General features: G+C 47.9%; 3 protein-coding genes and 2 pseudogenes across 4 annotated transcripts; 3 read left to right on the top strand and 2 right to left on the bottom strand.

Moving 5' to 3' along the window:
• The first annotated feature begins 824 nt into the window (after positions 1-824).
• Positions 825-1698, top strand: LOC129147621 (putative monooxygenase p33MONOX; annotated as a pseudogene).
• A 4104-nt stretch (positions 1699-5802) lies between these two features.
• LOC103284701 (galectin-10-like) lies at positions 5803-10993 on the bottom strand. Its single transcript, XM_028142702.2, has 4 exons — positions 10923-10993; positions 9184-9260; positions 8480-8690; positions 5803-6373 (listed from the first exon to the last, which is right to left on the bottom strand). The coding sequence occupies exons 1-4, from the start codon at positions 10935-10937 to the stop codon at positions 6263-6265; spliced, it is 414 nt and encodes a 137-aa protein (XP_027998503.2). The 5' UTR covers positions 10938-10993; the 3' UTR covers positions 5803-6262.
• A 6815-nt stretch (positions 10994-17808) lies between these two features.
• On the top strand, positions 17809-24421 carry LOC129147622 (abl interactor 2-like; annotated as a pseudogene).
• Positions 24422-41172: 16751 nt separating this feature from the next.
• LOC103284702 (40S ribosomal protein S26-like) lies at positions 41173-41520 on the top strand. The gene has a single exon (XM_054711122.1). The coding sequence runs from the start codon at positions 41173-41175 to the stop codon at positions 41518-41520; it is 348 nt and encodes a 115-aa protein (XP_054567097.1).
• A 1392-nt stretch (positions 41521-42912) lies between these two features.
• On the bottom strand, positions 42913-53779 carry SELENOV (selenoprotein V). 2 transcript variants are annotated; one of them, XM_028142599.2, is made up of 6 exons: positions 52117-53779; positions 50431-50455; positions 50252-50305; positions 50070-50144; positions 49882-49969; positions 42913-43015 (listed from the first exon to the last, which is right to left on the bottom strand). In XM_028142599.2, the coding sequence occupies exons 1-5, from the start codon at positions 53706-53708 to the stop codon at positions 49892-49894; spliced, it is 1824 nt and encodes a 607-aa protein (XP_027998400.2). In that variant the 5' UTR covers positions 53709-53779; the 3' UTR covers positions 42913-43015; positions 49882-49891. The 2 variants fall into 2 exon arrangements, with proteins under 2 accessions (XP_027998400.2, XP_054566776.1); XM_054710801.1 differs by having other exon boundaries at positions 42918-43015; positions 49871-49969.
• Between the last annotated feature and the right edge of the window lie 2689 nt (positions 53780-56468).

The following is a 56468-nucleotide window of genomic DNA, read 5'->3' as shown; positions in this document are numbered from 1 at the left end:
ATTTGAAATATGAAGAAGCAAAAAACACCCAACCAGAAAAGCAAAAAGAATCCAAAAATATGAAGATAGTGCAAGGAGCCTCTGGGACAACTTCAAGCATACTAACATCCGAATTATAGGGGTGCCAGAAGAAGAGAGAGAGCAAGATATTGAAAACCTATTTGAAGAAATAATGACACAAAACTTCCCCTACCTGGTGAAAGAAATAGGCTTATAAGTCCAAGAAGTGCAAAGAACCCCAAACAAAAGTAATCCAGAGAAGACCACACCAAGACACATCATAATTAAAATGCCAAAGGCAAAAGACAAAGAGAATATTAAAAGCAGCAAGAGAAAAACAGTTACCTACAAGGGAGCACCCATACGACTGTCAGCTTATTTCTCAACAGAAACTGCAGGCCAGAAGGGAGTGGCAAGAAATATTCAACGTGATGAATAGCAAGAACCTACAACCAAGATTACTCTACCCAGAAAAGCTATCATTTAGAATTGAAGGTAAGATAAAGAGCTTCACAGATAAGAAAAAGCTAAAGGAGTTCATCACCGCTTGTGTCTCTCTCCCGCTTGAAAAAGACAGCAGCGTCCTCAGTTGCCAGCCCTCTCCGAGGGCACGCCTCCGTACCCCTGCACTATACCTTCGCAGCTCCTCTGAGTCTCAGTGTGCTTTTCTCTTCCCTTCTCGTTGTAGAATTTCCACTCATCCAGCCTTCCTGTGGTTCTGGATGATGTCCGTTTTGTCTTTTAGTTGCAGTTTTGAAGTGGTTTTGTGAGGCAGCAAGTTCAGGTGTTTACCTATGCCGCCATCTTGGTTTCGAGAAGTGCCCGCTCTTGAGCCTAGTGGGCCCCTAGGCAAAATGTTCCTGCCCATCAGGATGTGCCTCTAGGCATTCAGCTATGATGATGCCCTAGAGTACCCTACACCCATGACTCCTCCTCCACCAGACATGGGCAGCATCCCCTGGAAGCCAGTGATTTTGGAGCGCAAGTATTAGCACCTCGCCAAGGTGGAGGAAGGAGAAGCCAGTGTCTCCTCCCCTGCCATGACCCTGTCATCAGCCATTGACAATATAGACAAGGTCCCACTGGTGAAGGCTAAAGCCACCTGTGTCATGATGAGTTCTCTGAGTACAACACAGACCCAAGAGAGCATTCAGCGTTTTGAGCAACAGGCAGGGCTGAGAGATGCTGGCTACACACCTCACAAGGGCCTTACCACCGAGGAGACCAAGTACCTTCCAGTGGCAGAAGCACTCCACAAACTAAAACCACAGAGTGGAGAGATAATTAGGGAAGAGCACCCCCCCCCCCAGCAGCACCCCCCACTCTTCCCTTAAGCAGAAGCCGAGAGGCTGGTTCTCTTCTGGCTCTTCCACAGCCTTACCTGGCCCACATTTTAGCACCATGGATTCCGGAAGTGGGAATAAAGACAGGAACTCAGCAGATAAATGGAGCCTCTTTGGACCAAGATCCCTTCACAAGTCTGATTCGGGAGGCTTTGCCACCCAAGCCCTACAGAGGAGCCCAGAAGCCTTTGCCAATGGAACTGATGCGCATGCCGGCCGCCCGATGGCCGAAGATCCAGCCACCTTCAAGCTGCCCAAGATGGACCTCCCAGTGACGGAAGGGAAGAAATAACCACCTTGGACCCATAATCTCAAACCCCGTGACTTGAATGTGCTCACACCCACTGTCTTCTAGAGCTTTCTCTTCCAGTGACTGGATAGAGGTATCTTGCACCCACTTTCTTATTACCCTGGCTCTGACATAGGAATGGTTTGGCTTAAAAACAAAACAAACTCTTAACCTGAGGCTAGAACTGGAGACATAATTGGTTTTTTCAGAAACATTAGTGCAAAGCTTGTCCTTGTGTGGAAGAAGCCATTGTGCATTGCTTTAATTTAAAGTTAGACTAAGTGATCTCAGCAGTGATGGATGGGGGCCTCATCACCTATTTTTGCATTATTCAGCCTGGACAAGAACTTGGTCATTGCTTACAAAGTAAATAATGCTGGGGTTGTTCCCAAGCCAAGAATTCTCGATTCCTTTCAAGACCAGGGTCAGCGAGGGCATGGGCAAGTCGGGGAGTAGAGGTGCTCACTGACTAGTCTCTGGCCCTCTTGATGGCTGGTGCTGTGTGCTCCATCCTTGTGGGTGCAGGGGCCTATAATCCGTTTGAGATCTGGGCACGAAGAAAAGCCAGAGTTGGCAGGGACCCTTCCCTGCGTGGAGACTGGAGCCCTCACAATGGCTTTCACGCAGAGCCAGTTCTTACTGTGATGCCTCCAGGGCAGTTCTGCTGGGCAGTGCTTCTCTTTCACATGTCAACAAACACAAGTCTTGCATATCCTCTGCTGCACTTTAAAGTGAGATTACGTTCACTCCAATTTGGTAGAAAAGTTTCTAAGGGAGAAAATTCAGCCTACTGCTTTGGTACAGATTGATGGATGTTAAGGTTTGTAAAAATAAATATGGTGGTAACTATACGTACATTCTAGTCCAGATGTTCATGTGAAACAAGAGTCGCCAGGACCTGAAACTTTTTCTAAGAGCCACGTGGAAGGATGAAAAAAGGTTCTATATGCAACCATTGCCCCTCAAATGAGCCTCAGACCTGCATAAACACAGAACTTACTGGGGACAGAAACCAGGGAAAGCACCTCACCATGGACATGTTTGGTCCTTGTCCTGAACACTGTTTCAGATCTCTGCTGTTCTTGCTTTGGAGGGGTCATGTCTACATAGGGAGCTGGGCTGAGCCTTCCACAGAGAGCCCTGGAGTCTCAAAGGATGAGAACAATTAATTTATTTGTGTCTTCTGTCAAGCTCATATCTCTTACTTGTTTTGATAATAAATTTCCTTACTACTTTCAAAAACAAATAAATATATTTAAAATAATAATAATATTTTTCAGTTTTTGAGCAACATTTACAGCATCTTGGTTCCTTTGGAGAAACACTGGTAAACTATTTTAATAATTATTGCATGGTCTGTAAGTGAAATACTGATGAAAATTGAGTACTCCTCTAGACTCACACCCGGTTGCATATGAATTCCTGTTAGAAAAACCTGAAATAATTCAGAATTTTTGGTGAGAAAATCTAAAGTAAATTTATGCTTCATCCATTAAAGAGATATTGAGTTATGAGATATCTATTTAAAGAATAAAATAAAATAAAAGTCCTCTTATTCTGTCTGTCCTGCCCTTCACTTGGAAAGAGAGTGCTAACCTCCATTAGCCCCACATTACTCAGCACCACGGACAGCACCGCAGAGAGGAAAGCTTTTGCAGACTTGGTTGTCAAGGACAGTATTAGAACAGAACTGACTGCTTTGAAGGTGTGTCAGATCAGTTATGGATGAACAAAGACAGAGATGTGAATAGTAGAGAACAGAAAAAAAAGAGGCGAGGAGATGAGAGGAGATGAGAGGCGAGGAGAAGAGATGAGAGGCGAGGAGAGGCGAGGAGAGGAGAGGGGAGGAGAGGAGAGGAGAGGAGAGGGGAGGGGAGGGGAGGGGAGGGGAGGGGAGAGGAGAGGAGAGGAGAGGAGAGGAGAGGAGAGGAGAGGAGGGGAGAGGAGAGGAGAGGAGAGGAGAGGTGAAGAGATAAGGGAAGGGACGGCTTTAAGTTCTTGGAATGTCTTTCTATTTTTAGATATGTCTTATCTGATGGGAGATTTGGATTGAGAAAAATGGGATCAGTGAAGTCCCCAGAAGCACTTCAAAGATTTCTTGTGGAACACTGATCCCTGGACTCTCTATGTCATATCTTAGTATCTGAGACATCACTACTGGCACCATCAGCACAAAAGATAAAGTTGAATGTAATAATCCATGGGAAGTGGACTGAGTTGGCCAATATCATTCAAAGAGAGGGCAATTATTTTGAGTTTGTTTAGCAGGGCCACCAGGTAGGGTTGGCTAGGCTATTCCAATAAGATGACCACCAGCCAAGGGGAAAGTAGATATGAACTCTAACTCATGTTCTGCTGACCAAGCCAAGGGCCCCAGGATAGTTTTCATCCACTTAGTGCAGGAATTAGATAATTCCCTAAAATATAAATTACTGGCTAATGATGAGGTCCTAGGATCCATAATCAAAATGCAGAAGTGACCAAAATGAAGACAGAAAAAAAAAGTGAAAGGAGAAGATTGTGCCTAATCAAAACTCAAGAGTTTATAGGTAGTAAGGGGGAAATGTCATTCCAGTATGAAATGAAACCCAAAAGAAAGGCTGAACAGTGCCATTAGCAATGTGTTGCCACTTCAAGGCTTCTAGATGTTAGGTTGGAGGAAGACTAAGGAAAGAAGCATTCCAGTTAAGAAGGTTGGAGTTGAAGAAGAAGCTGTGGCAATGGACATGGTGAGAGATCATGTGATTGATGCCCAAGGTAGACCTTGTGGAGAAAGAGGCTATTTCCAGAAGACTTTCTTAAATCTGCCGTGGTCTATTTTTATGAATAATCTCTTCTAAGTAGTGTGTCTCCTAAGTTGTTCTCCAGACTTGCTAAGGGGCTGGTTATCAGAGCTCCTAAAATAGTCATTCTGGCATCTAGGCAGGAACTCAAAGAAGCTGAGAAAGGAGGGTGGACGCTATTGATGCAGAGTACCAATTCCAAACAAAAAGGTAGATATGAACCTGTCTGGTTTTCAGATATGAAACAAAGCAGTGGCTGCTATACATCTCCTATGACTGCCTGTTAAAATAGAGACGTGGATTGCATTTTTATGTCTGTTTCAGCATGTATGTCTGCCATGTATGAGGCAGGTATTTTGTCCCTTTAGTGCACGTATTAAGAGGAGTTATACTCAGTTCACTTCATGAGCACCAGGCCCTGGTTTTGATGGTGAGATGTTGGACTTCTGTCGCTAGCTTGTTCCTGTAATTGTATTAGATTTGGAAATTCCTTAGAAAGTGGTCAGTGTTTTGGGTTTGTGGGAAGTGTGAATGTCTCTGAGGCCTGAGGGTGGAGCAGTAGCTAGTCTCTTAGGATGATTTCTATGAACCACAAGTCAACATACCCCTGCCCTAGTGTAGTCTCCTCCACGTGATTATGGCTGTCTCTCTGACTCACCTTTGAACACTACGATGTGAAGGGAGAGGCACAGCATGACTTCTAGAGCTAGGTCCTATTATACCTTGCACCTTCTGCTTGGGCCTTTTCAAGAGATCACTATGGCAGCCATGAAACCTAAGTGAGCTGATGAGGTCTAAGACAGCTGTGAAGGTTGTGTAAAGAGAAACAACCAGCCAGTCCCCAGCTCTTTCATCCAGCTCAAGTGAAGTGTGAGACATGAGGAAAGCACCCATCAGAAAACTCTACCTCCCACCACAATCTGATTAAGGCCACAAAATACACTACCCACATGAGTGCAGGACACCTGCAAACCTGGGAGACATAATAATGAATCATTGTTTTTACAACAACATATTTTGGAGAGGTTCGTTATTCTGCAACGATTCTGTGGGCCATCACAACCAGAGTCAGGTCACTGCATCATGTGCGTAAATTGTCAATTTTACCCTCCCTGGTCTACAATCATAACAGTTCATTACCAAACATGTCGCGGGTTCCTGCCCACATAACTTCAAAAGATCTTGCAATTGTTTGAGTAATAGAAAAAAGAGATTCTTTGAGGTAAATCTTCTTGGTTTTCCAACTACTTCTTGGATGAAAACTTTTACGTGCTGGCCTTGTCATTTTCTTTATTTTCCCCAGTGCAGTTCACACAGAGCCAGGCACAGTGATAATATATATTAAACATCCTTGGGATAAAAGAAGATTTAAGAAATCTCACCTGATTGTCTTCCAAATACAAAGTTCCTTCCCCAGCTACCAATTTTAGCTTTGTGGCTTGAGCCAGATACCTAATATCTTGGTTTAGTTGTCTGAAATTGGGGAAGGATTTTGCTTCAGAGTCTGACATATCGTAAGTACTACATACGGACATTGTCACCAAGGTCTTCTCAGACATCCCATGACCCTGTCCCTCACTCCTTGTGTCCGAGAAACATTTATCCTCTCTGATTCCTTGACCTCTCCCACAGTACTCTCATGCCCCTCTAAGTGTTGAGCACTTAATCTTTTTTCTCTTTTTTCCCCTCAGAAACATGAAGCAAATCTATTTAAGTTCTCAGGAGTTTTAATGACCAAGTGTAAGGGAAGGTGAGAACCCATGTTGTTAGCGAGCTCTGGGAATCACAGCGTCACTTAGGTGGAGGGATCTCCTTGACAGTGGGGATTCTGGTCACATCCTTCTCTGCTAGACACTCACTGAAGTCAGGGAGACATCTCTCCACACCTGGATCATCTTCACAGTATTTGGCGGGAGTCGATGGGAAAATTTGTAACATTCACGGCCATTTACCTTTATCTGGAAGGGAAAATGTATCATAAATACAGTATGCCACCAAACAAACTTACCGTCTTTCTTTCTACTTCTGCCCTATAGACACACCATCCACCCAGAAACTCTCCGTCACACTTCAAAAGCCAGTAGACGTGCTTCATTTTATAACCTATATTTTGCGGCTATTTCGGACAGTTCTTCACTCTATTTTCTGTGATTCTCTTATTCCTCCACTGAAGTGCTACCACTTTCTGTTGCATTGTCTATGTCGGTCAGGCCTTCCCTCTAGCTTAGAAGATTCTCATGGCCAGAAGTTGTGTCTCATTAATCCTGAGTGTCTCTATCCTTACTTTCTTTTTGTTTTTTTAATTCTCACCAGAGGATATTTATTTCCATTGCTTTTTAGACAGAGTGGAAGGGGGAGGGGAGAGAGAGAAACATCGATGTGAGAGAGACACATCAGGGCCAAATATCATACTTGCAACCCAGGTATGTGCCCTTGACTGGAATTGAACCCAGGACCCTGTAGTCTGAGGGCTGACACTCTATCCACTGAGCCAAACCAGCTAGGGCTTCAGTGTTCTTAAAGAGGTAGAATTGTATATATGATTTTAAATGAGGATAATTTAAATCAGCTTACAAGCATATGAAAAGATACCTGGCTTTAATCATAATAAGATGTTAATTTTTTGCTTCTCCATTTAGAAAGGTCAGAATTTTTAAATATATACTTTATTACCATGGCTATGGAAAAAAGTCAACTTTTTAAGGTCTTAGTTTTTCAAATTTAAATTGCACACACTTTTTCAACCAGCTATTCCATTTCTCTGAATTTGTCCTTTCACATAAGCATTGAGAGGTTGATAATGACAAAAATGTTATATAGAATGCAGCTTCATTCATGAGAGCAAAATATGGAAACCACCTAAATGTGCATGAATAAGGGTCAAGTTAAATCGTTCTGAGAATGCTTCTATTGGAATATTAGGTGAACATTAAATAATATGGGTACATCACAAGCAGAATGATTTCTCTAACATACATTTTTTTTATTTTTTTATATTTTTTTTTAAATCCTCACCCGAGGATATTTTTTTCCATTAATTTTTAAGAGAGTGAAAGAGAGAGGGAAAGACAGACAGAAATATCAATGTGAGAGAAACCCATCAATTGGTTGTCTCCTGCACAAGCCCTGACCAGGGCCTGTACAGGGAGCAGCCTGCAACCTAGATATGTGCCCATGACCTGAATAAAATCCAGGACCCTTTGGTCTGCAGGCCGATGCTCTATCCACTAAGCCAAACCAGCTAGAGCAGTGGTCGGCAAACTCATAAGTCAACAGAGCCAAATATCAACAGTACAACGATTGAAATTTCCTTTGAGAGCCAAATTTTTAAACTTAAACTTCTTCTAATGTCACTTCTTCAAAACAGACTCGCCCAGGCTGTGGTATTTTGTGGAAGAGCCACACTCAAGGGGCCAAAGAGCCGCATGTAGCTCGCAAGCCGCAGTTTGCCGACCACGGAGCTAGAGCATCTAACATACATATTTTTTTACAACAAATGAACTCTAGTCCTCAATGTGTGATTACTAGAAATACTTGTAACATCATTTATTTAGAAAGAAACAAAAGCAGATACAGATACATGATAATAGATGATAGATAGATAGATAGATAGATAGATGATAGATAGATAGATGATAGATAGATAGATAGATAGATAGATAGACTTGTACAAGCATATAATGTCTCTGTAAAGAGCACAAAAGGACTAGTAACTGTTGCTCTGGAGAGAGGGACTGGATTTAGGAATGTAAAAACACTCAATTTTAAACTAATTATAATTATTTATATGTATATTTTAACAATTTCCTACATGAAAACTGACAGAATGATAGCACAGTTAGAAAAGATGGCTACAAGTGAAGACGGAGGACATTTTCCACCGTGGAGAATAAGGCATGTGTGCTGATCTTGACCTGAGCATGGCAGTACAAGCAGAGGGTGCTGTGTGATGAGAGGGGCAGGAGATGAACCACAAGTGACTCTGGGGGCCAGGCCAGGGAGAGCTGTGTCCTCCTCTGAGAGCCCTTAGAGCCCATGTAGTGGATGCTTCTGGGTACACTCACCTGGTACTCATTCTGAAGCACCGAGATGCACAGCTCAAATGGTTGGCCATCCACAAAAGGCATACCTTCGTACTTCTCCTCTGATTTCCAGTCCCCAAACTGACGGCTGTTCATCACCACGCAGTTACCAAAGTACACTCGGAAACAGAAGGCGATGTCGGAGTCCTCTTTAGTTCCAGTGTGGAAATCCACCTGCAGTTCTGGGCTCATGCTGAAGGCAAAGCACACAGCATGTGGAGCAGGACCCTTCCTCATGGGGGCCCACATTCGACACACACATACACCCTTCCCAACTCCCCCTGGGGGAAGGAAGGCCTTCCTGGGTGACACTGCAGTACGTGTCCCTGTGGGGTGCTTCAGCTTGTCCTGCCCAGGCTGGGGAGATGCCTCATCTCTTAGCCCAGGACTCACACCGAGCAGTAGTCACTGGCCTGGTGCTACTTTTCATGCCCAGGAAATACTGCTTGATGATAAACCTCAGCTCCAATGCCTGAGTGACCCCAGCCCCCAGACTTCAACACTTACCCACAGACATGCACCTGTAGGTTTAATCCTGGCACCGGATGGGTCTCCAGGGACTGCAACTGCATTGTGCTACCATTATGCTAATTACACATTTCAGTATCACTCGTGCATGAAGTGACCTCCAAAGCTACAATAACCTCACTTCTTCATTTTCCCCCCATAGGCTACAGAGTACTCACATGAAAGACATGGCAGGTGCCCCATTGATTGTCACTGAAGAACCAATGTTCAAGGATGCAAGTTTTGTGTATGGGACCTGCCATGGGAGAAGAGAGTGGATGAGAGGGACAAAGCCAAGTGTGGTCTCCCCTCCTACAACACCCAGTGGCAAAGCAGGATAAACATCAAAGGAAAAACTCTGAGGGCCCCCTCCTCCCCACCTCATCACAGTCAGGACTCTGTGTCCGTGAAGAAATGAGAGAACTGTCATTTCAAGAACAAGGCTTCCTGGATTCTAATTTTGCCTCTTACTAGCAGTGAGACCGTAGATCTATTACTTGAATGCTCCTTGCCTTCGTCTCCTCAGTAGAAGGAGGATTATCAGAAATTCCTATTTCAGAGGGAACGCTCAGTAACACATGAGCTAATAGATGTAAGACCTTTATCCTGATCACTGGTATGTATGGGGTCTAAAGAGGGGTGACCTAGCAGAGGGAAGGGCCCTTTCTGAAGTTCCACCCTCTGATCATTTCCTATCTGAAACTCTAAAGACAAGACAAAACTATAAAACTATAAATATTCACTCCAATGAAAAACATTTGTTAAAAGAGAGGGCAATGATAATGGAAAAGGAGACGCCTGTGTGTGGGCTATATATGCATAGGAATTTTCAAGGACATGCATGTTCTTTCAGGAACATGCACAAGTCACTGAGGACACAGCCAGTACCTGCACACAGGGTCGGGGGGCAGTAATTGAAGAAAATAATTAAAGAAATCTACACATTGTCCATTGGTATCTACTGTTAGCTTTGTCTGGACTGAGGTTGATTTTGTTCCTTCCATCTTCAGGTGATCCATTCTCTGAAACCAATTCCCACAACCACCTTCCCCAGAGAGCCAGGATCTGGTTCACCTTTTGTTGTTGTTGTTGTTGTTGTTGTTGTTGTTGTTGTTAGGACAAAGGAAGGACTGGCTGGGGGAGGAGACCTGAGGCAGGAGCATGGGTCACCGTGTGCTGACATAGACAGGAGATCCTGTGCCCCACAGTCCACCTCCCCCAGGCTTCTTGAGAAGAGGCATCTGAGGACTGACTCATTCTGCTCTCATTAATGCTCAGGGAGGAGTCCTGGGAAACCCACTCTCCCCAAGACCTCCAGTTCTGCCCACCAGGAGCCACAATGATACACATGGAAAGACATACAGTTACTTAAACAGTCACTACCATGTAGGGGAGAACACTCACATGCAGACACAGCCACAAATATTCACAGTTCAACATGCAGTCACAAATTATCACACACACAGAGAATCACACAGAGTCACACAGAGACATGGGACTCACCATATCACATACCTGCCAACACTCCCAACTGACATGCACAGTTGCTCAACCTCTGCCCCAGCTGCACTCACACACACACACACACACACACACACACACACACACGGTCATGAAGACAAATGTGCAATCTCACCCCTTGCACCACACACACAGTCCTTCATCCCAGTCAGCTGTCTACTTCCCACACAAAGTCACAGTTCACAGTCAGTCAGACACCACCAAATGCTGGCATTGGATTACACTGGCCCAGGTCAGCACACGATTCCCCATAAGGATTCCATCATCATAGGCCTAGGGTCTCTCTTCCACGCCTTCACAACTGCTAAATGCCCCAAATATTTTCATCTGCCTTGCACTCTTTCCTCCTTCCTTCATGGAACCTGGGATCACTGAAGTCTGTGTCGTTTCTACTCACCTGTACCACCGCCATTGTTGCGTCTTCTGCTGGACAGCTCTTCCTGACTGTGTCGCGTTGTGTGTGTGAGCTCTGCGAGCGGCAGATTATAAAGAATTCCTGGAAGCCCCACCCTCTGGATTCATTCCAGTCTCTAAGCCTCTTCTAGAAAGATTTCCAGCATGAGAAGGGGTGGAGTATCACAAATAGAATCAATCACTACATGCGTCTGGACCTGTCCTTGAGCAGGATGTGTTTGTGTTGAGTAGAAATTTCAGTGGGTGAGGAAGGAGTAGCAGGAAAAATGCACAGATAAGGGTGATGTGGTGAGTGTGGGAGTGGGTCTAAAGGCCAGCTTACATGCCTCTCACTCAGTATGTGTACAATAGCGTGGAACCCACCCAAAAGATACACATTCTTCCCACTGGAACAATGGCAAAGAACTGTTCTTCCAGGAGGTAAGGACTGTCTTCCGGAGGCCTGGGGAGAGCATGGACATTGATCCTCAGCAGACGTGGAGTCAGAGGTAGAGAGAGTCTTTGTGTCACCTCCACTCCCCAGTAGCACCCTTGCCGCTGCCCATGCCACTAGTGCATTGTTCTCTCACACCTGGAACCCAGCCACACCTTCTCACGTCTCCCTGGGCATCCATGTGAATCCAAATGAGTCCCTGATTCTCCTTTAGATTCGGAGAAAACTGTGCGCACCTTCAATTCTACTCCGGTTTCCATGTTCTTTGGTTCTAGGCCTGTCTGAGAACAGGCACAAGAACAGGTGATGGGACTTCAGCCACATTTCATTCTTTACCGGGGGTGGAGGACTGAGGACCCTTTTCAAGTTCAAAGCCTGAAATGGGAATGTAAAGCAGGGACATATTCGATGTAATCATCATTGACACAGAATCGTGTTTTCATTGCCTGCACACTCAACAGTTCATTTCACCCAGTGAGGCTTCCTTCTCCCTGCGGCTCTGAAGAGGTAGCGAATAGAGGTCTTTCCACCATGTGGGGCAGCAAATGGGGTCATTCCCAGCCACTCGGGGTCCCTGTAGAGCAGCTGAACACCCTCTTAAGGTTCTTCCCAAAGATGCTTGTGCCCCTGAAAATCCTCAAGAGGGTTGGAGTATATGTGATAACTATAAGGCACTTGCTTGTATGTGTTCTATTTGTGTATTTATTTAGATGGGGAATCAAGTTATGGAAGCAATATAAGGCTACAACCTGAGAAAGACACTGTAAAAAAGGCTGTTCTTCAGTCTTACTCTGCCAAATGTGGCCTCATCTGGTATTTGTGGGAGTTTTGGAACTGAAAGAGAGAATCGCTCTAAGTAAATACAAGTTGCAAGTCATCATAAGGAAGTTTCAACTGATTGTCCTTTGTCATTGTTAAATCTGAGATTTGTGGGGGCTTTTTGGGGGGTGAGGTTTTGCAGTCTCCCATGAAGAAATCATGACAGGTAGGAGGGGTGGGGATGCTTCGTCCATCTTTTAGACACCATAGTCAAAGCTGGGACATGTTCACAGTTGAAATCACTTTTCCCATAGCAAAGTGAAACCTGACTAGAAAAGCCATAAAATTCTTTCTTTTGACCCCTCCCATTGTCACAGCAAAGAAACATGGGTGTGGGGGGTTCTTGTCTTCAGATTGACTAAGGAAATGAAACCAAACAAAGGTTCTTGTCTTCAGAATGACTAAGGAAATGAAACCAAATATAAGATACAAATACCTTTTGGAAAAACAGTTTTAGCCTTCAAGCTTCACCCGCATGGTCAACTTCCAACATACATCAATCAACATGGGACATTAAAATGAAAAATTATTTATAATAATAAAACTTCAATAAGTTATAATTTAATCATGATAAACTGTTCAATAAATTATAGCTCATTAAATTAATAACACATTTAAGAGTCATTTTAGCCCTAACCGGTTTGGCTCAGTGGATAGAGCATCGGCCTGCGGACTAAATGGTTCCCGGTTCAATTTCGGTCAAGGGCATATACCTTGGTTGCAGGCACATCCCCAGTGGGGGGTGTGCAGGAGGCAGCTGATCGATGTTTCTCTCTCATGGATGTTTCTAACTCTCTATCCCTCTCCCTTCCTCTCTGTAAAAAATCAATAAAATATATTTTTTTAAAAGAGTCATTTTAAAAATTTAAAGTTTATAAAACAATAAATAAAAAACAAATTAAATCAGAATGTTTTCCAACATTAAGATTCCCAAGTGGTAAAATGAGTTTTGTTATTTTTTAAGGTAGGTTGTGAAAATATGTAGAGTATAACATTTATCACACTTTATTGGGATTAAATAACCGTAGTTTAAATCTGGAAATATATATATTTGAAAAACCATCAGCATGGTTCCTTTAGGAAAAGAAGCTTTAAATTTAAATTTTTCTGAATTTAAAAAATGTAAATGTAATTGTTTATCAATTTTTTTCTGAAAATTTTGTTTCTAGCATAGAGACAATCATTTGAGATGGGCTGGTCTGTCCTTCCTTCCTTCCTTCTTTCCTTCCTTCCTACCTTCCTTCCTTCCTTCCTTCCTTCCTTCTTTCCTTCCTTTTTTCTGTAACCAGACAATCAATGGGTCCAGGCTGCCTGTCACTACTTGAGCCAATTAAGCAGAGACAGGGTTGAATCATATAAGTGAGAATAAAAAAGTAATCTTTTCAGTCAAAGAAGGGAGTTTAGGCAACCACCATTTTGAACCGGCAAAGGGCAACCCCTCCCTTTTTCCTTTAAATTAGCCAATCACACAAGAATGTGAGCCTAAACTCTGACCAATCAAGAGTGAGGGACAGACGGTGAGCGTCAGGGATAAAGCCCCAAATGGATGACCCACTCAGTGTGTGTGCTTGCCAGACCCTGTGCATGCGCACCCATCTGCAGAAGGAAAGATATTTGCCTTGCTGTCTGGCTCCCCAGTATCCTTTGTGTTCTACCAGGACCCCTGGCTTTGGGGCTTGCCTTCTTCTAAACATTTTGGGGGCTGATCCAGGATTCCATTGATTGCTAGGGAGGGCCATTGGACCCCTCTCCTGAGGAGGCACATCCCACTGCAAAGTTGTGGCGGCCTCAGTGAGGAGGGACGGCCATTACCCCCGGGCCAACTATAAGCTCGGGATTGCGAGTCAGCCAGCAACATGGGAAGGGCCCAAGCAAGCACCATGGCAACCAGGCAAACCTCATGCATGAGCCAAGGTAGGAAACCAGACTATAAACATGCCTTGGTGGTTGGGTCTCCTCGGAGGTCGAGTATATGTGACTGGGATGTGTCTTGGACACAAAGCGAGTGCAGAGTTCTGATCGGCGGTTCCATTCTCCTGCGCGGGAAATGACTAGAGAGGGACGAAGCAGATCTCAGGGAGTGCAAGAAATCTCCAGTATGGGGGGTTGAGAGCATAGAATAGCCACGAGGGACCTACCAAGGATGGGAAACAAAAATTCTAGGCCCCGAAAGAGCCATTCCCCCATACAGTCCATTGGAGAGAATTCTGAGGCTCTGAGGGGGGCACAGTCCCCAAACCAGGGCCAGGGGACATTGCTTTGCTCCGGTTGTCTTTCTTATGCAGGGCACTCTGTGGCATCTGCGGCTGAACAGACAGGGAGCATGGTGTGAAGCTCTATCTGTGGGTTGTGTGTGCCTGTAAATATTGTATGTAAGTGCTTCTATTGATGTTTTCTGTCTCCTTGTTGCTTGGTTTAATTTGTTTAAAGATGGGGCACGTCCCGCTTTGGGGGTGGGGGTGGGGGGGCAGCTATTTGTGGCAAGGCTGGCCACGTGGCAGAGATTGCAGGAACGTTCCAGCAGCTGCCAAGAATCCTTAATCCTGGGGACTCTTCCCTCTCAGGACATCAACCACCAGAAACCTAACTAGTGAGAGTTCTTGTCTCTGTGCCTGTAGTGTGATTTCGGTTACTGATTTACTTTGCTTGCTTTCTATCCTTTGGGGACTTAGTTTGCTCTTCGCTGGTTTATGAACATAGGGAATCCTCTGTCTCTGCTGTTTGGGTTTTGCACCACTCAGAACCTAAGGCGTTTGCTGTGCTGGGTTAGTATGAGATAAGATCCTAGTGTAACCAGATAATCAATGGGTCCGTGCTGCTTGAGCCAACTGAGCAGAGACCGAGCTGAATCATATATGAGTGTTTCTCCCATACTGCTGGCCGTATGGGAGAGTAGCGGGCCATCCACAGAAATCTGCTCTGCAGCCCCACATACGTCAGCTGCTTGTGTGGTGTGTGAATCCACTGTTTAGGCAACAAGAATAATGTTTCCATGATAATGGGCAGTTCTTGAATGAGAATGGACCTCGTTCTAAGGTTGACTCCTAGGTCCCGGGGGCATACAACTCCCAGTCAACTTGGTATGTCCTGTTTTTGACCAACACAGGGCAGTCGTGGTTGACAGAGCATCATTAATATTTCCCATAACCATAGCTAGTTCCCAGTGTTCTGTTTTTGCCCCGAACAATGAAATATTAATCTGACTTTGCCTCGTATGGGGAATCTAGAGGATGGATTTGAATCTGATATTTGAAATCTCTCTTAAAAATGTGAATGTATTGCTAACCTGAGGAATGTTAATTGCTTACATGTCACCTAAAGATTAAGGTTTCTAAGGGTTAAGAATTCTAACTAATTGGAAAGAAATTATGGTTTTGGTATCATTTTGAAGGAAAAAGAAAGTGGGTTCTGAAAGTGGTAAGGTTTGCAAGGAAGGGTTTGTGAAAGTTGTGGAATATCTGTAAAGAGAAATATTAAAAGGTAGTTATATAAATGACACAGGCCAGTAATCCAGGACAAGTAGAATAGGAAACCTACGTTGGTTAAACTCTAATTTGGAGCTATATAGGAAATCCCATCTTCCCTAAACCAAGAAAACTTAAGAGTAAATGGTTTACATTTGCCTCCCTAATCAGAGGGTAAATAGCTTTTATCAATGTACTCAGGGAGACAGGTAGCAGAAATCCAATTAGTGTCATTTGTTGACCACACTGAAGAATAAATGAAGTTTTTCTTGACCTAGAATTGGCTTTAGGTGAGTCCAATAGGCCCTGAAATGCCTCAAGATCTTCCTACAATGGAGTCTAGGGACCAATGTTTTAAGAACTACATACTGGATACCTCTTCTACTTTAATCTCTCTCAGGTTAGAAGGCCTCCTGGCCCAAGGCCCTCCTCTTGAGTTCCCAACTCATTGCCATCAACTGGAAGACTACATTCTGGTTAAGACATGGAGGGAAAACAAGTTGGAACCCTCTTGGGAAGAACCCTACCTTGTCTTGCTTACCTCCGAGATGGCTGTTCAGATTGCAGAATGAGGTTGAACCCATCACACTCAGGTTGCGGGCGTACAACCAGCCTCTCTGGGTGGCGACACCTCAAGTTGGACAGCCATATCAGGACATAGCCCCTTGAAATTAACACTAAAGAAACTATAGACTGTCTATTTGCTTTCCGGTTCTGGGAAATTGCAGGGGCTTGCAATGTGGGCTGGGGAAATGTGTACAATCCAGATCATGCTGAGCCAGTTAAGTAGTTGACTAACATAACCAAGGGCGATAAGCCCATAACCCTTCAATTTGATGCTTGCCAAGTTATACCATGTGGAGATCTAAACCATCAAAAGCAGGTACAGGCCTACTCCATTTGCATGTGTCCTGATACCTCACTGTGAGTGAATGGCCTATCCCTTGTCCTGCCTGGAATGATGTATTGTGCACCACCCAACACCAGGCCTAGGCAACTGTATCCTGACCAGGAGATAAAAAGTTTAGTCACCTAAAGACTAGAATACATCTAGATAGAGGTACCCTTCCCTATGTGTGCCAGAACTTACAGGGTAATCCCTCCTTCTTAAATATAGAAAACTTCAATGACTTGGATATTTCAGCATTTAGGCCAAGAGATTGACTAGGACTAGATTTAGGAGTAGATGTCACAGGACAAGATCCCCTAAAGAGGTTTGCTCTGAGACTGTTAGCCCCACCAAGGACATTGCCACTGCCACCATGATGCAAAAGGAGGCAGGATATAAGGAAACATATGCCTGGGTAGAATGGATTAAATATTCTGTAATATTCTAAATAAAAGAGACTGTTATGCTTGCGTGCCAGGAAGGCTAGAGGGCCAAGTGGTCCCATTTCCATTCAGATGAACCTCAGACAGTAACGGGATGGAATGTGTGCTTGCCCTGTATCAGGAGGAAACCATGTGGGGAAATGCTTCCTGTAAAACTCTCTCCCTGTTGTTCCCATCCAACAGAGGTAAAGAGCAAGGTTCCCCTAAAACAATCCAGCCGGCAACTTCTGACATAAACTATACCTCCTGCCTCTCAAGGTGGGCGTAGGGGGAACAGTACTCAGAGTTTATGGGAAATTTATCTGGATGCATAAATGGCCGAGTATCCTCAGAAGCCCATCATTCTGCACTGTCGATAGCTTGTGCTGATGTCTGGTGGTAATGCGGGGGGCCATTACCTGTGTCCTTGCCCAGCAATTAGACTGGAACTTGTGCTATCCCTTTCACTTTGGCATATTGTAAACCTTTTTCAATGGACAGACAGACTAAGAAGAAGAGAGAGAGAGTCCAGGGGCTCTTTTGATCAACCAGAGGACTTGTATGCATGCATGTAAGCATAACCAATGGACACAGACACTAGGGGGGCAAGGGCATGTGCTGGGGGCGGGGATGGCCGGGGAGAGGTCAATGGGGGGGGGGCGGGTAAGGGTAAAGGAGACATATATAATATTTTCAACAATAAATCATTTAAATTTTAGGAGCAGGAGGGCGGGAGGGCAGATAGGCGGTTTGTGTCTGGGCTACAAAGTGTTTGGAGTCTCCTCGGACCTTGCAGCCTCTGTCTCTTTAATGTGAGAGGAAGCGATGCGGAGGGGTGGGAAATGGCAGAGCTGCAGATGTTACTAGAGGAGAAAATCCCTTCTGGCAAGAGGGCGCTGATAGAGAGTGACCAGAACCTGGCGTGGGTGGCGGACTACTGTGAGGACAACTACAGAGAGGCTACAGACAAGAGAAAAGCTTTAGAAGAGACCAAAGCCGATGACTCAAAGAGAAACCAAGATGGCGGCATAGGTGAAACACCTAACCTGCAGCCGGGCACAACAATTTCAAAGGCACAACTAGAGGTCAGAACGGACATCGTCCAGAACCACAGGAGAGCTGGCGGACTAAAATGCCCACAGCTGGGGGGAAGGAGAAGGCCACGGGGACAATCGGGGGAGCCGTAAAAGCCTGAGGTATGGAGAAACTGGCGGAGACACGAGCACGCGCGCCTGCGGGGAGGATGGAGCCGGAGAGGAAGGGGCGGCTGACGGCCTGGCCGGCGTTCACTGGCAGGAAGGAGATAAAGGCTCCGGAGTGTGCTAAGCGCCGGCTCCAACTGCACTGAGCGCCAGTACCGGGCGAAACCCTGGGAAGCCAGGCGCAGGCTGGGGGAATGAATCTGGGCTGTGGGGCGCAGGCACAGAGGAGCGGGGGAAGGCAGAGCTCCAGAGGCGCGCACGGGGAGGGGCGCAAAGGACGGACTGTTGCCTGCGCCACTGAACTGCCCTAGCGGGAAGGAGACATAAGCTCAGGACCGTGCTGAACCCCAGTTCCGACTGCACTGAACCCCAGTTCCGGGCGAAACCCTGGGAAGCCAGGCGCACGCTGGGGGAATGAATTTGGGCTGTGGTGGCGGAGGCACAGAGAAGCGGCGGCTCCAGACGCGCGCACTGGAAGGTGCGCAGAGGACGGACTTTTGCCTGCGCCACTGGGTGGCCCTGCTGGGAAGGAGACAGGGACGCCAGACTGCGCTGAGACCCAGTTCCAACTACACTGAAACCCAGTTCCAGGCGAGAATCTGGGAGTCCAGATTCATTAGGGGAGGGACTGGACTGTTTGGCAGTGGGCGAAACTCCAGGGCGCGTTTCTCTCAGAGGTGTTTGCAAGGAATACAGAGGGACACAGACACAGGAGCCTCATAGGGCGGGGCTGACAGGAAGCCAAGGTTGTAGGCTCCACCCTGTAGCTCCGCCCCAGCCAAGCTGAGCAGAAGCTTTTTCCTGCTGAGTGCCTCAGGTAGTGGCTGACCCACACTACATTGGAGACCCAGAAACGAGGGCATCTAGTGGTTGGTGGGAGATGACACCAGATTTCAATCACTTGCATAAGGGAGGCATTCTAGAGGCAGACTCAGTGAGCGCCAAGGCATTGCTGCATCAAGACCCGGCCCACAAACATGTCTCCTGCACAGCAACTCTTCCTATATAGACAAAGAGGGTCCTCACGGCCAATTGGCCTGGAGGACAATTCCTCCCAGTGACACCAACAACAATCAAGACTTAACTGTACAAAGGAGGACCAAGATGGAGACATAGGGCGGCAGCCTGATCGTTGCCTACCACAACAATATTGAGACTACGACGGGAGAGCGGAGCAGACACCAGCCAGAAAGACCGGGGGGCTGGCTGAGCAGATGCTCTACAACTAGAATAAAAAGGGGTACGCAGGATGATGCTGATGCCGGTGACCCAAAGTCCACACTTTAAGAACTATGGCTCAGGCGACACAATGGTGGCCTGGAACGTGCTCGGCGCAGTTCCCCCAGCGGTCTCCGGCTGAGGGGACGGCTCCACTCACTGCCGAGCACGGACAGAAGAGCCCCTGGGAGACATGGGGAGGGAGACTCCGTGCTTGCTGACCTCCGAGTCCTTCAAGAATCTCAATGCCCCGAAGTGGCCAGGTGCGCACGCTCAGCGACTGGCCACCGTTGCAGACCCAAGGGCCGACGCAGCGACACCGGACCAGCCCACCGCCGGGCACCGGGCACACCAGAGCCTTGCCGAACCCGCCGCCCAACGAGTTCTGCGGCAGCCGCCCTGAAGCTCTGAGAAAATGACCGAAGGAATTGCTGAGAGGGAATTGACCAACAGGAATTGGGATCAAGAAGACGAAACCCCGCTGAGACCCGAGTCCAGCCGAGCCTGCGAGCCTCTGGGCTCAGATGTGGTCACACGCCTCTGGGTCTAGGTGAGGCCTCTCGCCCCTGGGTTTGGGTGAGGCCACGCGCCCCTGGGTCCAGGTGAAGCTGGATTCCGGGTTCGGGTGAGGCCATGTGCCCCTGGGTCCGGGCGAATCTGAACCCTGGGTCTGGGTGAGGCCGTGGGCCCCTGGATCCGGGTAAGGCTGGGTCCCGAGTACGGGTGAGGCCGTGAGCCTCTGGATCCGGGTGAGACCACGCGACCAGGGGTCTGAGAGAGGTAACGCGCCCCTGGGTCTGGGTGGCTTCGTGCACCTAGGTCCAGGTGAGGCCACGTGCCCCTGGGTCTGAGAGAGGCCACGCACCCCTAGGTCCGGGCGAGACCATGTGTCCCTGGATCCGGGTGAGGCCTCGTGCGCCTAGGCCCGGGCGAGGCCACGTGCCCCTGGGTCAGGGGGAGGCCAGGCGTCCCTGGGTCCGGGTGAGACCGTGTGTCCCTGGATCCGGGTGAGACCTCGTGCACCTAGGCATGGGTGAGGTCACGTGCCCCGGGGTCTGAGAGGCCAAGCGTCCCTGGGTCCGGGTGAGACCATGTGTCCCTGGATCCGGGTGAGGCCTCGTGCACCTAGGCCCGGGTGAGCCCAAGTGGCCCTGGGTCTGGGAGAGGCCAAGCGTCCCTGGATCCGGGTGAGACCATGTGTCCCTGGATCCGGGCGAGGCCTCGTGCACCTAGGCCCGGGTGAGCCCAAGTGGCCCTGGGTCTGGGAGAGGCCAAGCGTCCCTGGGTCCGGGTGAGACCATGTGTCCCTGGATCCGGGCGAGGCCTCGTGCACCTAGGCCCGGGTGAGCCCAAGTGGCCCTGGGTCTGGGAGAGGCCAAGCGTCCCTGGATCCGGGTGAGACCATGTGTCCCTGGATCCGGGTGAGGCCTTGTGCACCTAGGCCCGGGTGAGCCCAAGTGGCCCTGGGTCTGGGAGAGGCCAAGCGTCCCTGGATCCGGGTGAGACCATGTGTCCCTGGATCCGGGTGAGGCCTCGTGCACCTAGGCCCGGGTGAGCCCAAGTGGCCCTGGGTCTGGGAGAGGCCAAGCGTCCCTGGATCCGGGTGAGACCATGTGTCCCTGGATCCAGGTGAGGCCTCGTGCACCTAGGCCCGGGTGAGCCCAAGTGGCCCTGGGTCTGGGAGAGGCCAAGCGTCCCTGGATCCGGGTGAGACCATGTGTCCCTGGATCCGGGTGAGGCCTCGTGCACCTAGGCCCGGGTGAGCCCAAGTGGCCCTGGGTCTGGGAGAGGCCAAGCGTCCCTGGGTCCGGGTGAGACCATGTGTCCCTGGATCAGGGTGAGGCCTCGTGCACCTAGGCCCGGGTGAGCCCAAGTGGCCCTGGGTCTGGGAGAGGCCAAGCGTCCCTGGGTCCGGGTGAGACCATGTGTCCCTGGATCCGGGTGAGGCCTCGTGCACCTAGGCCCGGGTGAGCCCAAGTGGCCCTGGGTCTGGGAGAGGCCAAGCGTCCCTGGGTCCGGGTGAAACCATGTGTCCCTGGATCCGGGTGAGGCCTCGTGCACCTAGGCCCGGGTGAGCCCAAGTGGCCCTGGGTCTGGGAGAGGCCAAGCGTCCCTGGATCCGGGTGAGACCATGTGTCCCTGGATCCGGGTGAGGCCTCGTGCACCTAGGCCCGGGTGAGCCCAAGTGGCCCTGGGTCTGGGAGAGGCCAAGCGTCCCTGGGTCCGGGTGAGACCATGTGTCCCTGGATCCGGGTGAGGCCTCGTGCACCTAGGCCCGGGTGAGCCCAAGTGGCCCTGGGTCTGGGAGAGGCCAAGCGTCCCTGGATCCGGGTGAGACCATGTGTCCCTGGATCCGGGTGAGGCCTCGTGCACCTAGGCCCGGGTGAGCCCAAGTGGCCCTGGGTCTGGGAGAGGCCAAGCGTCCCTGGATCCAGGTGAGACCATGTGTCCCTGGATCCGGGTGAGGCCTCGTGGACCTAGGCCCGGGTGAGCCCAAGTGGCCCTGGGTCTGGGAGAGGCCAAGCGTCCCTGGATCCGGGTGAGACCATGTGTCCCTGGATCCGGGTGAGGCCTCGTGCACCTAGGCCCGGGTGAGCCCAAGTGGCCCTGGGTCTGGGAGAGGCCAAGCGTCCCTGGGTCCGGGTGAGACCATGTGTCCCTGGATCCGGGTGAGGCCTCGTGCACCTAGGCCCGGGTGAGCCCAAGTGGCCCTGGGTCTGGGAGAGGCCAAGCGTCCCTGGGTCCGGGTGAGACCATGTGTCCCTGGATCCGGGTGAGGCCTCGTGCACCTAGGCCCGGGTGAGCCCAAGTGGCCCTGGGTCTGGGAGAGGCCAAGCGTCCCTGGGTCCGGGTGCGACCATGTGTCCCTGGAACCGGATGAGGCCTTGTGCACCTAGGCCCGGGTGAGCCCAAGTGGCCCTGGGTCTGGGAGAGGCCAAGCGTCCCTGGGTCCGGGAGAGACCATGTGTCCCTGGATCCAGGTGAGGCCTTGTGCAACTAAGCCCGGGTGAGGCCACGTGCCCCTGGGTCTGGGAGAGGCCAAGCGTCCCTGGGTACGGGTGAAGCCAGATTCTGGGTCCGGGTGAGGCCGTGCGCCCCTGGATCCATCCGGGTGAGGCTGGGTCCCAGGCCCGGGTGAGACCACGCGCCCCTTGGGTATGGGTGAGGCCACGTGCCCCTTAGTCCGGGTGACGCCGTGCCCCTGGGTTCGGCCGAGACCAAACCAGAGGGAGTCGGACCTCCATTACCACCATTTGTCCACATCCAGAGCTGAGGGGTCAGTGCTGACATGTACACATAAGGAACTACTGGACATTGAAATTGGGTCTCAAAAGAACTGTTGGTCCAGGGGGAAGCTCGCTACAGATTGATTCATTGCCTGTCAGCATAACTATTATTGCTCGTCTCACATTCAGTTCTTATTAGTATATATCTAGTGACATATGATCTCGCTCATCTAGGGGAAATGATGAACAACATAGACTGAGGAACAAGAACAGAACCAGAAGCAAGGAGGCATCGATCGGACCATCGGGCCTCAGAGGGAGGATAGGGGAGGGGAGTGGGAGGGTGGGGGGAGAGGGAGAGTTCAACCAAAGGACCTGTATGCATGCATATAAGCCTATCCAACGGTTAAGTTCAACAGGGGATTGGGGCATGCGTGGGGAGAGGGGTGGGATGGGAATGGGGGGATGAGGACAAATATGTGACACCTTGATCAATAAAGAAATTAAAAAAAAAAAAAAAAAAAAAAAAAAAAGAAGAGACCAAAGCCCACACAACCCAACCCCTAGCAAGTGCAGTTTACCAAATCAATGCATTGGCCAACAAGGAACTCCACTTGCTGGACATCCAAGCCTCTCAGCTTCGGAGAATGGAGTCTTCCATCCATCATCTCTCACAGACAGTGGATATTCATAAAGAGAAAGTGGCTCGAAGAGAGACTGGTATTTTGACAACAAATAAGAATACATCAAGAACTCACAAAATAATAGCGACCTGCAAATATGGAGCACCCTGTAAGGTCTATTCCAAAACCTATTGAATATACAGTTCTGGATGATGTGGGCCATCGCGTCAAGCATGGAAATAACCAGCCTGCAAGAACTGGCACACTGTCCAGAACAAATCCTCCTACTCAGAAGCCACCAAGTCCTCCCATGTCAGGCCGGGGAACGTTGGGACAGGATACGCCTTACAAAGCCCTGGCACCTGTTAAACCTCCAACAGTTCCTAAGGACTGCATGACCCGTCCTGCTAGGCTTGGAAGTCAGCAGAGCCCAGGCGGAAAGCTTCTTTAAATCAGAGACCGAGGACACACAGTGGAAGTAGTGGGGGAAGTGGAAGTCGAGAAAACAGGGGAAGCAGCGGTATTGGCATTCCCATGGCCGTGCCTACACCTTCACCACTCACTCTTAGATCAGCTGCTGATAGTCCAACTCCACCACCACCACCTCCACCAGATGACATTCCATGTTTGGTGACTCTCCACCTCCGCCACCACCACCTCCAGCGGACTATGAAGATGAGGAGGCTGCAGTAGTTCAGTATAATGACCTGTATGCAGATGGGGATCCTGCTTTGGCCCCTAAGAATTACTAGTATATTGAGAAAGTTGTGGCAATATATGATTATACAAAAGACAAGGATGATGAGCTGTCATTTATGGAGGGTGCAATCATCTGCATATATAAAAGGCTAACATGCAAAGTGTCCCCTCAGGAGTTGGACCAGGAGACCAGGAGTTCGATCCACTTCCTATATTGTGCTCTGACCACAAGGGGGCAGCAAGGAATGAAGGAAGGCCCTGGTCGGCAGCCAGAAGGAAGGCCCTGGCTGGCAGCCGGAAGGCCCCCATTGGCCCTGATTGCCAGCCAGGCCTAGGGACCCTCCCTGTGCATGAATTTTGTGCACCGGGCCTCTAGTTTATGTAATAAAGAAGAATGATGATGGCTGGTATGACGGAGTCTGCAATTGAGTGACTGGTCTGTTCCCTGGGAACTATGTTGAATCAATCATGCACTATACTGACTAAAATTTTTTGCTTTTAAAGTAGGCTCTTATTGTTACTCAGTCATACTATTAATGGTTAACAAAATTGTCTTCAAATGTGCCCATATTTTCAGGACATGCTGTTTTATTGGGATAATGGAACGTCTACCTTGTAAGCATAAATCTTTGAGGCAGTTTGTGTATTGCTAAACAGCAATTTACACAAGAGGCTGTCCATAGTATTTATTCTTATACTTACCTACACAATGTTAACTTCATGACCAGCTTAAATATTCTGGGGGTCTGGAGTACAATATTTAACAAATCATGATTCAGATTATACCACTCATGTTTCAATGCAGCATGGTTACTAATGCTATGTCAGACTAATATTAAAATCAGAAGCTTAAATGCTGGTGCTGGTCATACCATTTGTTTAGACCCTCTCATTCTTGAACTATAACTATTTGTTTAAAGCATGCATACAAATTAATTTTAGAAATACACTTCTTAAAAATCCAAAGAAAAATTAAATTTTAAAAAAGAACAATATAAGAGAGCTAAAATGTTAAACTTGAGCAACATAATAAAAATCATTATATATTACATTGTAATGAGCATATATTGTAATATAAAAAAAGGGGGAATTGTGAGAATGAACAAGTCATCTTTTATGTCAAAGAAGGGAGTTTAGGCAACAACCATGTTGAAACCACAAAGATCAACCCCTTCCTTTTACCTTTAAATTAGCCAGTCACACAAGAATGTGAGCCTAAGCTCTGACCAATCAACAGTGAGGGACATGTGGCATGCCTCAGGGATAAAATCTTGAGTGTACCCCCCGTAATGTGTGCATGCTCCCAGACCCTGTGCGTGCTCACCCTCCTGCAGGAGTAAAGACATTTGCCTGGCTGTGGGCCCCTGAGTATCCTTTGTGTTCTACCACCACCCCGGGTTTTGGGGCTCACCTTCTTTCTAACAATTTCAAGGAGAAGATTTTCAAATGAGATGAAAATCAAAGATTTGGATGTAGAGCTGTTTGTTTGGGGGATGTTTCTACTTCCAGGAACGCTACTGGGTTTTCACTATGGAGATCAGAGAAAACCCCCTTTTGGTTCCAACACAGGGAGGGAAACGTGATCGTGGTAAAATGTGCTCCAAGCTCTCTGTGCTCCTTAACAAGGCCTCCCCACAAGGGAAACTATTTACCTTTCTAATGGTTTCCTGCCTTTTCCTTAGTCTTTCTTTCTTTCTCTTCTTCTTTCTTTCCTTTTCTAAGGATGATTGAGGCCTAACATTATATTAGTTTCAGGACAGGATTTTATCTAGTGTATGTACTGTTGCATTTCCATGCCTTGCTTATTGTCTAGGCTTTAAAATGATTTCATGACCATTTGTTTAATGTCTTCTCTTCCTTCTTTTAAAATAAAAATGATGTAGCAATTCTCAGAAGTCAGCATTGATTTTTAGTACATGAGAAATCTCAGTTAAGTATTAATTCAGAATCTCTTTATGATTTTATGACCTAAAGAAGGAAGTAAATAGAAAAATACCTCAACTTGTGTTTACCAGTAAATGTTTATTCAGCCTAAGGAAGTAAAAGTTCTGGTGAACACATGCTATCAATATCTTAGTAGTTCTTTTTTTTTAAATATATATTTCTTTATTGATTTCAGAGAGGAAGGGAGGAGGAGAGAGAAATAGAAACATCAGGGATGAGAGAGAATCATTGATCGGCTGTCCCCTGCACACCCCCTACTGGGGTTCGAGCTGCAACCCAGGCATGTGCCCTTGGCCAGAATGGAACCTGGGACCCTTCAGTCTGCAGGCTGATGCTCTATCCACTAAGCCAAGCCAGCTAGGGCTATCTTAGTACTTCTTAATGTAAACTGTATTTAGCAGCTGTGCCAACCTTTGTTGTAATGCCAAGTCAAGAGGGAATGTTTTCAAACCACATTAAAAAATAATGTGTAATACACAAAGTTTTTGAACTAAATTATAAAATTATTGTGCAAGAGAAAAATTAACAAAATACATAGGTAGAGCAGTTTGCTGAATTAAGAATTCTGTCAACTGTGAAACTATGCTTACTCTCATTAGTGAAGACTAAATTACAAATAATAACAGTGATGATGATTGCCTCATTTTCTAGAGAAATGACTAATATATTATGTGAAGATTAGGGTAAATCAATAAAATGGGCCTGGCTGGCCTGGCTCAGTGGTTGAGCGTCACGGTTCGATTCCCTGTCAGGGCATATGTCCAGGTTGTGGATTCGATCCCCAGTGTGGGGCAATCCCCAGTGTGGGGTGTGCAGGGGGCAGCCAATCCATGATTCTCTCTCATCATTGATGTTTCCATCCCTGTCTCCCTCTCCCTTTCACTCTGAAATCAATAAAAATATACTTTTTAAAGAAATACAATGGAATCACTATAGTCAAGCTGCTGCATTACAAACATAAAGAAAATGGTGTCATGAGAAAATGATTCTATTCTTGTTGTAATTAGCCTGGGGACGTCATCTCTTGAACTTTCCAGTCCTGCATTAATATGTAGATGTACAGCAAACCTCCAGACAACCATGTGATTGGTCCCTGAAGGACTAAGGAGAGAATGTTCAAGTATCCAGACCAACTCACAACCAGCCTTCAAAGCACTGCTCTTTTAAGAATTACCATCTTGGACCAATTAGTTTTATCCTCAACCTAGGATATGTTTTCATTGATTTTAGAGAGAGAGGAGGGAGGAAAGGAGGGAGGGAATAAGGGAGAGAGGAAGGGAGGGAGGGAGGGAGGGAGAAGAGACAGAGATGAACATGGATGTGAGAGAAAAAGCATCGATCGGTTTCCTCCCATACACATCCCGACTGAGGATTGAACCTGCAGCCTAGGATGTGCCCTGACCTGGAATCAAACCCGCAACATGTTGGTGTACAGGAGGATGCTCCAAGTAACCGAGCCTCCTGGCCAGGGCAGGTCTGATTCTTTTCAAGAATGTTCCTTTTACTATAAAAACTCATCTCTTTTTCTTCTTCAGAACACTCTGGGTTTTGCCTAGTTATGTTTCTCATCTGAACATCCTCTGATTCTTGAATAAATGTTTATCACATCTGTCTATGCAAAGCCTCCTGACTCTCTTTGAGTAGTTATTGGGTCTTTCATATAAGGTGGGTGTGATAATTAGCACAGGCTTCTCAATTGGAATTTTTGAAGAATCAATCAAAATTTAAGTGATCATATAGCTCACCTCATTTGAGGCAAAGAAAGTATGTGGAAAGCTAGGAGAAAATTACTTTTTAAAAATCCAAAAAATATTAAATTTTTAAAAAGAATAGTAGAAGAGAGCTAGAATGTTAAACTTGTGCAACATAATAAAAATCATTATATATTACTTTGTAATAAGCATACGTTGTATGAAAAAGAAAGAAAAGGGGGAATTGTGAGAATGAACAAGTCATCTTTTATGTCAAAGAAGGGAGTTTAGGTAACAACCATGTTGAAACCACAAAGGTCAACCCCTTCCTTTTACCTTTAAATTAGCCAGTCACACAAGAATGTGAGCCTAAGCTCTGACCAATCAACAGTGAGGGACAGATGGCATGCCTCAGGGATAAAACCCTGAGCGGACCCCCCATAATGTGTGCATGCTCCCAGACCCTGTGCGTGCTCACCCTCCTGCAGAGTAAAGACATTTGCCTGGCTGTGGGCCCCTGAGTATCCTTTGTGTTCTACCACCACCCTGGGTTTTGGGGCTCGCCTTCTTTCTAACAATTTCAAGGAGGAGATTTTCAAATGAGATGAAAATCAAAGATTTGGATGTAGAGCTGTTTGTTTGGGGGATGTTTCTACTTCCAGGAACGCTACTGGGTTTTCACTATGGAGATCAGAGGAAAAACCCCCTTTTGGTTCCAACACAGGGAGGGGAACGTGATCGTGGTAACAAGTGCTCCAAGCTCTCTGTGCTCCTTAACAAGGCCTCCCCACAAGGGAAACTATTCACCTTTCTAATGCTTTCCTGCCTTTTCCTTAGTCTTTCTTTCTCTTCTTCTTTCTTTCCTTTTCTAAGGATAATTGAGGCATAACGTTATATTAGTTTCAGGACAGGATTTTACCTAGTGTATATACTGTTGCATTCCCATGCCTTGCTTATTGTCTAGGCTTTAAAATGATTTTATGACCATTTGTATAATGTCTTCTCTTCCTTCTTTTAAAATAAAAATGATGTAGCAATTCTCAGAAGTCAGCATTGATTTTTAGTACATGATAAATCTCAGGTAAATATTACTTCAGTATCTCTTTATGATTTTATGACCTAAAGGAAGTAAATAGAAAAATACCTCAACTTGTGTTTCCCAGTAAATGTTTATTCAGCCCAAGGAAGTAAAAGTTCTGGTGAACACATGCAATGAATATCTTAGTAGTTCTTTTTTTAATATATATATATATATATATATTTCTTTATTGATTTCAGAGAGGAAGGGAGGAGGAGAGAGAAATAGAAACATCAGGGATGAGAGAGAATCATTGATCGGCTGTCCCCTGCACACCCCCTACTGGGGTTCGAGCTGCAACCCAGGCATGTGCCCTTGGCCAGAATGGAACCTGGGACCCTTCAGTCTGCAGGCTGATGCTCTATCCACTAAGCCAAGCCGGCTAGGGCTATCTTAGTACTTCTTAATGTAAACTGTATTTAGCAGCTGTGCCCACCTTTGTTGTAATGCCAAGTCAAGAGGGAATGTTTTCAAACCACATTAAAGAATAATTTGTAATACACAAAGCTTTTGAACTAAATTATAAAATTATTGTGCAAGAGAAAAATTAACAAAATGCATAGGTAGAGCAGTTTGCAGAATTCAGAATTCTGTCAACTGTGAAACAATGCTTACTCTCACTAGTGAAGACTAAATTACAAATAATATCAGTGATGATGATTGCCTCATTTTCCAGAGAAATGACTAATATATTATGTGAGGATTAGGGTAAATCAATAAAATGGGCCTGGCTGGCCTGGCTCAGTGGTTGAGCGTCACGGTTCGATTCCCTGTCAGGGCATATGTCCAGGTTGTGGATTCGATCCCCAGTGTGGGGCAATCCCCAGTGTGGGGTGTGCAGGGGGCAGCCAATCCATGATTCTCTCTCATCATTGATGTTTCCATCCCTGTCTCCCTCTCCCTTTCACTCTGAAATCAATAAAAATATACTTTTTAAAGAAATACAATGGAATCACTATAGTCAAGCTGCTGCATTACAAACATAAAGAAAATGGTGTCATGAGAAAATGATTCTATTCTTGTTGTAATTAGCCTGGGGACGTCATCTCTTGAACTTTCCAGTCCTGCATTAATATGTAGATGTACAGCAAACCTCCAGACAACCATGTGATTGGTCCCTGAAGGACTAAGGAGAGAATGTTCAAGTATCCAGACCAACTCACAACCAGCCTTCAAAGCACTGCTCTTTTAAGAATTACCATCTTGGACCAATTAGTTTTATCCTCAACCTAGGATATGTTTTCATTGATTTTAGAGAGAGAGGAGGGAGGAAAGGAGGGAGGGAATAAGGGAGAGAGGAAGGGAGGGAGGGAGGGAGGGAGAAGAGACAGAGATGAACATGGATGTGAGAGAAAAAGCATCGATCGGTTTCCTCCCATACACATCCCGACTGAGGATTGAACCTGCAGCCTAGGATGTGCCCTGACCTGGAATCAAACCCGCAACATGTTGGTGTACAGGAGGATGCTCCAAGTAACCGAGCCTCCTGGCCAGGGCAGGTCTGATTCTTTTCAAGAATGTTCCTTTTACTATAAAAACTCATCTCTTTTTCTTCTTCAGAACACTCTGGGTTTTGCCTAGTTATGTTTCTCATCTGAACATCCTCTGATTCTTGAATAAATGTTTATCACATCTGTCTATGCAAAGCCTCCTGACTCTCTTTGAGTAGTTATTGGGTCTTTCATATAAGGTGGGTGTGATAATTAGCACAGGCTTCTCAATTGGAATTTTTGAAGAATCAATCAAAATTTAAGTGATCATATAGCTCACCTCATTTGAGGCAAAGAAAGTATGTGGAAAGCTAGGAGAAAATTACTTTTTAAAAATCCAAAAAATATTAAATTTTTAAAAAGAATAGTAGAAGAGAGCTAGAATGTTAAACTTGTGCAACATAATAAAAATCATTATATATTACTTTGTAATAAGCATACATTGTATGAAAAACAAAGAAAAGGGGGAATTGTGAGAATGAACAAGTCATCTTTTATGTCAAAGAAGGGAGTTTAGGCAACAACCATGTTGAAACCACAAAGGTCAACCCCTTCCTTTTACCTTTAAATTAGCCAGTCACACAAGAATGTGAGCCTAAGCTCTGACCAATCAACAGTGAGGGACAGATGGCATGCCTCAGGGATAAAACCCTGAGCGGACCCCCGTAATGTGTGCATGCTCCCAGACCCTGTGCGTGCTCACCCTCCTGCAGAGTAAAGACATTTGCCTGGCTGTGGGCGCCTGAGTATCCTTTGTGTTCTACCACCACCCTGGGTTTTGGGGCTCGCCTTCTTTCTAACAATTTCAAGGAGGAGATTTTCAAATGAGATGAAAATCAAAAGATTTGGATGTAGAGCTATTTCTTTGGGAGATGTTTCTACTTCCAGGAACGCTACTGGGTTTTCACTATGGAGATCAGAGAAAACCCCCTTTTGGTTCCAACACAGGGAGGGAAACGTGATCGTGGTAACAAGTGCTCCAAGCTCTCTGTGCTCCTTAACAAGGCCTCCCCACAGGGAAACTATTTACCTTTCTAATGCTTTCCTGCCTTTTCCTTAGTCTTTCTTTCTCTTCTTCTTTCTTTCCTTTTCTAAGGATAATTGAGGCATAACGTTATATTAGTTTCAGGACAGGATTTTACCTAGTGTATATACTGTTGCATTCCCATGCCTTGCTTATTGTTTAGGCTTTAAAATGATTTTATGACCATTTGTTTAATGTCTTCTCTTCCTTCTTTTAAAATAAAAATGATGTAGCAATTCTCAGAAGTCAGCATTGATTTTTAGTACATGATAAATCTCAGGTAAATATTACTTCAGTATCTGTTTATGATTTTATCACCTAAAGAAGCAAGTAAATAGAAAAATACCTCAACCTGTGTTTCCCAGTAAATGTTTATTCAGCCCAAGGAAGTAAAAGTTCTGGTGAACACATGCTATGAATATCTTAGTAGTTCTTTTTTTTTAATATATATTTCTTTATTGATTTCAGAGAGGAAGGGAGGAGGAGAGAGAAATAGAAACATCGAGGATGAGAGAGAATCATTGATCGGTTGCCCCCTGCACACCTCCTACTGGAGTTTGAGCCCTCAAGCCAGGCATGTGCCCTTGACCAGAATTGAACTTGGGACACTTCAGTCTGCAGGCTGATGCTCTATTCACTAAGCCAAGCCGGCTAGGGCTATCTTAGTACTTCTTAATGTAAACTGTATTTAGCAGCTGTGCCAACCTTTGTTGTAATGCCAAGTCAAGAGGGAATGTTTTCAAACCACATTAAAAAATAATGTGTGTCCGGGTGAGGCCGTGTGCCCCTGGATCCGGGTGAGGCCACACGCCCCTGGGTCTGGGTGAGGCCACGCGCCTCTGGGTCCGGATGAAGCCGGATCCCGGGTCCGGGTGAGGCCATGTGCCCCTGGATCCGGGTGAGGCTGGGTCCCAGGTCCGGGTGAGGCCATGTGTCCCTGGATCCGGGTGAGGCCTCGCGCACCTAGGTCCGGGTGAGGCCACGTGCCCCTGGGTCTGGGAGAGGCCACGCGCCCCTGGGTCCGGGTGAGGCCATGTGTCCCTGGATCCGGGTGAGGCTGGGTCCCGGGTCCGGGTGAGGCTATGTGCCCCTGGGTCTGTGAGAGGCCATTCGCCCCCAGGTCCGGGTGAGGCCATGTGTCCCTGGATCCAGGTGAGGCCTCGCGCACCTAGGTCCGGGTGAGGCCACGTGCCCCTGGGTCTGGGAGAGGCCACGCGCCCCTGGGTCCGGGTGAGACCATGTGTCCCTGGATCCAGGTGAGGCTGGGTCCCGGGTCCGGGTGAGGCCTCGCGCACCCAGGTCTGGGTGAGGCCATGTGCCCCTGGGTCTGGGAGAGGCCACGCGCCCCTGGGTCTGGGTGAGGCCATGTGTCCCTGGATCCGGGTGAGGCTGGGTCCCTGGGCCCGGGTGAGGCCATGTCCCCCTGGATCCGGGTGAGGCCTTGTGCCCCTGGGTACGGGTGAAGCCGGATCCTGGGTCCGGGTGAGGCCGTATGCCCCTGGATCCATCCGGGTGAGGCTGGGTCCCGGGCCCGGGTGAGGCCACGCGCCCCTTGGGTCTGGGTGAGGCCACATGCCCCTTAGTCCGGGTGAAGCTGTGCCCCTGGGTCCGGCCGAGACCAAACCAGAGGGAGTCGGACCTCCTTTACCACCATTTGTCCACCATCCAGAGCTGAGGGGTCAGTGCTGACATGTACACATAAGGAACTGGTGGACAATGAAATTGGGTCTCAAAGGAACTGTTGGTCCAGAAAGAAACTCACTACAGACTGATTCATTTGCCTGTCAGCATAACTATTATTGCTCGTCTCACATTCAGTTCTTTTAAGTATATATCTAGTGACATATGATCTCGCTCATCTAGGGGAAATGATGAACAACATAGACTGAGGAACAAGAACAGAACCAGAAACAAGGAGGCATCGATCGGACTATCGGGCCTCAGAGGGAGGATAGGGGAGGTTGGGAGGAGGGGGGAGAGACCAACCAAAGGACTTGTGTGCATGCATATGAGCCTATCCAACGGTTAAGTTCAACAGGGGGTTGGGGCATCCGTGGGGAGGAGTGTGGGATGGGAATGGGGGGATGAGGACAAATATGTGACACCTTAATCAATAAAGAAATTAAAAAAAAAGAGAACCCCCCAAAAAATATAATAATGTGTAATACACAAAGCTTTTGAACTAAATTATAAAATTATTGTGCAAGAGAAAAATTAGCAAAATACATAGGTAGAGCAGTTTGCTGAATTAAGAATTCTGTCAACTGTGCAAAAATGCTTACTCTCACTAGTGAAGACTACATTACAAATAATAACAGTGATGATGATTGCCTCATTTTCTAGAGAAATGACTAATATATTATGTGAGGATTAGGGTAAATCAATAAAATGGGTCTGGTTGGCATGGCTCAGTGGTTGAGCGTCACGGTTTTACTCCCTGTCAGGGCATATGCCCAGGTTGTGGATTCGATCCTATGTGTGGCAATTTCCAGTGTGGGGTGTGCAGGGGGCAGCCAACCCATGATTCTCTCTCATCATTGATGTTTCCATCCCTGTCTCCCTCTCTCTTTCCCTCTGAAATCAATAAAAATATACTTTTTAAAGAAATATAATGGAATCACTATAGTCAAGCTGCTACATTACAAACATAAAGAAAATGGTGTCATGAGAAAATGATTCTATTCTTGTTGTAATTAGCCTGGGAACATCATCTCTTGAACTTTCCAGTGCTGCATTAATATGTAGATGTACAGCAAACCTCCAGACAACCATGTGATTGGTCCCCGAAGGACTAAGGAGAGAATGTTCAAGTATCCAGACAAACTCACAACCAGCCTTCAAAGCACTGCTCTTTTAAGAATTACCATCTCGGACAATCAGTTTTGCCGAAACCGGTTTGGCTCAGTGGATAGAGCATCGGCCTGCGGACTGAAAGGTCCCAGGTTCGATTCCGGTCAAAGGCATGTACCTTGGTTGCGGGCACATCCCCAGTAGGGGGTGTGCAAGAGGCAGCTGATCGATGTTTCTCTATTATCGATGTTTCTAACTCTCTATCCCTCTCTCTTCCTCTCTGTAAAAAATCAATAAAAATATATTTTAAAAAAAACTCATTATATATTACTTTGTAATGAGCATACATTGTATGAAAAACAAAGAAAAGAGGGAATTGTGAGAATGAACAAGTCATCTTTTATGTCAAAGAAGGGAGTTTAGGCAACAACCATGTTGAAACCACAAAGGTCAACCCCTTCCTTTTACCTTTAAATTAGCCAGTCACACAAGAATGTGAGCCCAAGCTCTGACCTATCAACAGTGAGGGACAGATGGCATGCCTCAGGGATAAAATCCTGAGCGGACCCCCGTAATGTGTGCATGCTCCCAGACCCTGTGCGTGCTCACCCTCCTGCAGAGTAAAGACATTTGCCTGGCTGTGGGCGCCTGAGTATCCTTTGTGTTCTACCACCACCCCGGGTTTTGGGGCTCGCCTTCTTTCTAACAATTTCAAGAAGATTTTCAAATGAGATGAAAATCAAAAGATTTGAATGTAGAGCTGTTTGTTTGGGGGACGTTTCTACTTCCAGGAACGCTACTGGGTTTTCACTATGGAGATCAGAGGAAAAACCCCCTTTTGGTTCCAACACAGGGAGGGGAACGTGATGGTGGTAACATGTGCTCCAAGCTCTCTGTGCTCCTTAACAAGGCCTCCCCACAAGGGAAACTATTTACCTTTCTAATGCTTTCCTGCCTTTTCCTTAGTCTTTCTTTCTTTCTCTTCTTCTTTCTTTCCTTTTCTAAGGATAATTGAGGCATAACGTTATATTAGTGTCAGGACAGGATTTTATCTAGTGTATGTACTGTTGCATTCCCATGCCTTGCTTATTGTCTAGGCTTTAAAATGATTTCATGACCATTTGTTTAATGTCTTCTCTTCCTTGTTTTAAAATAAAAATGATGTAGCAATTCTCAGAAGTCAGCATTGATTTTTGGTACATGATAAATCTCAGTTAAGTATTACTTCAGAATCTCTTTATGATTTTATGACCTAAGGAAGGAAGTAAATAGAAAAATACCTCAACTTGTGTTTCCCAGTAAATGTTTATTCAGCCCAAGGAAGTAAAAGTTCTGGTGAACACATGCTATGAATATCTTAGTAGTTCTTTTTAAAATATATATATATTTCTTTATTGATTTCAGAGAGGAAGGGAGGAGGAGAGAGAAATAGAAACATCGAGGATGAGAGAGAATCATTGATCGGCTGTTCCCTGCACACCCCCTACTGGTGTTCGAGCTGCAACCCAGGCATGTGCCCTTGGCCAGAATGGAACCTGGGATCCTTCAGTCTGCAGGCTGATGCTCTATCCACTAAGCCAAGCCGGCTAGGGCTATCTTAGTACTTCTTAATGTAAACTGTATTTAGCAGCTGTGCCAACCTTTGTTGTAATGCCAAGTCAAGAGGGAATATTTTCAAACCACATTAAAAAATAATGTGTAATACACAAAGCTTTTGAACTAAATTATAGAATTATTGTGCAAGAGAAAAATTAGCAAAATATATAGGTAGAGCAGTTTGCAGAATTAAGAATTCTGTCAACTGTGAAACTATGCTTACTCTCACTAGTAAAGACTACATTACAAATAATAACAGTGATGATGATTGCCTCATTTTCTAGAGAAATGACTAATATATTATGTGAGGATTAGGGTAAATCAATAAAATGGGCCTGGCTGGCATGGCTCAGTGGTTGAGCGTCACGGTTCAATTCCCTGTCAGGGCATATGCCCAGGTTGTGGATTCGATCCCCAGTGTGGGGTGTGCAGGGGGCAGCCAATCCATGATTCTCTCATCATTGATGTTTCCATCCCTCTTTCCCTCTCCCTTTCCCTCCGAAATCAATAAAAATATATTTTTAAAGAAATACAATGGAATCACTATAGTCAAGCTGCTGCATTACAAAAATAAAGAAAATGGTGTCATGAGAAAATGATCCTATTCTTGTTGTAATTAGCCTGGGAACATCATCTCTTGAACTTTCCAGTGCTGCATTAATATGTAGATGTACAGCAAACCTCCAGACAACCATGTGATTGGTCCCGAAGGACTAAGGAGAGAATGTTCAAGTATCCAGACCAACTCACAGCCTTCAAAGCACTGCTCTTTTAAGAATTACCATCTTGGACCAATTAGTTTTATCCTCAACCTAGGATATGTTTTCATTGATTTTAGAGAGAGAGGAGGGAAGAAGGGAGGGAGGGAGGGAGGGAGGGAAAGAGGAAGGGAGGAAGGTAAAAGATACAGAGATGAACATGGATGTGAGAGCAAAAGCATCGATCGGTTTCCTCCCATACACACCCCGACTGGGGATTGAACCTGCAGCCTAGGATGTGCCCTGACCTGGAATCAAACCCGCAACATGTTGGTGTACAGGAGGATGCTCCAGGTAACCGAGCCTCCTGGCCAGGGCAGGTCTGATTCTTTTCAAGAATGTTCCTTTTACTATAAAAACTCATCTCTTTTTCTTCTTCAGAACACTCTGGGTATTGCCTAGTTATGTTTGTCATCTGTAAACCCTCTGATTCTTGAATAAATGTTTATCACTTCTTTCTAGGCAAAGCCTCCTGACGCTCTTTGAGTAGTTATTGGGTATTTCATATTATGTGGGTGTGATAATTAGCACAAGCTTCTCAAGTGGAATTTTTGAAGAATCAATCAAAATTTAAGTGATCATATAGCTCACCTCATTTGAGACAAAGAAAGTATGTGGAAAGCTAGGAGAAAATTACCGAAGTTGGGAAAATTTGTATTAAGACTTAGAGGACTATTTGCTGGATTTTAACTGAGGATGAGTAAAGAGAGAAGTCAGAAAAATGGCAGACGTCATGTCTTGAACATCTGACTGGAGGTAATTTACCTCCAGTGAAGAGAGGGGAACAAAAACGTTTGGTGAAGAGATAAAAATGCTACAAATGCATTTTTTTAAAATGTGACCAGAAAAGAAGATGGCAGTGAAGTAGATGGAAGTTACACTTACCTCCTCCCAGGTCCCAACTGGAATTATAATTAAACTATAGAACAATTAACCTCAATAACCAACCAAGACTAGTCTTATCGACAAAGATTTACAGAAGAAGCCACATCAACACTGGTAGGAAGTGAGGAGACTCGAAAAGGACTGCCCCTAAACTCACATGCAGCAGGAAAACCTGGGTGGATATCTCAGCTGCATAGTTCTCCTCTGAAAACATGGAGTCTCAACCCCACACTGGGCCCTTCATTGTAGAGCAGCTGATCTGCAAAGTGGCACCCAAATACCATCTGTCTGTGAAAATCAGCACAGATTCTGTATGCCAGGAAGAGTCTGCTAGAAACTCAGGTGCCCTCTTTTTTTTTTTTTTTTTTTTTTTATAATATATTTTACTGACTTTTCACAGAGAGGAAGGGAGATGGATAGAGAGCCAGAAACATCGATGAGAGAGAAACATCAACCAGCTGCCTCCTGCACATCCCCCACAGGGGATGTGCCCACAACCAATGCACATGCCCCTGACCAGAATCCATCCTGGGACCCCTCAGTCCGCACACCCACTGAGCCAAACCGGTTTCGGCTCAGGTGACCTCTTAAAGAGCCAGCACACAAAATCTCATTCGCAGCCATTCACCCTAGGCTTCAGCAGAGTCTTTCAAGGGTAGACGGGGTTGTGTGGCTCTGGGGAGAAAGCTGAAGGAACAGCCACCGGGGTCCCTGTGCTGAGCCACTTTCCTGCACCACCCACAGACACCACCGAGCACTCCCCTTTGAGCTACATCAGACAAGAAGCTGCACTAGCCCCACACTCCCTGCGGAGCTCACACTCTGCTGAGGAGGCTGTTGCCTGGGCCGGCAAAGTAGACTTTCTGGAAAGGATCTTGAGGGCAAACTCAGAGAGAGTCAGAGATTGAGTTGTATGTCTCTGAGGCAAAGTCCATTCCCACTCCCTCACACCACTTAGCAGAGCAACAGAGCCCTGCTTTCCATGGGCCACAGCTGCAGCCCAGTTGGCTAAAGCAGCAACACCCTGCCTCCTGCAGGCCAAAACGGTGGCCCCCCCAGGCCAGAGCAGCCATGGCCTACCCTGGAGAGCTAGAGCAGAGGCCCTGGGCCCCAACATGCCAGAGCAGTGGAGCCTTGCCCCCTCAATGGAAGAACCACTAGCTCCATCTCGCTCACTGCCAGCGACCTAGCCCTGCTTAGCTGGCACTCTGCAGCATTGTCAGCAGGCTGCGGCCAGCCTGGTCCTGTGGTGCAGAGAAATCTCCAACATGTCCAGGCCGACTCTGAGGAAAATGGAGTTATCTGGCTCTTGGGAGTTCTACTTTCTTTCTCACGTGCCCTAAGGGCACTAGCATTCCTGGGCAGAGCCATCCCTCCTCAGGGCCAAATCTTGGCCTGTTTGGGCCTGATGAACTCTGCTGGCCTCACCCTGACACCTCCCTGAGAGCCTGCCCAACCATAAAGATCTGCACACGGCGAGTGGTGCCTGACCTGGGTGTACCATGCGATTGTTGCTGAGTCGCCTCAGCGCCGACTCTGGCACTGAGTGTAAATCTGGATCAACCTGATGATCACCGCTTGCCCCATGTTGTGAATCACTGGGAACCTACCTCACAGAACTAGCATATCACCAGAGGCTCATTCAGCGACTGAACCTAACAGGCAGCTTGCAGGCGGAGGTGGGTCTCGGGAAGGCTTGGGTCTTTTTCTGACCTGCCCCTGGGCTTGGTGCAGGTGGAAACTGGCCTTGGTACACAGCTTGGCCTCTCTGACACATACCCAGGCCCAGCAGAGGTAGCCGCAAAAACTGTGGATTGCCTTGTAGATCCAAATAGCTAGCACAGAGCTAGTTACAGGCAGTGCCTAATATTAACCTGCACTGGAGTCCCTCCGAAATGGCCCCAGACCCATTCCAGCCAGTGGCGGGATTCCGACAACATCAGAGCATGCCCCAATTAGCTCCACAAGCGGCACACAGAGAGGTCTCAGCAGACACCAGACCCTGTAAGGTTAAATCAGCTCTGTGGGGTCGAGCCCTGCACAGAAACTCCTACAATGCAGTCGAAGTCTGTCCTCTTAGCCAGACAGGCCACACCCCGACAGGCCAATAGCAATCACAACTCAACTACAAGCCTGGCCTGTGTGGCTCAGTTGGCCGAGGGTTGTCCCATGCACCTGAAGGTGGCTAGTTTGATTCCCGATCACGACCCATGACTGGGTTGTGGGCTCAGTCCCCTGTGGGGGTCTGTAGGAAACAGCCAATGGATTGTTTTTTCTTTCCCTCTCCCTCTCTTTCTAAAAAATCAACTTTAAAAAAACATATTTTTAAAAGCTCAACTAGACCTGGCCAGTGTTGGTCAATGGTTAGAGCATGGGTCCACATACCAAAGGGTTGTTGGTTCGATTCCCAGTCAAAGGCACATACCTGGGTTGCAGGTTCGCTTTTGGCCCCTGGTTGGGGTGCATGCAGGAGGCAATCACTCAATGTGTTTTTCTCACATCTCTCTCTCTCTCTCTCTCTCTCTCTCTCTCTCTCTCTCTCATTCTCTCTCACCCCCTCCCTCCCTTCCACTCTCTTTGAAAAAGCAATGAAAAAAATATCCTCAAGTGAGGATTAAGAAAAACAAAACAAACAAACAAAAAGTCAATACAATAAGAGGGTTCACATAACCCACCCAAAGGACATTCTTGGAGCACGTAGTTCAGGTGACCAGGCAGTCTGTGCCACTGAGCCCCACAAGACACCTACTACATAAGGCCACCATACTAAGTCTGGAGCCCTCCTGCAGTTCCTCCCCAGCTGGCCAACCTCCCGCATCCCTCCTCAGCCCCCATCGTGTATTGGTGGGGTCCCTCAGCCTGGCCTATGCCCTCTCGCAATCTGGAACCCCTCAGGGGATGTCAGAGAGCTGGTTTCAGCCCAATCCCGCAGGCCAGGCTGAGGGACCCCACTGGTGCACAAATTCGTGCACTGGGCCTCTAGTTTCTGTATAACAAACAGCCTCCAAACCTGGTGACTTTAAACAACAACCATTTTAGCCCTGGCCAGTATTGCTCAGAGGTTGAACATCAGCCTGAGGACCAAAGAGTCTGAGGTTTGATTCCTGGTCAAAGGCAGGCAACTGGATTGTGGGTTCACTCCACACCCCCAGTAGGGGTGCAGGCACCAGGCAACCAATCAGTGTGTCTCTCTCACATGGATGTTTCTCTCTCATCCTCTCTCCCTCACTTCCACTCTCTCTATAAATCAATGGGAAAAAATATCCTCAGGTGAAGATTAACAAAAAACAAATGAGTTGTGTTGGTTTATAGAAGTTAGGGTTTCTCACAAGTGAGCAGAGGAGGACTCAACAGGGGGAAATGCCTGCTGGACCCTATGGCATTCCTCAGTTCGTGGGGGACAATTTCTTGATTACTAAGGGGCACAGAAGGGCATCTTAGATTCCGTTTCAAAAGCAAAAGCCATGAGTCCAAAACTGACTAATTTTCTCACAAAAGAAGAGAAGAGCCTGGTCAGGGTTTCCATCTCTCTCTACCTCTCCCTTCCTCTCTGAAATCAATAAAAAATTATTTTTAAAAAAAGAACAGAAGATTTCTCTTCACCAAAGGTCACCACAGGACAATGTTAATAGAGGACAGATAGAAAAATGTATTTGCAATATCTAAAAAGAAGGTTAATATCTAGACAATACAAAGCACTCATGCAGATCAACAAAGACAAAACAGAAATCGCTGTAGAGAAAACAGCACGAGATGCGAACAGTTGCCCTGGCCAATGTGGTTCAGTTGGCTGGGCAATGTCCCATGGTTGCTGGTTTGATTCCCAGTCAGGGCATACCTCCCCCGCTCCCCCAAATTGGGGGATCAACCCCCCAGTAGGGGGCATGCAGGAGGCAGCCAGTCACTCTCACATCAATATCAATGTCTCTCTCTCTCGAAAACTCAATTCTAAAAGTAAATAAAAATATATTTTTTTTAAAAATGTGGCTCTCCCGGGTCCTCGTTTCCAAGGTGACCAAGAAAAGAAGGAATAACGGTCGTGCCAAAAAAGGCCGAGGCCACGTGCAGCCTATTCGTTGCACCAACTGCGCCCGGTGCGCGCCCACGGACAAGGCCTTGAAGAAGTTTGTCATTCGAAACGTAGTAGAGGCCGCGGCCGTTAGGGACATCTCCGAAGCGAGTGTCTTCGACGCCTGTGTGCTTCCCAAGCCGTGTGTGAAGCTGCATTCCCGTGTGAGCCGGGCCACTCACAGCCCGGAAGGACCGAACACCCCTCCCCGATTTAGGCCTGCAGGTGCTGCCCCACGACCTCCACCAAAGCCCCTGTGAGGAGCCAGGTCTTTAAGGAGTGAAGAAAAGTTCTCTGGTGGGGGGAGGGGGGAAGGAAATTTTACTTTAAAAAAAAAAAGAAAGAAAGAAAAAAGTGAACTATTTGCAGAACAAACACACAAAGCATCAAATATAGGATGAGTAGCCCCACCAGTGGGCTCAGTGGTTGAGCGTCGACCTATGAACCAAGAGGTCATGGTTCAATTCCCGGTCAGGGCACATGCCCGGGTTGCAGGCTTGATCCCCACTGTGGGGCGTGCAGGAGGCAGCCGATCAATGGTTCTCTCTCATCATTGATGTTTCTATCTCTCTCTCCCTCTCCCTTTCTCTCTGAAATCAATAAAAAATATATATATATTTTAAATATATATATATAGGATGAGTAATCAAAGAAATGCAAATGAAAACAAGGAGATGTCCTTCACACCTAGCACACTGGCAAAATGCAGGAAGCTGGTGGTGGGGACGTGGGAACTCAGAAACCCCATGCATTGTGAGTGGAAGTCAGCCTGGGACAGCCATTCTGACTGTCCTGTCCAGCTCTCAAAAGTAGTGGACCACCCCTGCTCAGAGAAACACAGGAGGGGGTTTAAACACAGCGCTTACGTAATCAATTGTTAGCCATGGGGAAAAATGGGAGTCCTTAGAAGCTCCTAGAGCTTCCCCGTTGCTGCCTTGCACGGGGTGCCCAGGATGGAGATGAAGATTTGCCCAGACTGGGGAAGCTACCAACCAGATGCCCAGGCAGGCCTGGTCCTTTGGAGCTTCCTGTACTTACCCTCTACTGTCCCCTGTCCCCACATACAGTTTCCTGACCCCGGGCCCTAGCCCACAGAGTGCCCTCTGCATACGTCACATTTCTGTGGCAAATTCTATCCAGCATTTACCTAGCAAATGCACTTAGCCAGACCCTGTTCTGAGCCCTGGGATAAGGACTGAGGATGAAGCGGTTCCTGCCCCCAGGGAGCGCAGTGGCCAGGGCAGAGCTGCCTGTCGCAGCCAAGGGATAGGGAAGGGGGTCCAAGCTCACAGGACATCAGGGAAGGGAAAGGTCAGTAACTAGGGTCGGGAAGCTTCCTGGTACAGAATACAAGAGGGTTGGGCTGTGAACTATGGGCAGGAGTTCATGAACCCACAAAGGGCAGGGGTGTCTGGAAGGACAGTGAGGGAAAGGGGGTCCTGGTATCCTGGGTTTCTGCAGCAAACCTGGGGAGCAACAGGTCTGGCCTCATACTCACCCTGCCCTTCCCTCCCCCACTGGGCTGACCGTTGGAGATGCTGTGAGCACTGCAGCAGGCAACTTCCACAGACCTCGGGACAGGACGGAGTGCAGTGACCGAAGACGCAGTAAGAACAGAACACTGGGAGACAGGGAGACAGACTCTGTATTTTCCCCTTCTCCCCACCTGACCCCACCCCAGCCCCAGCCACCATCAAAAAAGGACCTGACCCTGAGGGCAACATTTCAGCCCTTCTCGTCATCCTGCTGAGGTTCCTAAGATGGGGAGAGAAGAGAAAAAAAAAATTTAATAACAATAATGATGACAACAACTCCATAAGCGTTTCTATCAGGCTTACTGGGTGTCAGGCACCATTCTAATACTTTCCATGGATTACAATACCCACTCGTGTCTCCTTGCCATTTTCCAGACACATTCCCATCACAGGGCCTTTGCACATGCTGCTCTCTCTGCCTGGAATACTTTCTACCCACCCGGTTTGATCCCTTCTTTCAAGTGTTGGCACATCACCTTCCCACTGAGGTCTCCCCTGACTGCTCAGTTTATTTTTTTATTTTTTTAAATATATTTTATTGATTTTTTTACAGAGAGGAAGGGAGAGGGATAGAGACTTAGAAACATCAATGAGGGAGGGAAACATCGATCAGCTGCCTCCTGCACACCCCCTACTGGGGATGTGCCCGCAACCAAGATATGTGCCCTTGACCGGAATCGAACCTGGGACCTTTCAGCCCGCAGGCCGACGCTCTATCCACTGAGCCACACCGGTTTCAGCCTGACTGCTCAGTTTAGAGGTGAAAAACCTTCCAGCACTCCCCATGCCCCTTTCCTGCCTTATTTTTCTTTTCCTGCCACTTACCTCCTTCCAAAATGCCTTCATCGGCCTGTGTTGCTCATTGTCTGTCTGCCCCATGAGAATTCAGTGCCACTAAGGCAGGGGTTGGTATCTGTTTGGTTTGTACTGTTTCATCCCTAAGGCCTAGAATCAAGCACTTAGTAGGCACTCAGCAAACATTTGTTAAAAATATGAAATCCAATGAGGTAAAAGCTATCATACATAGCTTTCCTGTTTACAGACAAGGAAACTGAGGCACAGAGAGGTTAGGGTATTTGCCCCAGTCAGTAAATAACAGAGCTGGGATGCAAAGCCAAGCAGCACAAGAACAGGCATATAGACCAACGGAACAGAACAGAGACCCCAGAAATCGACTCAAGCCATTACATTCAATCAATACTTGACAAAGGAGGCAAGAGCATACAATGGAGTCAAGACAGTCTATTCAACAAACAGTGCTGGTAAAATTGGACAGGTACATGCAAAACACCAACTTACACCATACACAAGAATAAACTTAAAATGGATAAAATGCTTAAATGTAAGTCATGAAACCATAAAAATCCTAGAAGACATAAAGCAGTAAAATATCAGACATCTCTGTAGCAATATATATTTTTTAAAATAATTCTTTATTGTTGAAAGTATTACATATATCCCCTTTACCCCCCCCCTCCATTGACCTCCTCCAGCCCGCCACCACCCCCCTCCCTAGGCCTTCACCACCTTACTGTCTGGGCCCATGGGTTATGCATATATGTATACGCGTTCTTTGGTAGATTACCTCGAACCGACCCACCCTTCCCCACCTTCCCCCCCCCGAGATTCCGCACTCTGGGCTATGTCTTGTAGCAATATTTTTGACGATGTATCTCCTAGGGCAAGGGAAACAAAGGAGAGAAAAAAACATATGGGGGTACATTAAGCCAAAAGGCTTCTGCACAGCAAAAGAATCCATCAACAGCCCTAGCCGGTTTGGCTCAGTGGATAGAGCATCGGCCTTCGGACCAAAGGGTCCCAGGTTCAATTCCGGTCAAGGGCACATACCTTGATTGAAGGCTTCTCCCTGACCCTGGCCCTGGTCAGGGCTCGTGCAGGAGGCAACCAATCCATGTGTTTCTTTCACATCGATGTTTCTCTCTGTGTTTTCCTCTCTCTTCCACTTCCCCTAAAAATTCAATGGAAAAATGTCCTCAGGTGAGGATTTAAAAAAAAAAAAAAGAATCCATCAACAAAATGAAAAGGGAACCCACTGTGTGGGAGGACATATTTACTAATGATACATCTGATAAGGGCTTAATTTCCAAAATATAATAAAGAACTTACACAACTCAAAACCAGGAAGACAAACAATCCAATTGAAAAAAAGGGCAAAGGGCCTGGTCGGCGTGGTTCAGTGGTTGAACATCGACCTATGAACCAGGAGGTCACGGCTCGATTCCCAGTCGGGGCACATGCCCGGGTTGTAGGCTCCATCCCCCGTGTGGGGCATGCAAGAGACAGCCTATCAGTGATTCTCTCTCATCATTGATATTTCTCTCTCTCTCTCCCTTTCCCTTCTTCTCTGAATAAATAAAAATATATTTTTTTAAAAAAAGAAAAATGGGCAAAAGACCTGAAAAGACACTTCTCCAAAGTGGGCATACAGATGGCCAACAGACATATGAAAAGAATGCTCAGCGTCACTAATCACCAGAGACATGCAAATTAAAACCACAATGAGATTATCACCTCACATCTGCCAGAATGGCTACTATCAATAAATCAACGAACAACACGTGTTGGTGAGGATGTGGAGAAAAGGAAACCCTAGTGCACTGTTGGTGGGAATGCAGACTGGTGCGATCACTGTATGAAGTTTCCTCAAAAAATTAAAAATGGAAATGTCTTTTGATCCAGCAATCCCACTTCTGGGAATATATCCTAAGAATCCCGAAACACCAGGATGAAAGATGAAGAGAACAGCCAAAGAACAGATATACTTAGCCTATGGACGCAGACAGTAATGTGGTTGGCTAGACCACCTGATTGTCCGGGTGGAGGAAGGCCAAGTGGGGGAAGTAGGGGGTGTCTATAATAATGTCAACAATTTAAAAAAAGAAAGATATTCCAGACCTCATGTTATTTTGCCTCCTACAGAAGGTTCCCATTGGCCTGGACTAGGTCCTATGCCCATCCCTGAACCAATCACTGAAGCCCAAGGGAATGTAGTGCTCTCATTGGCCAGTCTTGAGTCATGTGCCATTATTGGAGATGGAGGTGGAGTTTGTTCCCCTGGTGGGGGCGCATGCAGGAGGCAACAAATCAATGGGTTTCTCTCACATCAATGTTTCTCTCACATCAATGTTTCAGTTTTTCCCTGCTCTCTTCCACTCTCCCTAAAAATCAATGGAAAAATATTCTGATTTTGTTTATTTGGATCCTCTTTCTTTATTTCTTGATTCTGGTTCAAGCTTCTTCAATGTTGTTTAACCTTTCAAAGAACCAGCTCTTGGTTTCATTTCTCTTTTGTATTTTTTTTTTTTTAGTCTCTATATCATTTATTTCTGCTCTGATCCTTATTATTTCCTTCCTTCTGTTTACTCTGGGCTTTTCCTATTGTTCGTTCTCTAATTCTTTTAGGGGTAGGGTTATATTGTTGACTTCAGCTTTTTCTTGCTTCTTGAGGTAGGCCTGGAATGCTATGAATTTCCCTCTCAGGACTGCTTTCACTGTGTCCCATAGATTTGGGTCTGTTGTGTGTTCATTTTCATTTGTTTCCATGTCATTTTTAATTTACTCCTTGATCTCATTGGTAACCTAGTCACTGCTTAATAACATGCTACTTAGTCTCCATGGGTGTGAATGTTTTTGAGTTTTTTTATTATGGTTGATTTCTAGTTTCCTGCCATTGTGATCTGAGAAGATGCTTGATATGATTTCAATCTTCTTGAATTTGTTTACACTTATTCTGTATCCTAACATGTGGTCTACCTTTGAGAATGTTCCTTGTGTACTTGAGAAGAATGTATATTTTGGTGCTTTGAGATGACATGTCCTGTAAACATCAATTCAATCCATTTGATCTAGTGTGTCATCTAAGGTTACTGTTTCCTTGTTGATATTTTGTCTAGAAGATCTATCCATTGATGACAGTGCAATCTCCCACTTAAAGTCCACCAAGAGTTTTTTTTATATATACACTAGAGGCCTGGTGATTTGTGCACCGATAGGGTCCTTCAGCCTGGCCCATGCCCTCTCACAATCTGGGAACCCTTGGGGGATGTTGGATAGCTGGTTTCAGCCCCATTCCCACAGGCCCAATCCAGACAGGAGGGAGCCCAATCCCTGCAGACCCGATCCAGACAGGAGGGAGCCCGATCAAGTGCGTTGAGCATCTGTTCTCTGGTGGTCGGTGTGCATCATAGCGACCAGTCATTAGGTCATTCAGTTGTTCGGGCTTTTATATATATAGATATAGATGCTCCTACGTGGGGTGCATATAACTTTATAAGGGTTATATATTCTTATTAGATCGATCCCTTTAGTATTATGTAGTTACCTTCTTTGTCTCCTTTATGAACTTTGTTTTGAAGTCTGTTTTTTTCCAAAATAAGTATTGCTACCCCACTTTTCTTTCATTTCCATTTGCATGGAATATTTTTTCCCATCCCTTCACTTTCATCCTGTGTGAATCTTTTGTTCTGCGGTGGGTCTCTTATAGACATCATATATGTGGATTATGCTTCCTTATCCATTCAACTACCCTATGTCTTTTGAGTAGAGCATTTAATCCATTTACATTTGTTTATTATTGATAGTATTTATTGCTTTATTTTTCTTTATGCCTATGTTCCTTTCTCTCTGTATTTCTTCTTCTTCTTAAAGCAGTCCCTTTAGTATTTCTTGCACTTCTGGTTTGGTGGTACTGAACTAATTTTGCCTTCTTTTGTCTGGGAAGCTTTTTATTTTGCCTTTGATTTTAACTGATAGCCTTGCTGGATAGAGCAATCTGGGTTGCAGGTTCTTGCTTTTCATTACTTTGAATACTTCATGCCAATCCCCTCTAGACTGAAGGTTTTTTGTTGAGAAATCTGCTGACAGTTTTATGGGAGCTCCCTTGTAGCTAACTAACTGTTTCTCTCTTGTTGCCTTTGTGAGTGGAAGTCAGCCAAATGTTTATAATCAGTGGATAGAGCATCAGCCTGCAACTCAAGGGTCCCAGGTTCGATTCCGGTCAAGGGCATGTACCTTGGTTCCAGGCACATCCCCAACGGGATGCGTGCAGGAGGTAGCTGATCGATGCTTCTCTCTCATCGATATTTCTAACTCTCTCTCCCTCTCCCTTCCTCTCTGTAGAAAGTCAATAAAATGTATTTTTAAAAAATATATTATTGGCCCTGGCTGGTATGACTCAGTAGTTAGAGCATCAGCCAGTTCACTGAAGGGTCACAGGTTTGATTCCCAGTCAAGAGCACATATCTAGGTTGAAGATTTGATCCCTGGTCCCGGTCAGGGAACATGCAAAGGCAGCCAATTGATGTGTGTCTCTCACCTTGATGTTTCTCTCTCCCCGCCCCCTCCCTTACACTCTCTCTAAAATTTAATGAAGCCCGGCCAGTGTGGCTCAGTGGTTGAATGTCTACCTATGAATCAGGAGGTCATGATTTGATTCCCGGTCAGGGCACATGCCCAGGTTTTGGGCTTGATCCCCAGTATGGGGTGTGCAGGAGGCAGCCCATCAATGATTCTCTCTTATCATTGATGTTTCTACTTCTTGCTCCCTCTCCCTTCCTCTCTGAAGTCAATAAAAATATTTATTTTAAAAAAAGGAAATATTTTTTTAATGGAGAAATATTCTTGGGTGAGGATTAGCTAAAGAATTCTTTGTCTTTAACCTTGGCCATTTTTTAAAATATTTTTTATTGATTTTTAGAGAGAGGAACAAATAGGGAGGAAGAAACATTGATGTGAGAGAAAACATCGATCAGCTGTCTCCTGCATGCCCACTAGTGGGGATTGAGACCACAACTTGGGCATTTGCCCTGACCAGGAATAGAACTGGTAACCTTTTGGTGCATGAGATGATGCCCAACTCACTGAGCCACACTGGCCCTGGCAACCTTGGACATTTTAATTATGATGTGTCTTGGTTTGGATCTCATTAGGTTCATTTTGGTTGGGACTCTCTGTGCTTCTTGAACTTGTGTGACCTTTTTCTTTCCCCAGGTTAGGGAAATTTTCTGTGATTACTTCTTCAAACAGATTTTTTAAAATAACAATAAAATAAATTTATAAGTGGCATACACTGAGCCCTACTCTGAGCTGTGCACTATTTATTGTCTTACTAGAGGCCCAGTGCACAAAATTCGTGCACGGGGGGAGGGAGGGGTATCTGTCCCTCAACCCAGCCTGCACCCTCTCCAATTTGGGACCCCTTGAGGGATGTCCAACTGCCCGTTTAGGCCCAATCCCACACAGGGATCGGGCCTAAACGGGCAGTCGGACATCCCTCTCACAATCCAGGACTGCTGGATCCCAACTGCTCACCTGCCTGCCTGCCTGATTGCCCCTTACCACTTCTGCCTGCCAGCCTGATCACCCCTAACCACTCCCCTGCCAGTCTGATCGATGCCTAACTGCTCCCCTGCCAGCCTGATCACCCCTAACTGCCCTCCCCTGCAGGCCTGGTCACTCCTAACTGCCCTCCCCTGCAGGCCTGTTCACTCCTAACTGCCCTCCCCTGCCAGCCTGGTTCCCCGTAACTGCCCTCCCCTGCTGGCCTGGTCACCCCCAACTGCCCTCCCCTGCTGGCCTGGTCACCCCCAACTGCCCTCCCCTGCTGGCCTGGTCACCCCTAACTGCCCTCCCCTGCCAGCCTGGTCACCCCCAACTGCCCTCCCCTGCCAGCCTGGTCACCCCCAACTGCCCTCCCCTGCCAGCCTGGTCACCCCTAACAGTCCTCCCCTGCAGGCCTGGTCGCCCCCAACGGCCCTCCCCTGCCGGCCATCTTGTGGTGGCCATCTTTGACCATATGGGGCAGCCATCTTGTGTGTTGGAGTGAAGGTCAATTTGCATATTACCTCTTTATTGTATAGGAAATGAGGCATCTCATAGATCATCTCAACAGCCCCATTTCACAGATTTTAAACATGAGGCTTAGAAAGGTTGTAGATGCCTGATTATAACAGTGAGGACTGGCTGAGCTAGGATTGGGGTGGAGTGTCTTTGTCCTGCCCACCTACTCACCCTCAGCCCAGCCTCCACCCCTCCCACCTCACCTCCCTCACCTCACCTCCAGCTCACCAGTTGCCCGTTAACTTTTCCTGATCTCCTCATCAATAATGTTCACAATTTTCTGCATTTTGGCCTCATCCACAAAGCCATCACCTTTCTGGACACAGAGAGGAAAGAGCACAGACATGTGTGTCTCCCACAACCCAGGACCCCAGCACCACCCTCCCGCCCTGTCTGGGACCCTTACTCAGAATCACCTTCTTTGAATGAACCAGTTTCCCATCCACAAACACTTCAAACTCCCCGGTAGCCTGTGCCGATATGTCCTCCTCCTGAGGAGGGAATGTGGGGGGTGGGGGAAGGCTAAGAGCTCCTTCCAAGCCTCTGGGGCTCTTGAAGCACTGACTCCCCCCACCTCCCTGGTAAGCAGCAAACTCACAAAGTGTAAACAGTTTGGAAATTGTTGCTCCAGACTCTTTCTCAGTAGAATGTACTGCAGGAAGGAGATGAAATCGCGCTGTCACAGGGTCACAGGTCTTGCAGAAATGGGAAACAGGAAACTCCTTCCAGACTTCATGTCCCACATTCTCCCCATTTCCAAAGCCAAACACTACTCACCCGGAGGTTATAGCTTCAGAGGCCACTGAAGGCCAAGGGGGGAAAAAAAAAGAGAGGCAGAGAGAGAGAGAGAGAAGACACCACATCAGCCTCTCCCCAAGTCCAGAGGGACCCTGTGAACACCCACGTCAGATCACGTCCTTCCCCAGCTCAGAACTGTCCCATAGTGCCATCCCATCCAGGGCAGAAAACCACACTCCCCCCCAAGTCCCCACAGGCTTTGCCCCATCTCCTCCCACTCTCCCCCTGGCCCACTCTGCCCCAGCCACAGGGACCTCCTAGCCTTCCTTCCTACCTCCAGGCATGCCTTGCTCAGAGCCTTTGCGCTGGCTGTTCCTTCTACAGAATGTAGTTTCTCGTATCTACATCTCTCCCCTCCTTCAGGTCTTTGCTCATATGTCACCTTCTCAGTGATGCCTTCCTGACCACCCCAGTTAAATGTGTGATGCCCCCCCCCCAAGATGCTTTTTGTTCATAGTGCTGATCACCTTCTAAGTGAGATATTAAATAATTTGCTCTGAGTCATACTTATTCCATACCAAAATGTCAGCACCACAAGGACCAGAATCTCTGTTTTATTCGCTGTGTATCCCTAATGGGTCTGGCACATGGGAGTTGCTTAATAAATAGTTGTTGAATGAATGAAATAATGAATCCTTGGAGTCAGAGAAAGATATAGAAAGGAGGAGATGGGAAGAGAAAGAGACAGGGGGAGATGAGGAAACAGGGAGAAAGAGAAAGAGAAAGAGAAAGAGAAATACACACCTACAACACGGGGAAAGGAGGGAGATCGTGAGCTGGGGAGAGAGAGAGCCCCTGGCAGAGACGGAAGAGAGAAAAAGTGGGAGCCGTAAGGGGAGAGGCCCTCCAGAGCAGAAGAGAGGTACGGGGATTGAAGGGAAGATCAAGCCCCTCCCACAGAGGCATCCAGTCCTGGGTCTCAGGAAGGTCAAGGAAGTCATTGCTGTTACTGTGGTCCTTGACCTCATAGACACTCCAGACCTGGGGCCAGCCTCTGGCTTTGCACTTGCTGCTTTCCTTCTCCTTGCTACTTTCATCGTCAAGACCTCCAGCTCTCCACTTGGCATCCTCCTTCTCATCACTAAGATGCCATCTCCTGAGAAAGACTATCCCTGACCCCCACCCCCCCCACCCCCCATCTGAAATTCCCTACCCCGTGTCCCTCAGGCCACACCTTATCCTGTCTCCCCTGGGGAGGAAAGCAGGTGGCTCTGCTCAGCACTCCATCCCCAGCTCAGGCCTGGCCCATGGTGGGCAGGACACTCCAAAATAAGTAAGGGAGGGAGGGAGGGAAGAGGAAGGGGGAGGGAGGGAGGGGAAAGGGGAGAGGGGGAGAGGGAGGGAGGGAGGGAGGGAGGAGGAAGGGGGAAGGAGGGAGGGGGAAGGGGAGAGGGGGAAAGGGGGAGAGGGGGAGAGGGAGGGAGGGAGGAGTTTGAGTCCATGAATGAAGCTTGGAGCCAGGAGTCACCTCTGTGGGGCAGAGCAGAAATTTGAACGCAGCGCTCTCTAGCCCCAAAGGGATGATGGGGAGAGCCAAGTTTCCCACCTGGGAACCGGGACTCCCTCCCCTTGCCCTACTTTCAATTCCCCCAAAGCCCCAGCACTTACCCCTCCCACCCTTTCCCCCTGGGAGGAAGGCAGGTGTGGGTGGGGACAGCCCCTCACCAATAGTTCACTCGAATCACAATCTTGTGGTCCACTTGAAAGAACTCGCTGGTGGAGGCGAATGTGTTTGTAGAAATAGGTAAGAAAGTGGGGAACGGGGAGGTCCCCAGGATCGGCATGGAGATGGGTCCAGCCATAGACTCTGTCCGCTTGGTGGCCGCGGGATCTGCCGTTGGGGGGGACCTGAGAGTGGGCCCCAGTAAATCCGAGGCGGACGCGCTGAGAGCAGGAAGGAGCTCCTGGCTGCGCCCCGATTCATCTGAGCGGCGGTGCTCCACGCTGGGCGGCAGAGCGGGCCCCGCGGGCAGGCCCACAGGGAGCGCCGCGCTCGGGAAGGACTCCAAGTCCGGGACCTCGGCCGGGACCGGGACCGAAGAGGGGGCTGGCGTGGTTGAGGCTGGAACCGGATTCAGGGCCCGGGCTGGAATCGGGGTCCGGACCAGAGTCGATGCAGGGACTGGAGTCGAAGTCCGGACCGGGGCAGGGAACCTAGCTGAGGTCTGGACCGGGGCCGGGGCAGGGACCGGAACCGAGGTCCGGACCGGGGCCGGGGCAGGGACCGGGGTCGGGGTTCGGACCGGAGTCGAGGCCGGGACCGGAGTCGAGGTCCGGACCGAGGCCGGGGTCAGGTTTCGGATCGTAGTCCAGGCCGGGACCGGTGTCGAAGTCCGGACCGAGGCAGGGAACCGAGTGTAGGTCTGGACCGGAGCCGAGGCAGGGACTGAGGCAGGGACCGGAACCGAGGTCTGGACCGGGGCCGGGGCAGGGACGGGAGCCGAGGTCCGGACCGGGGCCGGGGCAGGGGCAGGGACGGGAGCCGAGGTCCGAACCGGGGCCGGGGCAGGGACCGGAGCCGAGGTCCGAACCGGGGCCGGGGCAGGGACGGGAGCCGAGGTCCGGACCGGGGCCGGGGCAGGGACCGGAGCCGAGGTCCGGACCGGGGCCGGGGCAGGGGCAGGGACGGGAGCCGAGGTCCGAACCGGGGCCGGGGCAGGGACGGGAGCCGAGGTCCGAACCGGGGCCGGGGCAGGGACGGGAGCCGAGGTCCGGACCGGGGCCGGGGCAGGGACGGGAGCCGAGGTCCGGACCGGGGCCGGGGCCGGGACCGGAGCCGAGGTCCGGACCGGGGCCGGGGCAGGGACTGGAATCGAAGTCCGAACCGAGGCAGGGTACCGAGTCAAGGTCCGGACCGGGGCAGAGGCAGGGACCCGAGTTGGTGTCTGGAGCGGAGTTGGTGTCTGGAGCGGGGTCGAGGCCGGGACCGGAGTCGAGGTCCGGACCGGGGTCGAGGCCGGGACCGGAGTCGAGGTCCGGACCGGGGTCGAGGCAGGGACCCGAGTTGGTGTCTGGAGCGGGGTCGAGGCAGAGACTGGAGTCGAGGTCCGGACCGGGCTCACGGCCTGGAACGGATTCGGAGTCCGGACCAGAGTCGGGGTCCGGGCTGCAGTCGAGGCCGGGACCGGAATCGAGGTCCGGATTGGGGCCGAGGCCGGGACCTGAGTCGGGTTCGAGGGCCTGACCGGAATCGAAGCCCGGACCGAGGCGGGGGTCCGGGACGGGACGGGGTCTGCGGCCCGCGCCTGGTTGTTCATGGGGGCCCGGCGGCGGGGAGGCCGGGCAGCCCGGGGGGGATCCGCCCGCCCTCCTTCCCGGCGGAGGGCACCGGGTTCCACACGGGGCGCGACCACAAGGGGGCACTGTTACACCGGGTTCCACCCGCCGCGGGTTCCATTGCTCCGGGCCAGGGGACGGCGGACCTTCCCATTTCATCCCCTGATGCCCCACCACCGCCCCGGTGAGGAGCCAGCCCCTGCCCCGCGTTCAGCCTCTGTGTACTGAGTGCCTCGTATGCTGGCTGGTTCTGGGGACAGAGCCCCGAGGAGGAGAGCCCTGGCCCGGCCTCAGGCTCCAGCCCAGCAGAGGAGACACCCATCACTACATGTTGACACCCCGGGGTGGTCAGGCCTGGGGGGAGGCCCAGGCAGAGGGCTCAGAGACAGGGCGACGGAAGCACTGGGACAGTAGGAGCCAGAAGAGCTGCTGGGACCAGTCCGGGGCCATCAGACATGGCTCCCTAGAAGGGGGGCAACTGAGCAACCTGTAGCAAACAATAACCATAACAGGTTTTACAGTTATGTCGTGCCAAGTGCTGCACACGTGCCCACAGCCAGTGAGTGGCAGAGCCAGGATTCAGACCGAAGCTGTGGGACTCCCGAGTGCAAGCGAAGAGGAAGAATCTATTTCACTGTGAGCTCCTCCAGGGCGGGATTTGGCCTTGTTCTCTGCCGAGTCCTCACTCCGAGAACAAAGCCTGGCACAGTGGGTGCCCAATAAATGTTTGTCCTTTTATCTTAAACTAGAGGTCCAGTGCACAAAATTTGTGCACTTGGAGGGGAGTCCCTCAGCCTGGCCTGCTCCCTCTCACAGTCCGGGAGCCCTCAGGGGATGTCCGACTGACGGCTTAGGCCCACTCACCACCACCACCGCTGGGCTCGCCAGCCACGAGCCTGGCTTCTGGCTGAGTGGAGCTCCCTGTGGGAGCACACTGACCACCAGGGAGCATCTCCTGCATTGAGTGTCTGCCCCCTGGTGGTCAGTGCATGTCATAGCGACCGGTCAATTCGCCATTCGGTCGATTTGCATATTAGCCTTTTATTATATAGATGAGTTTAACTTAACACACGATGTGGGGGGGAAATAGCAGAGAAGCGAGGCTTCCTGTGTAACTTTCACATATACATAACAGCATCTTATGTAACCACAGGATGTAAAAGCAGGAGGTTGACACTGGTCCCATGTTATGAGGTCAGGCACAGCCTTTATTCAGATTCACAGCAGGGCTTCAAACAGGAGGCCTGGTCCACCGTGTTTCCCAATCCCTGAGCCTTTCCCGTGTCCACAGAAGATCCGGAAACACGCCCAATTTTCTGTGACGCTAAGCAAGTCTCTACCCATCTCTGGACTTCAGTTTGACCCTCTGTGAAATGGACTTTTTTCTAGGTAATATTGAAAACTAACATTTACTGAGTACCTATTACTTGTCCACTCGTTATAAATGCTTTGCACTTATTATTAAATGCTCACAACTTTCTGAAGCAGGTTCTGTTATCATTCTCATTTTACCAGTAAGGATATTGAAGCACAGAGAGGTGAAATGACTTGCTTGAATAAGCGGTATAACCAAAATCTGAACCCAGGCAGTCTGACTCCTGTGCATTTGTAGGCTTTTAATTTTACTTTTTTTTTTTTGAGTAATCACTCAGGTTACTTTATGTACTATTGCCACTGCATTGTGCTAAATGCAATTAAGTTTTGGCCTTAAAGCTTGGCTAAAAAAGGAAAAAATTAGAAGTTGCCCCTTGGTGTGGTAATAGTAGTAGTAGTAGTAGTAGTAGTAGTAGTAGTAGTCGTAGAAGAAGAAGAAATGTATAACTGTCTTAGGATATTCCCAAAATTAAGTAAAATTCCCCCCTCCCCTTTTGGATCTTACTTAGCCTTGTTCCATCTCATATGGAAGGAAATTTGAAGACCTGGAGAGGCAGAGACAAGTCAAAGCACTTGCGTGTCCCGTTTATTCCACATCCAAAATAGTACCATCAACATTCAATCACTGCCAGTCCTGCTTCCTACCATTTTCAAGGAATGGATTCTTCATCTGAATGACACCCATGACCCATCCTATTTGGGTTTTTGTTTGTTTGTTGTTTTTTCAGTAATTGGACATCAAGAGAAGGGTGTTTCTGTATCCAATAGCCTGGATAGTTTACCTTCCAAGGAAGAAGGCACTTCAGTGTTGGAGACTGATTGCAAAATTCCCCAACCTTCCCCCACCCATGCCCTTGAATGTGACTATATTCCTTCCCCCACCCAGAGGTGGAGTGGCTCAGTTTGTTGAGCATCCTACCATGTACCAAAAGGTCACCGGTTCCATTCCTGGTCAGGGCACATATCCAAGTTGCGGGTTCAATCCCCAGTGGGGGTGCATACGGGAGGCAACCAGTCATTGTTTCTGAAATTCTCATAGAAGTTTCTCACTACAATCTCTCTCTCTCTCTCTCTCTCTCTCTCTCTCTCTCTCTCTCTCTCTCCCTCTCTCCCCACCCCTTCCTCTCTCTCTAAAATCAATAAAAATATATTAAAAGAAAAAAAAAAAAAAAAAAAAGATGCCGAAACCGGTTTGGCTCAGTGGATAGAGCGTCAGTCTGAGGACTGAAAGGTCCCAGGTTCGATTCCGGTCAAGGGCATGTACCTTGGTTGCGGGCACATCCCTGCTGGGGAGTGTGCAGGAGGCAGCTGGTCGATGATTCTCTCTCATCGATGTTTCTAGCTCTCTATCCCTCTCTCTTCCTCTC

This window comes from Eptesicus fuscus, chromosome 21, assembly GCF_027574615.1.
Source record: "Eptesicus fuscus isolate TK198812 chromosome 21, DD_ASM_mEF_20220401, whole genome shotgun sequence".
NCBI classification, from domain to species: Eukaryota; Metazoa; Chordata; class Mammalia; order Chiroptera; family Vespertilionidae; genus Eptesicus; species Eptesicus fuscus.
The sequence above is the reverse complement of the archived record's forward strand: the minus strand, read 5'-3'. Positions and strand labels throughout refer to the sequence as shown.

Coding starts and splice junctions, on each gene's coding strand:
- LOC103284702 (XM_054711122.1), top strand. CDS start 41,173: ATGTGGCTCTCCCGGGTCCTCGTTTCCAAGGTGACCAAGAAAAGAAGG.
- LOC103284701 (XM_028142702.2), bottom strand. Junction 8,691..9,183: donor GCACCTGCCATGTCTTTCAT/GTGAGTACTCTG, acceptor CTTTGCCTTCAG/CATGAGCCCAGAACTGCAGG. Junction 6,374..8,479: donor TGCTTCAGAATGAGTACCAG/GTGAGTGTACCC, acceptor TTTCCCTTCCAG/ATAAAGGTAAATGGCCGTGA.